The 72,089-nt window shown below is 42.0% G+C and overlaps 1 protein-coding gene across 1 annotated transcript; it reads right to left on the reverse strand.

Moving 5' to 3' along the window:
- Nucleotides 1-3,206: 3,206 nt before the first annotated feature.
- KPNA3 (karyopherin subunit alpha 3) lies at nt 3,207-54,193 on the reverse strand. The gene is made up of 17 exons (XM_087756640.1): nt 54,006-54,193; nt 34,718-34,762; nt 22,430-22,519; nt 22,189-22,218; nt 22,051-22,103; nt 21,865-21,960; nt 18,851-18,936; nt 15,786-15,872; nt 15,220-15,389; nt 14,035-14,079; nt 11,423-11,554; nt 10,110-10,238; nt 8,257-8,361; nt 8,050-8,121; nt 7,790-7,952; nt 6,747-6,841; nt 3,207-4,233 (listed from the first exon to the last, which is right to left on the reverse strand). The coding sequence occupies exons 1-17, from the start codon at nt 54,087-54,089 to the stop codon at nt 4,135-4,137; spliced, it is 1,581 nt and encodes a 526-aa protein (XP_087612766.1). The 5' UTR covers nt 54,090-54,193; the 3' UTR covers nt 3,207-4,134.
- Between the last annotated feature and the right edge of the window lie 17,896 nt (nt 54,194-72,089).

Here is a 72,089-nt window from a genome sequence, read left to right on the forward strand (position 1 = left end):
CGGCAAAGTGCAAAGCTGCTCTAGTTTGTAACTCCGCAGCTTAACACGAGGCCATTTTCCTGAGCAGTCTAAGCAACCCACCACCCTGAGGCCGACCTGGGCAGCTCGGGCGGTTCCAGCTCACCCTGCCCGCGCTGCCCTGGGGTGGACAGTGGCAATCACGACAAACCCCTGCAGCAAAATCTGCCAAGGCTTTGCCTGTTGGAGCCCACGGTTTTCCACTCTTTTTTCCTTTTCTTCTTGAAAAGTGCTTTCTAATGGCTTGGCATAAGTTGTTGCCCTACATATGTTTGAATAGAAGCGTAATTATGCCACAAAAGGGAGTATTTTTAATGCAACAAAATAGAAGGAACACAACACAACTAGGCTGCTTTGGTAGAAATTACTAGTTTGAAACACACTCAGAATCTAGAGGGCATGATAGGTCAGATTAGAGTAACAAAACAGGCCTGAATTCAGTCCACTGAGATCTTTAAAAAAGTTAAAAAAATATGTCTCTCAGTAGATCTTCTTACTCATTTCTCTGTTCAGCAGATCAACCAAACAAAATGAAAGCGTCTATCTTTTTAGAAGTATGGGGAACATTAAGATATCCTCTAGGTTTTATTCTTTCTAAATAAGATGTCTCTTAAAATAATGCATTCTTTATTCCAATGTAGTGCCCTTCCAAGTCATCTAGGTAGGACCTGCTGGATGATTAACGGGTTGCAAAAAACCAACAGGATTCAGGAGTTTCATTTTGTCAACTGAAAGCTGAAGGAACCAAAGAGATTAAACTGCTTTTGGAAATGCGAGTTGTGTTCTTTTGAAATCTTTACCCTTTATATCCCCGGGGAAGAGCATTTGCAAAGATTTAAATACGGCACTGGAAGCTCATCTCCATCATCAGCCTACCCGTGGAGAGAGAGGGGCTTCCCCAGGTGAGTCACCCAACTGGCACGGAGCAAGGACGGCAAAGCCGGAGCTGCAGGGCCGCGGGCGCCCTTCAAGCAGTTCAAGAGGGTTTCTTCCACTGGTGCTGTCACGTAATTAAAGCAGGACTGTACTAATTAGGGGGCTGCTGGACAACGCAATTCTCTGACGGCTCCAATCCATCCCCGAGCGAGCGGCACCGCAGTGGGGTGACTCGCGCCTGAGGGGGGGGACGCCGGCCACCGACCGGGGAAGGCCAGCCGCCCGCCTGAAGCCAGTCTTGGAACACACCCGCTCCCAACGCACACCGGGCAGGAGGAGCTGGGCCTGCTCCTACCGCATCCCCAGCTTAAAATTAGTGCTGGATCAGCAACCAGCCTAGCGCTGGCAGCCTGGAAAGGGCGTTTCTGGAGGTAGAAAAAGATGGTGAAAGTTCCTTGACACTGCGGTGCACCTTCAAACTGAAGCCACTGTTTAACGGTTACCTGGATCAGCTGCAGCCCACTTACCACGGCCTCCTGTACACGTTCGGGAAACAGCTCCTTAAAAAGTATAAAACTCCGTACTGGAACAGTATCCAAAGTTTCAGAGATGACTGCATTAGCTTACTTTATTCATTCTTGTAACACCAGACTTTGATGTGGAGTTCTGCTAGCTAATATCTAGTCAAAGACAAAAACCCCTAAGTCAATCCGTGAAGACTAAGCCGTTTCATCATCTTCAAAATAAGGTCTTGAATTTTTTATAGTATTTGATAGCAGCTTTTTATTGGTTACAAAACCTAAGCCCATATACAAAATTAGGAACACATTTAGATGCCTCTTTGAAAGAACGTTTTAGTCTATTTTAACTGATAGTTTAAAAAAATAATAAAAACAATGCAATTTTAAACACTGTTCTGAAAACGTAAAAGTGCAGCAATATACTTTGTTTCCTTTATTAACTATGAAATGGTGCAATCCCAATCAAAAGCTGATAAGGTCACAACAGAAGGAACTGAGCAAACGCTTTGTCCTGCCTTGCCCAGTTCTCCGATGTTCTCTTCTAATGTAATGCATTGAGTGCAAGAAAAAGATCAAATCTTCACAGTACTGGAAAACTGTTGTTTCAATATCAATTTGTATGTAATCTCTAGGACAACAGTGAGTGCAGGCTGAACAGGGTATCCGTCAGTCTATATGCCATATAGGGAGACTAAATTGCATTAGAAGGGGGGAAGTATTTGTTCACAATAACATCTGCTGGAACTCTAATCTCACAAAAACTTTGTGACCTTACCTAACTTTGACTCTTTATTGTTTAGTTTTTTAGCGAACACCACACAGTTTCAAGATTTTAGACTATAGTGTGTGAATAGGATGCAGTTACCATATGAAGCTTCAACTCAACTTTTGGGAAAAGAAAAAAGGCACAATGAACTTCAACTCAATTTTATGTGCACAAGAGTTGAAAAATCTGAGCCACCTTAAAGAGAAATTGATTCTAAAATTTATAAAACCTATAAATAATCAGAGGCCAAACCACTATATTAAAACAGATTATCTAGCAAGTAAAAATCTTGCAGTTTAAACATACGCTTGTATCCAGTTGAGATACAAGACAACTCACTCTTTAAAGTGGCTCCACCTTGGCAGATATATATTTAATGAATGCACACCTGCTATGCGTTGTTCATCAGTGGAAAAACAGCTGATCCACAAAGCTCTGATGGCATCTGTCCTTATCTTCATCACAGTAAATACAACCCACATCCAATAACTAAATTAGTTTAGATTTTTCTATCCCTTCACATCAATGCATTGGGAAATTACACCCAGTAAACAACAGCAACAAAACCAGTTTGTGTGATAGCTTACAGAATTTCAAAATTATCGATCTTCACCCCAGCAATACCAAAATCCCTTTGAAAATGACTGGGTCAGACGATTTTCCAAAAGCAATGACCTCACATACCTTAGGTAAAGTTATTTAATGTGCGCTGCACATCAGGTTTATGCTGAATAACGGCAGCTTCCACACAGCCTCACACAGCAACCAGTTTGTATCTTTTTTAATCATGTGAATAAGATTTGAGACTAATTTCTGAATTACTCTTCCAATACTCCAAGAATGAAGCTTTTATGACGCTTCTAAGTAGTTGCTGGTTTGTTGCCAACCACATCATCATAAGCACTGGTTACTAAGTAAAAAATAGTTTAAGACTAAATTACAGTAAACATGAAAGCTCCACAGTTTAAACCCAATATAAATCAACCATATCCAATTATCAATTTAAAACAAAATATATTGACTACTGAAAGTTGAAAGCAAGATTCTTTTTAACTAATACGTTTTTTGGACAGAATTTTTTTTTTTTTTCTACAGTCTGGGACTCTTGCTTTCAGCTTAAACAGAAGTTCAAGTCCATAACAGGTTGTAGCTCAGGTAAAATACCATGCACAGCATTTGATTACTTCAAAACAGCAGGAACACACAGGCTGAAGTGAGTGGTCAAATAGGGCTCGCTGTTCTCAAAAATTAGGTATAATGGCAAAAGCTTTACCAGTCCAAATCTACAGTTCATTCTCCAACCCTGGTTTCTGAGGCAGTTAATGAACACACATCAATTACTGATAGCTGAAGTAGTTTTTTTTGTTTGTTTTAAACTTAAGTGTTTAATCAATTGCCAAGTGTTTTTTTTTTTAAGTTACTTTTATTTCAGTTTCACCAATGAAATTCATTTGGCTTGCATTTTTGAATCTATTCTTCCACATAAAGTATATGAAAGTATGTTTGTGGAGGACGATGATGGAGGCTCAGAGCAAACTGGGCCCCTGTAAGGTCTTCCAAAATGTACGCATCATACCAAAGTGTCTTGATCCACAGCGCACCATTTTCCAAAGAAGCTACTTTTCCGTGGAAAGCCAATGTGCCACCACTATGGAATATTCTTAACAAAACTGCAGATTGCGGTTGTCAGCATGTGGCACCAGGAAAAAGGCAAAAAAAGGTAGTTGGGACTGTTAAAAAGAATTCTGAAACAGTTTAAGAGATCATGCATATGCATTTACAGTCCATGTGATAGTGACGTTTGGCAACTGCAAAGTGACCGATACATGGCTTGCTTTAGAAGCATCAAAACGAAGAGGCATGTGTGTCTTGGAGCCTTTTGTTTCTTCACTTGGTAGCCATCTGGTGGTGCTTCATACTGGTGTGGGACAGAGAAGCTGCACTTTTTTGAACTTAAAAATTAAATTCTTTTGTTTGAAGGTTGGCCGTTGGGTCAAAGTTGTAAGTACCTCCTTGAGTGGCTTCAGGAATGAGACTGGGATCTTCATCAATCTATAAAACACAACAACAAAAATACATGAGAGGCCAATTCCCTGCACAATTCAGTACACACAGAAGAGATTCTTTTCTTTTTTTTTTAAAAATATTATTGCAATAAAATTAGATCAGCTTTTCCAATTCAATTCCTCAAATATGTTTAAAAACAACACCACCACATCGACTCAGTTCTAATACCATCAGGGAAACAGAAAATTGTAATGGCTAGAGACTGGGTTGCTGCTTGGTCAAAGCAGTTGTTATTTTAGCTGTGCGATTTAATTTTAAACGCCAATTTTTAGTACGTCTGGAGTTGGCTAATCTACTTGTGAACTCCAAAATTAGTTTTGTACTTTCTCCCGGTTTCTTCCAATATGAAAATATTTTTTTATCGGCAGCTGATAGAAATACTTATATAAAGCTTAAAAGAGTACTCAGTATCTCCTATCAGAATCTGAAGGATTTAAGAATTACTCATTTCAGAGCAGTTTTATATAGCTCTCATAAACGCAATCTGAATTTTTTTTTTAAACCAAAAGTACTTCATTACTCTATGGATACAGAATGAAAGGGATCAGCATCCAACTTCACCCAACTTCCTCAGAGCTGTTAGAATTCAGGTATTTACTGCCTCTAAGAACAGCAAACAACATGGTCAGTAGCATCAATACGCACAACTTCAAACCCTAACTATCCTCCTCCAAATTACCAGCTGCATCTGAATGTGCCACCTCTACAAACCAGGCTGCAGGAACCATATGCCTCGTTTCAAACTGTGTGCCATTCTGAAGCAGGGAAGAGCCCTTGTGTGTGGTCTCAATAGCTTCCCGAGATCTGGCCTTGGAGTAGTGCGGATGTCAGAAGTGACTCACCTAAAATCTTTGTTTCTCTTTACTTTGGGTGACAAACCTAAATTGGAGGAGAGGTTAAGGCGTTTGGTGACAGCAACAATCCGCAGGAGGAAGAGTGGGGCACGTCATGCCCAAATGAAGTTTGAATCCGGTCTCAGAATGCTTTGCAAAATGTTTGTGAGTTGATAAATTAGCACTTCTGCCTCCTGCAGGGGTACTACAAAGTAACATTACCTGAGTTCGCATGCCTTTAACACAAGAAACTGAAGTCAGGAAGCCATTAGTGCTAGTCCTAAAGTGCACTTTACAAGGCTCAGCAAAGGAGCAGATGGGATTAACAGGGAAGGGATGTCTAGCAGTCAGCAACATCTCATGAGAATACAGAAGATCCTGAAGTGACAGAAGGCCCAAATACTCCTGTGCAGTCAATCTTAACACTGCCACGCAGGCTAACATAACCAGTCTCTTGTCTCCCTAGGGCAATTTGGATTTTTTTCTTTTTTCCCCACCAGTCCTCAAACGACAAGTGTCATTCTCCTACCTATAGTTACTGCCTGAAAATTTGTCTGGTTTTATGTTTTACCTCCTATCTCCCAATCATGGAATTTCTACAATTTCAAGTTTCAGAAGCCCCAGAAAACATGGTAACAGTATAAAAAATAATCTGAAGTAAAGTCTCACTCCTGAGTAAAGGAGGTAAATTCAGCAAATAAGGCAAAGATTAAACTGCATTAGTTTATGTAAAAAGTAAATGCACAAAAGGGCGTACTAACCCCAAAAGGGCTATTTTTCCACCCGTGCCAACTACACTGTGCTCTTCAGTTAGCTACAGCAGTCTCAGAGCCGTTATGGAGACTATTAGACACTGCTCACAGAATCATTACAACCATAGGGAACTTTTCACATATCTTAAATTCTGGTGACTAACTTTGCAATCACATGATGGGCCCATGAATTGAAAATTAATGAGTCCTAAAGTTAGAGCTGGTATCTAGAGAGTTCAATTTAAGAGAAGAACTGAAGACATAGTTCTGCTAGGCTGCAGAACTACAGACACCCTGGGTGGCCTAGAAAAGATAATTATTATTTGCCTTCAAACCGCTTGCTGAAGTGCTTCTGAGGCACTCACAAGCAGCCAGTAGCAGAAAAAGCTAGAACACAAAGGGTCAAAATACCTAATCGGGGTGCAACAAAATATCAGGTGATCTAGATCAATCAGTTGCAGAAAGTGTTAACAGTTCTGATGACTCTTCCATGCAGAATCCAGACTGAGCAGTTAGAGCTGAAATACAGGGACCTATCTGAAATTAAAGATCCAGCCCCCCCCTCCAAAGACTGATGTATGAGAAAGTAAAAAGGAGAGCCAGAGAACTGTTTAGATTCTAATCACAAGTAATTAAATGTCAATTTAGATGTCAGTGTGACAAAATTAGGTCAGTGTCAATCAATTTATTTGGCAAAACCAAAGCAGTCATTTTGATGTTGCTAAAGAAAATTCTTGGTATTGAGAAACTCTTCAAAGACTTTCAATTAAGGGAAGCTGAACCGAAAAAGAAGCAGGAAAACTAACTTTGCAGATAACCTATGTTCATGACAACTGGAACTGAGGAAAAATGACAATGTACTTACTAAGCTAACAGCATAGCACATATACTCTTCAATCTGTAGCATACTTACATCATCACCAGAGAAATACTGATCTATGATTTCAAATGCTAGTTTATAAATGTCTTCATTCTCATGCTGTTGCAAGGCTTCGATTTTCTCTAACCCTGAATAAAAGAAAATGGAGAAGAGTTTTGTAAGTTTAAACTGGAGTTACTGACTACTTTGAAAAAACTAAGAAAAATAATGAAACATTACTACTGAAACATACTAGAAAAGAGGAAGCTCAGTTTGCAAATATTATCTACACAGTAGCTATCTTTGTCTGTAAGAGGAAAGACAAGTATTCTGCGAACCTTCGCATGCCATGGAATATCCCATTTTATGAACAAGGGATAACGGAATCTTCTCTCCTTTTAGATAAAACTCTCTGTATTTCATTTTTTTAAATACTTCTTCTGTCTACTACAAAGCTTTCGTTTCAGTCGCTGTGCTTTCTGTATATCACCAAAAGGAAGTAGCTACATCTGTGTGTTGCATACAAGTTTAAAACAAGGTGACAAAGCCTCACACCAAGAGCAGCTTAAAACACTAGTCCCATTTTCAAACTGGATATGGAATAATACAAGGGAAAAACTTCCACTGTAGTACGTTCTTCAACATCCCTTTACTGCTATCTTACTATAATACATTCATTAGCACGTGTTAAAACTTGGATTGCAATATCCAAAAGACTCCTCATCCTGCTTTGGTCTGTAATGAAATTATGATCCCAACAACTGCTTCCAAGGCAATGAACTAAAGCAAGAATTGTGTGTTTTACCACAGAACAAAGTTCATGCAATAATCAAATGAAAAGAAGTACAATTCTCATTTAAACCTAAAAAATACCTAAGCTACAGAAAGCTCCTTCAACATGACCACCTCTAAACCGAACTAAATAGGAAAAAAATGTCATTTCTCTCAGTACAAAAGTCTCACTTGCTTATTCAAATAGCCCATGGTAAAAAATGCTGTAGTAAATACCAACAGCAGCAAGGGGAAGACAGACCAATATCCATAATAATCATATCCATAATATCAATGAATTTGTTAAAAGTCTAATAAGCACTTACCTCCACACTCTTCTATAATTTCAGCTATTGTGCTAGCCTCATCACCAGCCATTATCAGGATGTTTTTCAGACCATCCAGCACCACCTGTACCACTTGAGAATCCTTTACCGAGAGCAGATTACAGAATGGTGGGATTACATTTTGCTGTACAAGGTATTCAACCTAAATAACGAAAAAAACATGCTTTCAACACTGTGATTCTTACAAATCGCTGCATGTGCAACGTGTTAGTGACAATTTGAAATCCCACTACACATACCTGATCTTTTCTCCCGCTTATTGTCAAATTGCTAATTGCCCAAGCAGCTTCCTTTTGTGTTCCAAAGTCCCCCTGAAAAATAAAATTAATAGCTTATTAAAACCACCATGGAAACATCTGTCAAGCTTATTATTAAAAATCACAGACTCCTCGTGTCAGATTTATAAAAAGCGGATGACAACTTGCATAGCTGATAGTTTGACTGACCTTAGCCAGCTGGTGTATGATCATAGGGATTAACCCAGCATCTATTACAGCCTGAACTTGTTGCTGGTTTCCAGCTGTGATATTGGAGAGGAACCAAACTGCTTCCTACAATTGGACAAAATAAAAAAGCAGAACACTTTTAAAAAAATACTCAACGGATGAAAAAAAAGAACAAAACAAAACCCAAAACAAACCAACAAAACAACCTCAAAACCTAAAATCATACCATGACCAACCACTAAACAGAGCCTCCAGGTTTCCTCCGCAATAGCACTTTTAGCACACAAACTTTTATTGCACTGTGAAAGCCAAACACACAGGGGATCAATGTAAAATTGATATGATTAATTCACAGGGCCAGATCATTACTTACACAAGGAGTGTCACCATACACGGGGAGCAATACTGACTTAAACCTTATACCCACTTTGCACGGCTGAAGTCACAGCTGTGTTTTAAACTTGAGATCAGTTTTGCAAAGAAAATAGAAAAACTAGTAAAACCTCATATAAAAAAGGACTTATCCTGTAATATTTGACTTCATAGCTCAGTAGCAGCTTTCTGTGCTGACACAAGGAAGACCAACTCCAGCTCCCATTTTCTTCCTGAAACATGAAGTGAAGCTCAGAGAGCTCGTTCAAGGCCTCCCGTTACGTACTGGACAGGACTCTCAGTCCTGAGACCTTACTCAGCAGTTACCTCCTTCAGGTGGCTCACTGGCATAGCTAACATCTATCTAATTACTGGTTACAAAGGGGGAGACTTGTCAAGACAATCGAGAACATCTTAAAAAGGCTCCAACCGTAAGTAAGAAACAAACAGGTGTGGCAAGCAGCCAATTATGAAGTACTTCAGGAAAAAAACATAATAGGTTCCATTTTTTAGGAATGTATATCTGGCTTTTATTTGTATTTGCCCCTCACAAAATACACTTAAAACAAAACTCAAAGTGTTTATAGATTCCCCTTATACAAAAATAGTTTCTTTCTTGGCATTCAAAAGGAGCTTCATCATTCTTTTCTGAGAGCTAGAAGGGCAGGCAGAAACAAATCACAGCAGTTTGAACTGTCCAAGATAACTTCTTCAGACCTCTTGGCAGTTGACAGAGCCTGAAGAAACAGATTCCTCACAGTTTTCCCCTCAATGGTATACTAAATGGGGGAATCACATAAGCTAAACAAAAAAGGCTCCTCCTCAGCCAGCCCCATCTTTGCAGTGGAAGATGGCACAATGATTAAAAAAACCCAAAAAACAAACAAACAAAAAACCAAAAAAAAACCCAAAGAAACACAATTAACATGAAATAGAGCTGTGGAAAAGAGGGCACTGATCACTTTCATCTAACTCCCCCTATTCCATCCAGTCCTTGCAGCAGCAAAGTTACCTCTGCCAAAAGAAAGGAGAGGAAACACAGGGACCGTTTTCAGAAAAGGACAGTGGTATTCCCTACTTCCTTGAAGGTGAAGATGGCCAACAGGACAAACTCCACTATGAAAAGGTGGAGTGGAAAAAAAATATATCCATCTTACTCAACTCACTGGACTCAACCAAAAAACTATAATGCAAGTTAGCCAGTTACTCACATTGCAAATGAAAAAAAAAAAGTATCATGCTCCAAAGCAAAAACCATCAGTCCTCCCAAAAAGCACTAGGCATCAACACCAATGCATGGATCCTCACTATGGCTGTTTGGCTGTAGCCCTAATTAAGCACCAGCCTCAAAGGCTGCATCTTTATACAAAATTGCTCACATGCCAGAAATAACAGCTGTAAGAAATTCTTCTGTAATATTCTACAGACTACTGTTTTATTTCTTAAACAAAAAGATTAAGTTAGGAAGAAACAAATCATACCTTGTTTATCTTCTCTTTTGGATGCGTCAGGAGATTTGGGAAATAAGACAAAACATCACAATTGAGAACAACTTGTGTCTGTTCATCAGTACCAGTTACTATGTTGCCTACTGCTCTCAGTGCTGCTGTCTGAATATCCAAAGTGGGAAGGAAAAAAAATTGCATGTTAAAGACCTTGCTGTTACTTATTGCTAAAACAAAGATCATTTAAAGACATGTCTTTATAAAAACACTTCGCAAAATACAATTTAGCACTTCATCCTCTGAGCTGCATCCTAAAAATGGGTACTGTTTCACCAAAACAGAAACACATAGTACAGCATTTTACTGAATAGATGCAGTGCAGCTCAACTCAAAAAGTGTAAAGATCAGAAATTAAAAGAATATTGAAACAACAGAAGAGTTAATTCATCATATATCTGATCTGAGTTACATTACATTAACTGTTTTCCAGGCTTTGACTATGTCTGCAAGATTGCTTATTTCTCCATTCAGCTCTCCACTACAGAATTAAAAAACCCACAACTACTTTTCTTCTTATTGATTCTCAGCTGACTTTCAGAAACGGACTTTATATCTTTATGTATTGGTTAGTAAATGCTTTACAAGTGACAGAATACTGGAGAGACTCCTTTTCATCAAGTGAACAGGTCCAACAAATTTCAAGATAGCCAAGTCTCATCCAAAGTACAAACTAAACAAACACGACAAATGCACAGGTACATAAAAAAGCTTCCAATTACAACGGTTGGTTTATAAAAATCAATTACATGTTAACTAACTTTAGTTTCCCTTTGTCTTTGAAATTAATCAAACAAGCTTAGTTAACCTACCTTTTGTAGCTAATTAGAAATTTACTTTACTAAAAGGACTTGGCATCTGCAAATATTTTAACATTCAAAAGGCCCCCTAATATTAATTGATTTCCATGAGCTATTCAGACAGAATATGCACAACCATGTATGCAGCAACAGAAAAGAGTGCATGTAACTTGAATTCTGGAAAACGTAAAATCTGTTGTCATTAACTATTTTAGGACTACAAAAGGAAGGCACCCCTGGTAATCACACAATAGAAGTTAATGTTTAACCTGTCACTTTACTTAAAACCATATCAGAACTGTTTTGTTTGAGTTTTCTTTCATTTTAATAATCTTTTTTCCCCAGCGTAGGTAGCATTTTTTGTTCAGTTTTACCTGCAACAAATGTAGCTATAAATGCTCATCTCGGTAGTCCACTAATAAATACTCTAAGGCACATTTTTTCGAAAATAGCTTACAAAGGGCTATTCAATAGCAACTGAACCAGACTTACTTGAACTTTAACCTCCTGATGACTCAGAAGGGGAACTAGAAAAGGTACAACTCCTGAATCAATCACCATTTGTATCTGTTCATTTCCACCGTCTGTTAAGTAGGACAAAGCCCAAACAGTGTCCACAAGAATCTACAAATCGGAAAGAACATGGTTTAGACATTGAACAGTAAAATCCAGGTAATGAACTCTTAATTTAGTGATCAACATTCCACATGTCTGGGGGGAAAAAAAAGAGCGTGCAGTTTAGTTACAGGAAAAACTCAAATATTATGATGAGACCTAACTAGTAAAATGTTAGATTATTATGTACAACTATGACAACTGGGGCCATTTGTTCCATAATAATAATTTCTGTATGTCCTCTCAAAAATTTTTCCAATTAAATACCACATGTTGGTGCGTTAAGTGACAGCATACAGCATCTCACAAAGGTGAACTGTTGGGCTTGATTTGCGTTTCAAAGATAGACAACCAGCTCATATAAGCAGTTGTGCTAGTAACTTTCTGAAGAAAATACCGACCCAGCCTCGTAGCACTGCTATAACTTGTTAGCTGTGCTATCTTTTGATTACAGCATACCTAAGTCCCTTTAGTCTCTAATCCATCCATCTACACCTTAGCATTTCTGATCCATAGTGCAGTTCTGAAGTGAAACCACAACTATCCTGGATGTATGCCTTTTTTTGCCTTCATATTAAGATTAAAATCCCCAGCAAATGAAAGGAGTTCTTATACCAACTAAAGGACTAGCAACTATTGTAAGGTGGCAACTGTTCAAGCAAAGCGAAAACCCACAGAGAAATGACTATCATGCAGGGCAATCTTAGTATCTTAAAGAATGTAAGTCACTGATGACTTGACAAGGATGATTTGAGAGCCCTCAAAAAAAGAAAGGTATAAAAGTTACAGTCATTGAAAGTATCTGAAGCAGAAACAAAGCCAGCAGAAAGAGGGATATCCCATCACTTAGAGATGAAGTTAGGAACTGCAGGAAGAGAAATCTGGACCCCACTGAGGACATCATCTGTTGAGGTATCTAGATCTACTCTACTTTTAAAACAGATACCCATTTAAAATTTCCAGCTATTAAGACAGCTAAATACTACAGTACTGAAACACAGGAAGGGCTTTGAAGTCCTGACCCACCGTCTGCTTCCACGCAGCTCCAGGGACCAGACAGCACAGACCTAATGCTTTCTTGACACAGCCTGCTGCTGCCCTCACCTGCTAATGCCGCAGGGACAGCAGAATGTGCTGCAGTGGAGCCAGTATCGCAGCAGAAGCAGTGCGAGATGGTGCCTCACCAGTTTGCTGCCCCACAGCCCTGTTGGTGACGAGAGCAGCAGCCGCCAGAAGCGCTCACAGGACTGTTGGCTGACCTACCTGCACCACTGACTCATCTCCAAAGATAGGTTTGCTGCTCCTGTACTGGAGAGGCTGGGACCAGACTGGTACCTCCAAACTAGCACCTGACTCTCAGGATCAAAAAGACGGGCACCCTAATTGAGATCAGTCAAAACCTGGCATCACATAGTCTCATATCTACTTCAAGAAGCTCTCATACAATCATTGCTTGCAAAAGCTTTCAAATTTGGCAGGGACAAAAAGCCTACAGGTTAGAAGTATGTTTGGTTTTGCTATGAATTACCATTCAGGTTTGTCCAAATAACGAATTGGAAAGTCACCATGTGCTGTCTCCCACTCACATTACACTGGGAAAACCCTGGCAAAATCCCAAATGAAACTGTTTGCAAATATTTTGTGGAGCCAAGCCCACTTCACCATTGAAACAGCAGCAGAAACACCACTACCACAGCATGGAAGTAACGAAAGACAGTTCCACCAATCTTATGCTCTGTCCCCAGACCCACCACAGGGGTTCAATTCCTGCTTCCCTAAATTGGAGGATCACTACAGGAAGCAAGAGTCAAAAACATTACAAAGTCCTGACAGGAGGAGGAGGAGAAGAGCAGCTCAGTATCCCTTAGTTACACAGACCTTTGCTCCTGAAGTCCCAACATAAGACTTCAAGAGGTAAGTCCACCCCTCTAGGACTTTATTCAGAAAATATATGTAAACCCATGGATGAGGAATGTGGGAAGTACTGAAGGTTTAGTATTGAAAACCTGAAGAAAAGTTGTCAAAGGTGCCACAAAACAATAGTTTATTGCTGTTTATTTAAGTATATTTTCATATGTGGTTTTCTTAGTGAAACAGGTTGCAAAGTCAGGCACCCAACGGTTACAAGTCAGATTTACCCACATGATCACAATATTTGATTGGACTGATATGTAGAATTAGACATATTTTTTCTACACATGCATTATATATCATCTATGCAAAATTACAAATTGGGGCAGAATTAAACTGAAGCTAACTACAGGATTAAAAAAAACTTTTAGAAAAGATATTTCAGAATTGGTGTTTGCACTTTCTTTTTCATGCTCTGAATGACTACAATTATATTGGTCTTCATATTTAATTGTGCATTTACTACTTAATTATACATAAATTAACACTCAAAATTTGCCACTTAAAACAATCTTGCAGCATTTTCTCTCTAGAGAAAACAAAGAATCTAAATATCTAAAACTTTAGAAATTACTTACGTTTATATCTGTATGGTAAATGAGAACACACAATGCTGGCAAAATCTGAAAAGAAGTTCATCAGTCATTACAGCAGAATAAAATTGGCCGTACAGTCATGAATCCAAGTACTGCAGTCACAAAGCTTAGCTTGAGACTGCATTAGCATATTGCATACTCATACTTCCCAGCAGCCGGTCATTCCCTCAAGGTATGTATAAAAATACATATATATTTAAAATTTGTAAAAATACAAGACAGTACTATATTTCAAAGCCACACAGAGAGCAGACTATATTTTAAGGGAAAACAAGCCAACAACAGAGATAAGACATCCCCCTCCTATTTTGAAAGCTTTGTTACCACACAATATAATAAAAATCATTAGCCTAATATCAATATATAAAACTCTTGGATTAAAGTAAAATTTTTTTTTTGTATTCATGTATGGAGAAAATATAAAACTGAGCCATGATAAAGACTGCTTAGAACAAGGGTTTTGGTAAAGTATTACTTGTAAAAGTTCCCCTCTTCTCTGCTTCACTTCAAAATTTCATTAAAGTTTAGTTGCTAAGAATATTATACTTCATGTGGCTTCAAAAACTGTATCTACAGTTGGAAATTACCTTAAAATAAAGAACTTTACGTACAATACAACTATAGTTCTAGTCAAATAGCGTCACTTTACTAGCTGTGCCTACGAACACCGCATTTGCTCTGTTCACCAGTTTAAAAGGATTTTCAGATGCTTCTCTTCTCAAGTGGGGACTTGACATTGACTGCATGTTCACAGCTAGTCGAAACACAAACTATACTACATTCACTGGTTCGTTTACATTTCCTCTTACTGAAAATAATTACATTTGAATACTTCTATATACAGAATCATGTTTGTAGCCTTTTTTTGATAAAAACATGAAATGCTGAGTATGTTAACACTATCTAGTGTGTTAAATTTTTTGTTGTGTCCATGTTAATATACGGCTCATCAGTCTTTAGTCTTACTCAGTTTCAGATGTTACAAATACCTTTATTACAGCCTTAGTAAGAAGCCATCAAATTCGTCAAATTACTTCATTCAACAACTGCTAAGTGGCACAAGACAGTGGCAAAAAACATGCATAAATTCAGAGTATGACTATGTAAAACATTTGGCCTCTAGCCCAGAGTATAAAAAAATTATCTGTCTCGTAATTCTTTATTTACCTCCTGAACTGTCTCCATAGGCGGTGGGGGGTCCTTATTCCTGCAGAGATTTACAATGACCCATGTGACGTTCCGAAGGAAGGTGATGGGAATGGAGGGATTGATGAAGGACAGAAGAGGTTTGACAACTCCCAGTGATATGACATAATCTCTACACTGAGGACCATCACCTACAGAAATGAAAATTGTTGTAAAAGAAATTACATTAAAAATGGAAAATCCTGGAATGTATGCAATGACATGTCGGGATACTGAAATTCTATGTTTCCTCACCAATAGTCTACTACTAACAGTTCGTGTTCAATTAAATATACATATGTACAGATATGTATGTATATTTTACGGAACACAAAATTTATCCTGTTAATATTTTGTGCAGCAAGCGATACTATTCTTTAGAAAAAAATAGGATGTCCATATGCCATTCTGGCCACATGAAAAATTATATTAAGCCACAGAATTTAGAGGAAACATAGTCTTATATGATAATGCCAATGTTCAAAAAGTCAAATTCTAAAATGAAACGCTCCCTGAATTCAAATCATTATAATAACAACAAGAGTTACCTATAATATTTCCGAGAGCCCAGACAGCTTGCTCACAAACATTCTGGTGTGGTGAATGAAGTAGTCTCAAGAAGAGGGGTACTGCATCTACAGAATGCAAAGATGGGATTTGTTTTTACTGGAATGTGGTATACGCACAATACTTTCACTGATTAATACAAACCAGTTTCACTACCATGCCTTATACTAAGATACATGTTTCTATTATGAAGAGCATACAAAACCTCAGTTAAACATTTCTATACATATCTAGAGAGGGGAAAAAATAGACTTGAGAACAAGCAACTATTAAACAACAACACTCCCCACATTTAAACATTTCCCCATATTTCTCAAAGTGATATGCAAAAGCCTCAAGTATGTAGGTGCTAGGTTTAATGTCCTGGCAATTCAGTTTTTCCAGTTATCCAAGATCACATTACATACCTAGCAGAATGACATGCCTACTCGTGCAAACGTGCTTCAAATCTTGACTTTAAGAAAACAGCTTCCTCCCAAGAGGTGGCTATAGTTAGTTTCCATATGCAGTGAAGATTTACATCCATCTGCCAGTCCTAAGACACGTTTTAATTTGCTCTTATATAACGCAGGCAACATACCAGATTAAGGAAGTGGTATGATTTTAGATACCAGTCTCTGCTGAATTAAATAAATTTAATAGAGCTAAGAAACCATCCTTCCACTATTCCCATGCACTACTTCCCTTCAGACAACCCATACTACTTGAAAGACAGCAATTCTTGCAGCGATTTTTAAAATCTATATATGATCATATTTGTCCTATAGTCTTTCTGAGCAAAGCAAAATAATTCAACTTACATACTGTTAAAGGAAAGAATATTTTTTCTTGTAGAAATAGCTTCAGAAATTTAAAAAAATTGCAACACGAGTTGTGAGCAACTGTGAATCAATATTCTGCTAATAATATAACGTGTAATAATAAGCCAAAAAACCCTGATGTATTTTCCTGAAAAATACAGAATGATGAAGAATAAAGACAACCTAAAATTCCATCTCCACCCTAGATGAGTTATTCAGCAATTGCCTACAACTGACAAGTTAGGAGGGACAGCAACACACCGTTGCTTAAGAACACTCTCTCTGTTCTTGTAACAATCACCCCACTTCCATCAGCTCAAGTGGAATATTCTACCTTCCTTCTCAGTGACTACGGAGATTACACTTCAGCCATACGTGTATTCAACATACTTCAGACAGGAAGGTCAAGTATGTAGTTTATATTAGATTGCAATCCTGGTATGCTTTCAAAAGCACAAAATGAAATTATTTCATATCAGCGCTCCAGCAGGAGGACAGTCTGAGAAAGCATGAGTTGCACGTTATCTGATCTACTGCTCTCAAAAAATTAATTACTTCTGCTCTAAACTGGCTCCTGCCAAGATCTATTGTGTGTATATAGTACTTCTCCTCTTTTGCTGGGCCTTCCAATTGCCATCTGTCCCTCTTGATTGCAGGAGGCCTTCTTTTGTATTTAGGCTGCACCAGCCTCTTCTATAGCTGCAAGAGTCTATTGCTTTGTTTCCTCAAACCATCCCTTATCTAAAGGGAGTAGGGCTGGGAGGTTGTTTTCCCTTAGTCATCTCCCAGCCAAAGCAGCAAGACTTTTAGACTAAACTTCTTCCATTTTCTCTTCAAGAGTAAAGCTTGGAAAATGCTTTTTGCTTCTTTAAAGTCTTTTTATCACATTTTCTTCTTTTCAGGCATTAGCTAAACAGATTTTGGGAGAGACATATCCCAGCCTGAACCTCTAGTAATTTTTCAGGTAACAGCAATGCTTTTGTCTGTGCTGTACATATTTTCATTCTAATTCTTATTTTTACTTTAAGATTTTTTCCAGATTTTTTTTCTGCAAAGCTAATACTATAAACAGCCTTTTCATTAGATTCATTCATTGAAATATGATAACATTGTGGGACTTGAAAAAGGAAGAAAACAATTACTAACCAATGAACAAGTTGGAAAGGATGAAAAAACTTGGGAATAGATTTTCAAAGATATTTAGACACCAGAAAAGCCATCTAAAAACACAGGTGCCCAAATCACATCACGATTTTTTGAAACAAATTCAAGACATTGATTTTTTTTTTAAAAGGCTTTGGATTTTTATCCAAAGCTTATTTTGATAAGCATTCCTATTCTATTGCTCCAATATCTTAACTATACAGAATCTAACAATTAGTGAGATATTTTATTAGCTACGAAAACGTATAAAACAGCATTTTGATTTGAAAGGCAGGTTCATACACTTAAAAAAAAGAAATCAAATAACTAAGTCACCATTTGCCCATACAAAAACACTGAATATGAATAAGCCAAGACAATTTATTATATAGTTGCTTATCTATAGCCTCCTGTTTAGCAACAAAATGTTGTATTTAGCACAAAGGTGATTGTTTTAAGATAAGTGTGCTGATACATAAAAGCTATATATATAATCCCGAAAAATTAATTTGAATAGTTTATCTTCAATTGACTTTAGAGTTTATTTCCTATTACTTTTCATAATGGAAGCATCACTGGCTGGTTAAGCAAGAAATGAAGGCAGCACAACAAACTTAGTGTGTACAGGAGATACTGATCATACGGTCAAGGAAAGCATGGTAATTTTCTTAGGTCTGTATTTAAATGGGCAACCTTACATAACCATATGTATTTAACAACTTTAATAAGATTTATGAACATACCTTTGAGGCAGAAAGAACTACTTCCTAACATAAGTTTTAGCCACAGGGGAATTAACAGTACATGACTTCAGAAATCAACCCAAGAATTAGAAAGGACTAACATTTTTTGCCATACTCGTTATATCATGTCATTCTCTATCTTCTTTATGGGAAAATCAGGTCTGGGATCCTTAATATTAATTGGTAGTGACAAACAGATTAATGCTTAAGAGCAAATGTAGAATTTTTTTGAGGAGGACAGACATGCATTTATTATTCTAATGGTTTTGATAACAAATTGCATTTGTTATCCAAATATCCCCTTCTCCCTTTTCCCCACAATATCCACCACCCCCCAAAAAAACAAACTGTAATACTTACTAGACTGTACAACAGCTTGAGTCTGTGCAGAAGTGCCTGACGCTATGTTAGTCAATGCCCATGCAGCTTCAAATTGTAATGAAGGACTGTAATGAAATAATTTTATGGTAATAAGTTGAAACATGATCTGCAGATTATTTTATGGTTCATTTCAGTATTACAAGCTGTATCCACTCTGAGACACTCTACATTTAAGCAGCGCCACTGGGCTAAAAGTTTTAAAAAAAACCCTCATAAGCCTGGACATTTCAGAGGAAAAGCTATAAGAAAAGAAAGATTTTACACACTATGACCTTTTGTAAACCACCTATCATTCTGACTTCATATTAGTAATAAAAGCAGTAATACCTGTTGAAGCACATCTCAACCAGTGAAGCTGATTGCTACTCTAGTCAACTAATTAGCTCCTTGTCCTGGTTTCAGCTGGGATAGAGTTAATTTTCCTCTTAGTAGCTGGTATAGTGCTGTGTTTTGGATTTAGGATGAGAATAATGTTGATAACACACTGATGTTTTGGTTCTTGCTGAGCAGAGTTTACACTGGTCAAGGACTTTTCAGCTTCTCATGCTCTGTCAGGTGCGTAAGAAGCTGGGAGGGAGCATAGCTAGGACAGCTGACCTAGACTGGCCAAAGGGCTATTCCATGCCATAGGACATCATGCTCAGTATATAAGCTGGGGGAAGAAGAAGGAAGGGGGGGACACTGGGAGTGATGGCATTTGTCTTCCCAAGTAACTGTTACATGTGATGGAGCCCTGCTTTCCTGGGGATGGCTGAACACCTGCCTGCCGATGGGAAGTAGTGAATGAATTCCTTGCTTTGCTTTGCTTGTGCGCGTGGCTTTTGCTTTACCTATGAAACTGTCTTTATCTCAACCCATGAGTTTTCTCACTTTTACTCTTCCGATTCTCTCCCCCATCCCACCAGGGGCGGGGGGGAGTGAGCGAGCGGCTGCGTGGTGCATAGTTGCTGGCTGGGGTTAAACCACAACACTCCTGTATGAAAGATTTCTAGCACCCCTCATTATAAAATTTAATTAGGCCTTTCTGATGGATAACAGAAACCTCTTCACATCCAACTGACCCAAACACCATTCATATTTAGTGAAAAAAGTGCAACTGTCTTGCTGCCTTTAGTAGTTCTCAATAAATTAACCATGCCTGACAATAACTAATAAAAACTTGGCCCTTCTAACATTACATCCCAGATCAAGCGTAAGCTGGTGTACTGGGATAAAGACATTTTTCTGCTCCATCACGGGCAGGGGAAAGATCTAGCATCAGTATCAAAAGACAGCGTCATACCTGTATTAAAATTGACTTACTAAATGCAGACAAAATTAGTTACAAGTATTATGAAAGCTGGGGGAACATCTCTTCCAAGATGTCTGTCAACTGTTGTCTATGCCAACAGCAGTTTAGTAAAACAGTTTGCATGAAAACTGTTCAAGCAAATGCTAAAGGTTAAGAGTTCTAGAAGCTATAAAAGAGTTTACAGCTTATGAGGGTTAGCGTAACAGTAAGGTGTCTGGCTTTGGGAGGAGCAGAGAATATTTACTGTTAGGTGACTATTTTTCATTTCCATGCTTTTTTGGGTCTTTATCAATTATGTTTTATATATAGCCATAGCACCTGCTTCCTTTAAGCTTTTTTCATGCATTAGTTTCCAAAGCATTTTAAGGTTTTATGGGGGATGGGATTGGAAATGAATTAGATAGGAGGGCCCAAGATGTGTAAATGAGGATTTGTAAAAACAAATAGTACCTGTCAGCAGCTATCTATAAACCTTCATATTCTAGGATCAAATGCATTAAAATTCTAGTTCTAGGTCCGTCCTTCTTTTCTTCTTTTTGTGAAAAGCTTTCGGTTATAACATGAACAACAGCTTTAACAATCTCTTATACAAAGTCTTTGCAGAATTTACCTCCACTAAATATTATATAGCAATCACAATTAAAAGGACTGCTTAAGAAAATGTTGAGCTCAATTTCAAAAGGCTTATTAAATATTTACAAAGGTAAATCATACAAAAACTAGACAGGAAATTCAAATTAAAAGAATTTTCACAGCACTGAACCATCTACTTCTAGACCATACGGACATTCACGACCCATTTTAAAATGCTATCCCAATCTGAACATGATTGCCAGCTGCCTTCTGAGGAACTGTTTTGTTAAACTAGCTAGAAACAAAGCTACACATACTCCATGTTTTTGCAACTACCAAATTATACCCAAAATGCCAATGTGCATTTTTCAAGTTTCCAGCCCTCATGGCTACAGAAATAACCTTAAAAATGGAAATACTGTAAATACATTTATGGCTGCCTAAGACCAAAGATAGACTAAAACATTTACCTCAAATGTGTAAATCTCCATCTACCTGAATAAGGGGCTCACGGATTGTGGAATATGGTATTTTTCTTACATGTCATTAAATTCTTGCAACTACATGCTCAATGTTCTCTACCTCCTTTACTGAAGCTCTTGTTTTCCAACAAAGAATCGTAACAGTGAGCATGCTCACTGTGTTGCACCATCACATGAGGGAGCAGCACAGAGCCAGAAGAAAACCCATCTTGCACTGAGAATGAAAGCAGCTAGAAACTTAAGCTAATAACCCTAACGAAAAAGATGACAAGTGTATTCTGGCAAAGAGAAGAGTCCTGTCCACAACCAGGCATGTTCTCTGCCTTCACACAAACACACACAGTAAGTCTGAGACAGGTTTCTTAAAAAAAGATAACAAAAAAATCTGCAATATTCAAAACCAATAAGAAATTTAGTTAGGTTTTCTCCATTAGCTGGATATGCTCATGCCAGCTCTAAAAAAATAAAATAACATTTCAGTGGCAGAATAAATACTCCTGGAGAATTTATAGTTTATCATCATAGTATGTGAACCACTTTGTCAGACTATATGGTGCTATGAATCCTCAGTTTCATTTGAAATAATGAGATGGTTTTTTTAGATGCAGATTTTCAGTAAAGGTGAACATTTTTTAAAGTATACTTACTTATCATCCCTTTCTAGGCATTTTACCAGAATTGGTAAAATTCCTGATTTTATTAAGTCATCAATAGGTGGATTTCTGTCACTGGATAGGAGTTTTCTGTGAAATTAAATGTAAAAGTAAAATAAGTAACTTTCGTCATGAAAAATGTGTAGGAAATATATTTCTGTGCCTTTTCTTTTTTTTTACCTTGCAGCTTGGACAGCACTCAGTTGGATCACTGGGTTGTCACTTGTGGCATTCTGAAAAAAAAAATAACAGTAAAAACTAAAAATGCACAGAACATGCACTGCTAATAATAATAAAAAAAAGTTAAATGTAACATACCTGCAGTATAGCTTCTAGTGTTACGTTTTGCTTGAAAAGAAAAAAGAAGTTTTATTAATTTTGTTGCTAAATTATTTTCTTTTTAAACATTTAATACAATCAAACTAATTTTAACAGCGTATCAGTTTGTAATTTTGCTTTCAAATAACTGCAAGACTTCCACTGTTAAAATAAAACCAGAATACATTGTTTTGAGACATCACCAAAGTTTTAAAAGTAATTCCAGAATCAAGGAACTTACTGCTTTGAAGTCAGCATCAACATCAGAATCTTCTAAACTTTCTTCTTGGGGAACATTTCTTTTTTTCAAAAGATGTTCATCTCTTTTGTTCTGTAAAGGAATGATGAAAAATACAGACACTTAGTGCTTATTTGTACAGGGTGATGATGTAATGGCCCCTTTCAAAATAAAAGTTTATATAATATTGGGGTTTTTTTAAAAGGCATCTGTAACTGCAGATAGAATTTGCAGTATTTTGGCTGTAAAAATCTAGCAGCTTGCTAATCACAGACAGAATTATGTCAATCCATGACATTTGAATGTATTAAAACTTAAGAGTTTGGGGATCAATTTTCTAACAGACATTTACAACACACATAGATCTGCATGACATTAATGTTTAGCCACACAAAACAGAAGTTATTTTCCAGTGTAAGATTAGTTTTCAGCTCAACCTACATCAAAGTTCCCTGGTTACACGTATTTTCATCTTGTGTGTAAAGTAGCATGCTCCATGTACACTGACACTCGTAATATTTCCCACTCACACTTTTAGCCTAATTTCCGACTTAAAACAAAGCACCCTCCAGCCTTAGCTCCTTTAAGGAATTACTACAGAAAAAAATTACCTTTTCACTGGTAAAGTACCCATTAACATTTCTTCCTCGCTTAATTAGAATATTTGAACACCTAACACCCTAATTTAAAAAGAAAGGAATCAAATCATCAATTGTAACTGTATACAAATGCACTTTTTTACAAATTTAAAATGTCTTAAAAGTATTATTCAAAAAGTATGAAGCAGTCTTTTCTATATTTTAGACTTTATCTTTTGTTTGGTATTTCTAGGGGTACAATCAAAGATAGAAAGGGCAACAGAAGATGATGATGCAGCATGTATATCTGAACACCTTTTTGCGTTGGTTCTTTTTTTTTTTTAATAAGCACATTAAGATTTCAATCTCTAATGAAGCAAAACATTGAAAAGGTGTAACAAACAGCTGTAACACCTAAAACAAATCTATTATACTAGCAAGGAAAGGCAGGCTTTTCAGTCTCCAAAGAATTATCTGATAACCAAACAGTACTGACTATAGAGATTGTATTATGTCGTACTTTTCTTGTAATATATAAAAAAGCCTCTATGCAGAATCATAGAATCATGTTTTGAAGGAGTCCCCAATATTTTATTTTATTGTATGTTAGAAAAAACAGCAACCTCAGGTCCAAAATTTTTGTGACTTGCTTACTTTGTAGACATTTAAAAAAGAATTTAAAACAACTTCTCCAGCCTCAGTTTGAAAGGCTCGCAAGCAATACATTAAGATTTTTTTTTCAGATAAAAGAATGCTAAAACAATAAACAAGCACCAGAATTAAATAGCCCTTTAATGCAGAAGACAACATTCCACAAACTTAGCATAGTTTAATTTTTTGTCAGGTCTAAGTACAGAAACTAAATCCCCAAAGAGCACACAAGATCACCTAGATTAGCTACGGCAGCCTCACCAGAGCTGTACAGTAATGGCAGCATACTCGGAGCACGTCCATATAGACAAGCACTGAAAGTATTTTGTTGTCAAGTGTTTTTGGAGAGAAGGAAGATGGAAACGAGCAGGAAGTTAAATGCTGAGAAAACAGCATTACGCAGATAAATTGCATCAGGTAGGTACACGCTGAAGGATGCATTCACCATAAAGACCTACAATGTATTTCTCTCATTTTTCCACACCAAGTTCTTGGCACTACCATTTTAAGCAAAGAGCAAACATCATTCAACCCCAGTCAATCTGGCTTTCCTCGAGTACAATTCCTTTTCCTACTGTTTGTCTAAACCATAGCTTATACTTTGGCAACTGCAGGGACTGGACCCGATTTCCAGAGGCCCTCTCCACACACAAGTCACCTTTCTTCAGTGCACAGCTACTACAGACATCTCCCCGTGGATGAACAGCTCCTACAGGATCAGCTGTGCTGCTATGGTAAAACAAGCCAATCCTGGGAAAAGGGACTGAAGCTGGAGGAACGTCCTGATGTCTTCAGTCCGGCTGTCCTTCTCTTCCCACGCAGAGGTATTATCACAGCTCATAGCGGTGAGCAAGTCAACATGTGCGTGAATGTACGGGGAGATGTATTTAGTTATGAGGGTGGCCCACGCTGGCCCAGCAGACATTCCCTGTCTACTGAAATGGTGCAGCCTGAAGGAATTGGGGTCTCAGCACAGAACTGTCATCACTGTCTGCTGGAGCAAGTTACACGTTTCACATTAAATCATCTACTGGGAAGGGCCAAGTTTCTTTGTCATTAGCAGTAAACTACTGCGGTACAAGGAAGGGTTTTCCAATTCTGTTCTTACTGAAATATTTGGCTGGATTTTCTACATCTCATGCTCATAAAATTCAGGGAAAGAGCTTTATGGGGTTTGCAGAAAATATGCTTGTTGTAAGAATTGTAATTCACAGATTCAGTTGGTGATATGTACTTGTTTTTCAAACAAATGATTTGGTATCAGCAGCACTCAACTATGTGTTTTGCAAGATCTTGCAATAAAGACAGGTGATCTTTACTTTTAAATTTCTGTAAAATGCCTTTTAGATGCAGGCCTCTTGCAGATTCTTTGATTCAAAAGATGATGAAATATCTAGAATAGTCAAGAACTTAGCAAACAAATTATTTTTATTGAACTTACTGAATAGAAAATTCTAGTTAGGAAATGTCATATTATCTCACTTGTCATTTTCACGTTTCTTTTGTCAGTAAAAAAAGATAAAGCTTTTTAAGAGCTCAAACAGTAGATTCTCCCATTTAGGTGTTTCACATCACTGTAGCAGCAGATTCCCCCACCAATGAATCCTCTGACCTTAAGGAACTGTTCCCATATTTGGGGAGAGAAACCGGTACACCACCATTCCATGTTGCTCCCCACAAAAGCATCTATGCTGGCACAGAATGGATGCACCTCGGACAGCTTCGACTGAAATCCTTCCAAAATGCAGAGGGTATGCAAGAGCCATTTAAAATCATATTACTTCACTGCTATTGTAAGTGGAAACTTAAATAAGGCCAAAGCCTTCTCAATTGTGTTGACATTAAATAGATGGCACCTGTTCAGAATGAAGATCACATTATTAAAATGGATAAGAATATTTGATATTCACATATATGTGGGCTGCATCTATCACACACATTACTTCCACCCTCAGTATTTTTCCTCCCGAAAAGACATTAACCAGAAACAGTTGAAACCACATCATCCATTTTCTAGCTTGAAAGATCTACAAGTTTTTGGATGCAAAAAGCAAAGTCACACTGCAACAACTGTGATATTGAATATGAATGTGTATCCCTCTATAGATGCATGTGTCTCTTCAACGTATACAGTTACATCATTCTGAGTGATCAGTGTTTGTCAGTGTTGTGCCTCTACTAGTGTGTAACATAAGGGCTATGGCATCCAGTTACTCCAGAAAGCAAGAATGAAGATTTATCGAGATCCTCTCCCAAACATCCTGAAATACCAGGATGGCAGCAGCTGGAACACAGAGAATACAGCTGGAACAAAGCAATACTCCCACTGTGGGTGACTCAACAGCGTCCTCACAGAGCGGCACAAAAGAGCTGAAATGGCTTTCAGTAGCCAAACAGCTGGAAAATCACCTTCCAGAAACACTAGGCAGTAAGTCTAGAGCATGCCAGTGGACAAAGCACTGCATTATTCCATGCCACTTCACCTGAAGAACTTCAGAAAAACTACCTGCCTGCAGCCATTATTCGATACGCACTTCATGTTTATTCACAGTGTGTGCACTTCTATACAAGTATCATTAGCGGAAATTATTTGCTTGAATAGTATTTAGAGGGGCATGCACAAATTCTCTCTGCATGTGGCGAGAAAATGGGTGGTGAACATGTTTCTTTTAAAGTTCTTCCAATTCCTTAGAAATCTCTCAGGGACTTGGACAAAGAGGAAAGAAGCACAGGTTGTGAATGAACACATGGTTACAGGAGAACAGTAACAGGTAAGTAACTTGTCTCTCTCCTTCAAGCAATTGCCCATGCATACATTGATGCAGTGAGTATCTCCAAACAGTACATAGTACTACTCACAAAAACTCCATTTACCTGGAGAAGGATCCAGTGAATCCCTACATGAACACACACTGAAGGACTGTTCTCCTAATGGCGGCAGTAGGCTGAGAGGTGAAAGAAAACGGAGCTCAACTAACTGTTCTGCAGGTATCAGGAATGCAGACATCCCACTGGGAGGCCACCAATGGTGAAGATGGTAACAAAGGAACAACATTCCAAACTCTGGCCCATCAAACATACATAATCTAGGTTTAAACTCCACTATGGGACAGGGTCTCAAGAGGAAAACAAGAGGAAAACCTCATCAGACTAATTAGAAATCTTAGCATGGTAAGACTGAGTAACACTGAAAAGCCTTCCATTTGTAGCTGCATGTTAAAGATGGCCATAAGATATACCATAACTGAGCTAACCAAGAGCCTAGTTCTCACCCATTCCAGCAAGCAAGTTAATAGCTCCTTAGAGAGCCTTTTATACCTGCATACACAACTATCCAATTCCTTTGGCAGCATGACTATGCCTAAGAGAATACTCCCTAATGTTAATGCTAACCAAAATAAGTATGAATAAGCAAGTATATTCTAATGCCAAGATATTCTACCCTCTTTAAGGGAGAGAACTGAACTTCATAGGACGTAACTGACCACAGGTTGACACTGGAATTTTTGTGAATGCAGGCAACATCTTCAGGCTGTCAGTCATATGGTGCAATGGGCACCAGAAAAAATTACCTTAGCCAGGGAAAGTAAGAGCAAGCAAGAATGTTCCTGCAGCTACTCACTGTTTGCAGATGGCTGGGCTGAAAAACAAGCCAAGAACATGTAAAGAGGAGCTTCCACAGCAGCCTGAAGCAGAGAGCCTAGTACTTCTTGAGAAGCACTAAAAACTTCTTACTGAAGAAAAGCTATTCGTATTAGCATTTCTTACAAAGTCAAAGTGTTCATGGAACCTTCCAGTCCTAAAAAGTAGCTCTAAGGCTATTTGAAACAGCTCTGTCCATTTGTAAAGGTGTCCAATTCCTGGACAGCTAAACCACTGTATACCGTAATTTGATATGCCAATCACTCCCCTGCATAAGGTAAAAGAACATGATTTGCACCTTGGCATGGCCTTAAAATGCTTGCATTTTGTTATACTGTGACATACTCAGAAGTTTTTACCTAAATCATAGCACCAGCTTCTTCTGTAGGCTCCTGTGGTGAAGCTGAAGACAAACGAGCAGACCTGGATACAGCTGCTCTGCTCGAAGACTGGTGAGAGACTTTTCAAAGGGAGAGGCATCAGACTGGAACCCCCGACCAAGGGTAAGACCTTGCCACCAACAAACCTAAGCAGCTCTCCTTCAAAAGGGAAGATCCTCAAACACTGCCTGAGCCACATGTGCTATGCACAATAAAGTCTGAAAGTTTATAAACAGCAGCTGACCAGCTGGTTATGAGCTTGTCAGCATTCTGGTAGAGATCACACCACAACAGTACACAGAGGTTTCCGTATGAACAAAAGGTTTGTGGACATATACGCCACTTTCTTGTCCAGTGTGATGATCTGTTAAGAGTTTTTGATGACAGATACCCATCTTGTTAGCTTCACTGACAGTGGGAAGGTCAGGCTGCATGAACAGTAAATATGAAGATCCTGCAGATCCCAGTACTTGTTTACCTTCTTGGGAGATGGCCACAGGCTTTAAAAAAGTGCCTATCAATGCAAACAAGTTTCAAAGACAACATGATTAACAGAAGAAGAATCCTTGTGGGCAAAGAGGATGTCCATCAAGCTATACACTGCATTCCACTCAGTACTACAGGACATGGCCAATAGGATACTCTAACGGAGCTGTGAAAGGTGTTAAACATAACTTTATACATGCTTTTCAGCATTTGACATATGGGAAAACTCTATGAAGAGTCGCAACTCTGTTGGAAAGCCTCAAGATCAAAATGGAAAAGAAATAAACAAGAAAATCTTTGCCCTCAGGTAACAAACGCCATTATAAAATGCTGCTTCAGGTCAGGGAAAGGTTTAGGAACTCAGTGGCTAGTAGGAAGAAGCTTTTTTGGCACAAAAGTTAAGATGTTTGAATCCTCTGTGGACAAAGAGCAGAACTTCAAGAACATCTCAGCATTAGGAACTGTAGTGCTAGCCAGCATCAGCTATCATCACAGATGACAACAAGCAGCTCTTTCCTCTGCTCTTCCATCCTAGGAAAGACTAAAGGATCAGGCCAGTGATGGAGGTAGACTCAGGGTGTCTGGACGTCCCTTTTAAGCTACCACTGTTGTGACAGACTGAGCTGAACTTCTAGGTTTCACTTACATGTCATTTCCAATTTTGGTTTTGGGGAGTGAGCACCTGCCACAGTCCATCATGAAGAAAAAGAAAATGCCGACCACTCCAGTCCAAGGGATGCTCTGAAAACCTCTACTGAATACCCTCTTAATGAAAGTTTTCTTAGGTGGGCTATCTAGCCTGAGTGAATTTCTAGTAACAGCTCTTGGATACGAACCTGGGAAAAGATCCAATTTCTTTAATGGCTGGGAAAGGACCATTAGTTGGCTCTACTCACTGTCTTAGAACTCATTAACGTCTAGAGACATTTAAAAGAAACCTGTGAAAAGGCTGAACAGGTCAATCTGATTATCCTACAATCCACAGATATCAAAATCATATTCTACATGCTTAGTGAACTAGGTCCCTTGCATCCAAAGGTGGTGAAACAGATTCCAAGACTGTTCTTCAGATAAAGAGCATAGCTACAGATCTGCGGTCAGCAGACAAAGACAACTTTTATACATTTTGAGTTCTGCTAACTCACCTTTGTGACAACAAAGAGTAGTTGCAATGTTGCTGTTTGGCTAGTGCACATCTTTCTCAGGAGATGAGCAGGTTGACTGAAAATAAGGAGCCACATACACGTACACCAGTGTGTGGCCCAATAGCCCCACGCACAGATCGCAAAGATTGAGGCCTGTTAAGTTCGGCAAAAAGCATGCTCTTACTAAAATGAATTCAAGCAAGCCTCTAAGGAATTTCTTCATAGTCCTTTTCAACTAAGTCTCCAGAAGAATACATTGAGAATATAATTTTCCTCCTAGGGTCTTTTCTTTGAGGAATCAATCAAGGCAGGGTAGATGCAAGATCTTTCCCAAGAATTTGTGCTACTAACACTGGATAGAGAAGCCTCTAGAAGAATATACTAGTAGTGCTTCAGTCTCCCTGTGACTGTAGTGTTTGGTTTTGTTTTTTTTTTTTTTTTTTTAAACTTGGTGGACTTACGCCTTAAAAAAAAAAAAAAATGTACATTCACATTGAACTGGAAAAGATTTATAACTGAAGCAAGTTTTACTATCCTGAAGCAGAAAATGTGCTTTTTTTTCTTTTGCATTCTCAGACTTCCCGAGAATCAGAAAAAGATTTTTCCTACCCTAGCTCTCCCAGCAAGGTGCAGACAGACTCCTTTCCTCAAGGCTCACTACTTTATGTAGGAGCTACTGTGGACATAAGCAATCTTATTTAAGAAAGATCAGAGGAGGGACAACAAGTAGAGTATGCCAGAGAAACAGGTAAAAAAGACACATGCCCATGGCTCCTTAATCCATCACTTGTTTAGCAAATAATTGCTTTGTCTTGCATCAAACTTAATTGGCAACTAGAGCTTTCATGAGCTGATGTCTACGAGCTCTCGGAGGCAGCTGAGTTTGCTAAGAAAATAAAAAATAAACCTTGTGAGAGATCCTGGAACTTCTTAGGATTCCAGTTAGCAGGCCTTAAAAGAGGACAGGATCCTCTGTTTCTGCTGAGGCTAAGAGTGTTAAGGCTTCCTTTGAAGGGTGGCATCTAACTCAATGACCATAGCACTGAGCTGGCTAAGGACTACCTTTCCTAAAGCACACAAGTAGCCTAAGCTTCCTCCTCATGGAAGGCCAAGTACCTAGAACCGAAGGATCTCTCACAGCAATGGAGTTACAGGCTTCATGTAGGTATGGAACCTTAAACTGAATCCTAACCACTGCTCACCCACACCACTCCCTTTTAGAGTGAGAGTAATCAGCTAGGTTAGCCAATTAATTCCAGGGTCCCTGTTGCTAACAGAGCAGCCTTTGGGTTTCTGTGATGCTGAAATCAAGCGATAAACATTCTAAATCAGACTTCGCCAAGACACTACACTGAGAAGTTTAAATTCTAAATCCTGAGACAGCCTCTGTCACCAAAACTGACATCGTTATCTTGTCTGTCTGGAAAGACAGATGCCTACTTTTTAAGCTCTTAAGCCCATTGCTGCACTAGCAATATAGCCAGAGACCAAGACCATCTTCCAGAAGTGTAGTAGGTCCATTCCCAAAACGTGTAAAACACATGTTCAGCAAGACCAATATGGAATTGTAAAAGAGCACCTGACCATCAGGAGTGTCATCTGACTAGCTCATAGTGCCAACCCATGCCTTGGCCAGGATTCTGCCAGACGGCTGCTATCCTTTTATGTCAGAGATTTTGAACTAACTTTGTTAGTTCAATTCCTAATCAAACAATAAGTGACTGGGAAAAGAAAAAAAAAAGATTAAAAAAAAAGTAAAGTTTCTTGCTGAATAAGAGCTGTGGTGTGTTGTGAAGACAGTGAATAGAGATAATACCTTCCTGAAACACAAAATGTGTTGCAAATGCACCTTGATATCTGTAATCTCAAAAGAATAAACACCTCACACTAATGCATGCATAAATTGTTTACTACTGTTCAAAGCTGTGATTTTTTTATTTATTCCATCTTACAAAACAGATGTAAGCAACTTCATCAGATCCATTCATTTATTATTTATATGAAATTGATTCAAAAGGCAAGCAGTGCTTCTACTGTACAGATCAAGAATATGCTCAATTTGCCTGTTTTCTTCAAAAGCCAGGTATATGATCAGCAGCTGGATAGCTGGCATAAAAGGAAGATACCCCTTTGTTTTGAAGAGGCACTGGTGGATTACTAAGGTCAGGCCAACACAAACATTTCCTGAATTTAGCATACTCATGCTAGGGTAGCAGTGTTAGCCATAAAGATGAAGACTGAAGCAATGATTTAAAGGTCCCTTCCATCCCAAAGAATTCTATGATTCTATATTACAGCTTATCCTTTCCACTGCTAGAGCCTAATAAAATATCATAGAATCATAGAATAGTTTGAGTTGGAAGGCACCTTTAAAGGTCATCTAGTCCATCCCCCCTGCAATGAGCAGGGACATCTTCAATTGGATCAGGTTGCTCAGAGCCCCATCCAACCTGACCTTGAATGTTTCCAGGGATGGGGCATCTACCACCTCTCTGGGCAACCTGTGCCGGTGTTTCACCACCCTCACTGTAAAAAATTTCTTCCTTATATCTAGTCTGAATCTACCTTCTTTTAGTTTAAAACCATTACCCCTTGTCCTATTGCAACAGGCCCTACTAAAAAGTCTGTCCCCATCTTTCTTATAAGCCCACTTTAAGTATTGAAAGGCCACAGTAAGGTCTCCCCAGAGCCTTCTTTTCACCAGGCTGAACAAATTCTGTACCAGAAGCAACGGCCTCACATCTGCCACAGAGTTCCCACAGCAAACCAGTTGACCACCAGCACCAGTTCAGTTGCTGCAAACCAACAACTCGGACACACGGTGAATCTCTTGTTAAAGCAGATTTCTTCTGGTCTCTGCAGTGGAAGATGTTCAGCAAACATCCCAGAAGAACACAACTTCCTGCGTTTTAAGAGTTCTGCAGCTGCTGCTCACTCTTGATTTACAGCCTGACCTACATCCAGCGCTTAGGCTTCTCTAAGTGTGTAACTGATCTGTGCATGTGCAGTTTTCAGTGAAAAGTCAGCAGCAGCTCAGAGGCTTCCTCTTCCTCATTTTCACTCATGTATTACTGGCACATACAAGATTCCTTCCACACAGACAATCCATTGCTTTGTCTTAAGCATATAACTTGCTCCCCACCATGCTTCTGTAATAAAATGGCCTTGAAATTGTGATCTGTTGCAAAAAAATAATTGAGAATTAAAATTAAAATTCTCACTTCGCACTGCAAAGGTATCTTCAAAGACTGCAGTGGAATGCTCGCATGCAGTCTCACAATTTAACCAGATGCATGAGGATATGCTGCATTAGCTAAGTCATCTTTTACAGCATTGCTTTGCTAGCAGGCATAGGCTGCCCAAGTGCTATGAATGACTCTTCCCAGTGCAGATTTCACAGTTATACAGCGAGTTTTACACTGAGTCAACACACTAGTTCTGAACAGAGAGGGCCTCTAACATGTCAGCATAAACCTCAACTGCTGATAACTCAGATATCAAAATTATTTACCAAATCTCATTTTAAGCAAAAACTGGCTGATTTCATTTTTCACTTGGTACCTGCCACTGTATGTAAAAGTAGCTTTCTCCACACTTCGGTCACCTGCCAGTACTGATGAGGCCATAGCCAGCTTAAGCTACACAACACGTTCAGACATGTTCAGCTAGTTTCTTGATTAGGAAAATATGAAAGCATTAAACAATTTTTAGGTGACACATCGTGCTCATGTAAGCACTAAGATTATTTTTTTTTTCTAGTCACCTGGGTCTAATTAGGTTTCTTCAACTAATTCTTATAGTCTCAGGATGAATCTTACAAATATTTTTTTTTGATATTGTAATGAGATACAGAAGTTTTTCTATAAGACCTGAAAAAAAGAAAAAAGTCTCTTTTTTCAGAGCAGAAGGAACCCAGGAAAATACTAGCACAAGATTTTTGGTAGTTCCTACACAATCCATTGATAAGTGCAGACAAAATTTCTCGAAAACAAGTCAAGCTAATTTCTGTCAACATAACTTCTATTTACAAACCCTTCACTTTGATTTCAGCAAGGCTTTTGTCTTCCCTCTTGGTTTGCAAATAATGAAAAAAAAAAATTAGATTGAATTGGGTAGGTGTGCACTCCTAAGCAAGCACCACTCAGACTGTCAATGATTCAACTGACAAACTGGAGATACGCATCAAATGGGAGACCCAAAGGAGCTTGGTCTATATCTAGAATATTCAAAGCACACACTTCCATCAAGCCATTAACGAAAATATTAGAAAACATGAGTGATACCGAGCTGGGGAGGCCTTGAAGCATACTAGGGAACTCAAGTGAATTCATACCGGGAATTCAAATTAAGAAAGTCTGGAAAAAGCAAATGGAATTCAAAAGACAAGAAGCAATTATGTTTAAAACTTCTGCATGTATTTAACTATGCAAATAGAGAATGTAAACAACTATCCTTGCTTTGTGGTACTGTAGGAAGTGTCCAAAGGATATAATGGATCACAGACTGAGTGCGAGTCAAGAACATACTCAATGTAAACAGGAATACTATGCTAAGAATTGTTTTTCACTGTCCCATTTAAACCTCAGCTGTGGTCTACATCCTTCCAGACTTCCACACTTCCAGAAAGATACAGGCAATTTGGATCTGAGGAGCAGCAACAAGTCAAATCTAGGAAACAGAATGTTCAAGGAAAGGGTGAAGAACTGAATTTGTCTCAACAGGATAAAATTGAAGGGGCCAGTATCAGTCCTCAAACATATTGAAGATACCCAAAGGCAGATAAAAGTTTACCCCTTCCCTTTACACATATTGCCCAAGAGCAGTTTAGCTTGTGAAAATGTCCTCCAGCAGCAAGCCTTTAAGGTGCCTAGAAAGGCTGTTGGAAGCATTATGAATAACGCAGGTGTAACAAATCCTCTATTTAGGCAGAGCACTGAACTAGATCACCTCTGATGGTCATGATCTTCCCAGCCATATTGGCATTTACCCAATATAACCATAATCTGACCCTAAATTAACTCCCTCTACAGCACAGAAGCAGTAATTTCCAGAAAACAAAATACAAGAACATCTGCACCTTCTAAATGCTAAAACTCTCCCTTTTCCCACTTGGAGACTTTAAACATTCAAACAGCTGACAGCTTCACTGTAATAATATGAGAACTGGTACAGAAACTGAATATGGGTTATTTCCAAGCGATACACTAGAGTAAAGCAGTACTGTTCTGCTGTACCGAGCTTAAGGAGTTGGAGAGTAAAACATTAGAATCCACAGTTAATAGTCTACAAATTTACAACTCTTTTGTATAAGTTTGGGGCCATAAAGCAAAGCTTACAGTAAAATATTTAGCTAAGACACCACAGCATTATTAGCAAAGTAACACACTTGATAAACAAAAGCAGACTCACCTTCCGCAATTCAATTGTAACTTCATTTCTGTGTCTTCTCATAGTCTGTAAATAAAAAATAAAAAAAAGATTTGTATGTAAAGAAAGAAGTGTTTTGTTTTGGAGCCAGTTGTTTCTAGGTGAAAAGTGCAGCTGTTCATCAAAAAGATAAGGAAAACAGTGCGCGTAATTTATAACTCAATCTTTCCTAGCAAGACACACAAGTTGTTTTTTGGGTTTTATTTTGTTTGATTGGTTGGTTTTAAAGATTATACACCTTACAGAAAGCTTTTTCATAAACCACAATAAGTATCCCAAAGGCAGAACACACTGACTTTCCCATGGAGTTTCACTGGAACGACTCTCCAGGTTAGACAGTCTCACATTCACACATGACCACAGTCACAGCGTAAACACGTAACCCAGGCCAGTTGTCTGGCCAAAATCAACCATGAGTGACAAAAGATGACTGAGCTCAATGCAAACAAGACAGATCAGGGTTGTGGCAAAACGAAACAAAGAAGTACAGTGGCACTGAGTCTACCCAGGATCTATAACCTGAACATTGTAAAGGAAAACCAGCCCATAAATATCTCAGCTCCTTTAAGATACTGGGTACTCAGGACACATTCCCTACAATGCTGCTATACCTCCTAGCTAAAAGAGATGAAAAGATTGAGAAAGAACAATTTTAGCCTAGTGAAGGCAATCTCCACAGGTTCATTTTACAATCAGTGGAAAAGACATGTACCATCAGAATGCAATTCAGAGAAAATCAGGACTGGATGACCGCTGGCAGCCTAGAAAGATCACCCACGCTAACTAAAATTAGCCTTTTAAAATACTTTCTATGTCTTATCCTTGCTACTGACCTTCACTGCTACTATCACGTTCCTTTTGAGTTAGGGCAAATAACTTCCCTAAGCTCAAAAATATCAGTTAAAACCAGCAGTATGGAGAGAACACCAGTACTCCCCATCATCCATCGGAGGAAATTGGTATTTCCAATGCTAAAGCTCAAACACAGGTAAATGAAGTGAGCAGACTTCACACCATGAATCTATACAGGATGTAGTTTCAGTGCTTAGAACACTACCTTAACTTCACTGTTCTCAACCAGTTTCCGTAGCAGCGTTCATTTAATTATTTTATGTTGACTTGAGAGTAAGGAAGGCTTGTCGTGCTGTCCACTGCTTGATTAACCAACTCACTCAAATAAACACGGACACAATTTTCCTTTGACATCTACAAGCGTGAACTATACTATTTTAAACAAAACAAAATTACAGTAAGAGGACACTAGCATTAGAGCATCTACCAGAGTTACACCTTCTTCTCCCCCTAATTATTTTGCTAAACCATTTGATTCTTGTGACCATCTGAGCCTGCTGCAAAAGCTCAGTATGATAGGACTGGATTGCTGAGGAAAGGGAGAACATTGGGTAGGTAGGGAAGGGACAAATGAAGAACCTGAAAAGTCATTGCATGTAACTCGCTAGATGAGTCATTCAAGTTTTTTGTTATATTAGAGTTTTATATTTGAATTATCTTTAAAACTGCATCAAATGCAAGGGCACTAAATAGCCTAAAAATGTTTTTCAATACTTCTTTCCCCACGATAACTCTGCATTTCAATGGAAAAAAGGTAGTTAGACAAGGCTGTCTTAGATTTCTGCTATAAAACCTCCTTTTCTTGATCATTCTCAATGTGCCAGACCAAAGTCCTTTACCGAACTTCCCACTAGTAACACCACCCCACCTCCCCCTAAAATCTAATCTTTTATTCCTACTTATCTTAAATTTTAAGGGCTACTCCATCACATGACGAATCAGTTAACTTGAGTGTCCATTAGCATTTTCTCCCCAAAATTCAGTAGTGTATGTGCCAGATTTGAAATCTCAGCGATTTAACTGATGCAAGGCACAATTTACTTTTAAATTTGCTCCTTAATTACAATTTACTCCTACATTTTTTCATTTATCTATGTGATAATACTCTAGAACAAGTTTCTATTGAGCAGAAAAATCAGACCAAATCTGAAGCTCCTTAGGGGACAACAATAACATTTGCCACCCACCATTCTTCTGGAAGCAAGGCAGATTTCAGTAAGACTATATGCTGTGTTCAACAGCTCAGCAGCTTAATATTTTTGGTTTAGAAAAAGAAACCAAATACAGTTCAGTCCCAGGCAAGGAATTACTATTCATTTCATCAATTTACTCTAAAACCTCCTCTAACAATGCTTTGACTAAAGACAGTTGCTCAGAGTCATCCATCCATAAAGGCTCTACTGGAAAGACTCTAAGCTTCTTTCTAAAGGCAAATAACTCACTCAGCTTTTCAATTAGGGTTTTATCTTTGTTTCATACTTCCATCATTTCAGCCCCACTGATCCTACCCTATTACAATTCTGTTTCTATATTTTTACTAGTTTTTTTTGCTTTTATCAAACTGATCTTCAAAATATTTGACTACTCCATTATGGTTTTACATTTGATCTACGTTTTACATTTGATGTACAAGAATCTCCCATCTTCTCCTCATTTAGAGAGCTACCACTCTTTAGAAAGATTCTTCAAAAAAGGTTATCAACTACGCCAACATTTTTGCTGACTACTAGCATACATTTTCTGAGCTTTAATACCCTTCTTAAGGCAATCTCCATACTACCTGGGTTTTACCCTTTTAGCTGTTCTTTTTTATTTCCTTTTAAACTTATTATACGTAGTTTCTCTTTCAAAGCAGCTCTGGTACATTTTCTTCTTTTCCTTCCTCCTTTAAAAGGCAGAATAGGCAGTACTCACCACTAAGTCCAGAGCTGCTTCTCCATTCACAGAGCAAGTAGTTGATCACTGGGGATATCACTTAACCTTAACTTCACAGAACTGATGAGTGCTATCTGGCCTCCACTGAACTAAGGGCTCCCGGTCTTGCAGAGTCTCCTGCTGGTGCAGCATCTTTAAAAATTCAGCATGTTGGGGTCACCAGGATCATCCAAGAATCAGTAGTACAGCGTTAGGGCTAGAGTCTTCCTACAAGTATATGGGACTGAAGTTCCCAAAAAGCCTATAGTGCATTCTGGCAGTTAAACTTGGTTGCCATGGTCGGATCATGACCAGTGCTCTCAGCTGAAATTATTTCTAACCTGATGATACTAGTGTTCCACTTCATGTCCCCAGCATACGAGACGACCATTATACACCAATATATTTAAGACCACGAATTCCACTTAATACATGTCAACTGTTGCAACTACAGACTGTACATGAAAAACACGTGTATGTGCAAATTTTATTCCCCAAAAAACAGACTTAAGTGATCCAGTTCATTTTTTGTCCTGACTTGGCATTTTCTAAAAAGTAGGTATTTAAAGCTTGTGTTTCAGATGAAGCATTTTAGAAATACAGCAGGTTATCAGCACCTTCCTACAGCCTCAGAATAAACAAACATACTATAATCCAACAGCATACAAAAGAAGCAGTCTTAAGCACTAAAGCCAGCCTCCCTTTAAGGAAGCATCACCCTTGTAAGCAGAATACCACACTTTTACACTACCTGCAAGCCCCAGCAGGGAACTGATAGACATTTACAAGGGATTTATACAGCAGTAGAAAGGTTAAACATTTTCCCCAGCTAACACAGGTCAGCTAAAACAGAGTCGAGACCAAATTATTCTGCAACTTAACCCTATGGATTCATTACCAGCTTTCAGGCTGGGAGAACAACCATCTGCTAAAGTCTATATATCCAATACTAGTTGAAGCCTAGCAAGATGTTACCAATGGATCTAATAGTGTTTGGCATCCACAGCATCTGACTATGGTCACTTCTCAGCTTAATGTACTCAAAGAAGTAACTTCACATCACGCTGAAACAGCACATCTCAAAACTAACCCCAAGACAAATCTGAACTGTTTCACTGAATAAAATCAGGCTCCAAATCTCAGAAAAGGAAAACTGGCAAAATCCTACAAATCACAAAAGCGATGACGGTTTATTCCTGCAGAACCTAAACTGTGAGACTGCTCCTAAACACAAGGGTATTAACGCACCCTACTCAAGGTGCAGAAAGTAAAAATGAGTAACTATCAGCCAGCACGTACTATTAAGAAACAAGAACATTCAACACTTACCAAGTTGTGCTACAACATTACGTCTCCATTGTTACGCATGACTCAAGTCAGACTTAAGTTCATAAGGCTTTTGTAACAAGAGATTTCTTCTCCCCTGTTCACTATCTGTGAAGAACAATTACCTACCAGTGTGTTTGACACACTGACATAACCACAATAATGCACCTAGTACTGTAAGTCTTGTAACAAGTCAAAGGTAGATGTTCAGCAGTATTTCTAATTTCAAGTTTCCCGGCATTCTGTTATTTTATAAAATAAACCAGGAAAAACGCAGATGATCTACTAGATGCTGTTTGATAAAACAGTGTTCTCACTTCTACCCTGAATTTCTCGATACTCTTCCAAACCCAGATACAAAGCTTTACATGCCAAGAATCCCTCCCTAACACCTTCCACTTGAAAGAAAAATAATCCCTCGTTCACTCAAAGTATCAAAACTGAAATTAATTTCATATGCCAATACAGAAAAATTACTACACACATTAGGGTTGTTGTGTTAAGGGCTGCAAGGGAACCTTGTTTCACGGTGACACAAAACACAAAAATGCTAAGCTGACAAAAGACAAGAGATTTAAGAGACACTAGACCTTGAGAACAGAGCAAGCTTCAAGTCACTGCCCAAAATCAGGCTTCGAAGAATGCCACAGTCCTTGTAAAACTGCCTTTGACACACTCAGTGGGCAGAACTGACACAGAATACAGCCATCCTCAACAGATCAGTGTTTCAGCTCTGGTATCTCTCTTCCAACAAGAAGCTGACAAGAAACTCAAAGCTCAATTTCAGAGCCACCAGTGGAGAAGGCAAATGTCTTCCAGATTTTTCAATTTATATTTGGTTTACGACAGAACAGACAACTGTACATAAAACTCTTGATATCAAAAAGCAAAGATAACCCTGTGAAATTCTGAATTATCAGCATAAAGTAACCCTTACTGCCAGCACGTTCAAAGAATTATTTTTAAGTGACTAAACATTTGGGACCCTTTGGCTCAACCACACATACTTCACAAGTACTCTTTGTGAAACCCTGTACAAAGGTGCACAAGATGCTCACTACATGTTAAAGAGCAAGTATTGCTGCTGTAACACTATCATTTGATGCCTTAAGATCGCCCATGCACACCTTCCTGGCAAAAAAAAAAAAAAAAAAAAAAGATTACTTTGAAGTTTTGAACAGCACTGAGATTCTAAGGAGAGAATTAAGTCCAGCAAGCTTCTCTGGCTTCTTGAGCCTTTGTTTAACATAAAAAACATTTAACTGCATAATACATTAAGCTACCTGAAAGGGCAACTCATATAGCTTCTGTAAACTAAAAAAACTTCAAGGAATCCCCAAACCAATCAGCTGTACCTGTCTAACGTACATCAGAACAAGATAACATTTTCCAAAACCCTCTGTAGCAAACACATAATGTAGTGTGGTTTTTTTGGGGTTGTGTTGGGGGTGGGGGGGAGAAACGGGACCAAAACCCAAACCCCTACCAAAGTTATAAGAGACTACAAGAGGAAAATTCAGGCTAATTCAAAAGGACAAAATCACATCTGAGACAAAGCAGTCAGAACAGTCCTCCTATTTATGAAAGAATGATTTAAAACATTGGTACTACTTTATGCAAGTTATATCTCATTCACAGTGAAATATTGGAACTAGTCTTGGGGTTTCTGTTAATTTGAAATTTCTACTTCATATCTAAAAATCAATCTTAATTGATTATAAGCACTTTAAAGTCCCTTAAGTATATCACTTTCAGAGACAAGAAATTCTGGATGCTTGGCAAGATTACTTCATCCCCAGTTACAGTACAAATCAGAAAACTAAAACTATTTAAATGTGTGAATGTTACAAGTGAGAAGCTCAAGTCATTACATTCCCTTTGTTATGCTGGGATTAAGATTTCTTAAATGAAATAAAAAAGTAAGTTTCATGTACCAGGTGTTTAATAACATACATTCTCTGAACAGAAAAAAAAAAAAATCAAATGCCACAAGAGTAAGTGGTATGAATTTTAAACATTTTAACCATTTTTAGCTATACCAATTGTGTCAGACAGAAGATTAAAGCTTAGCCATAATTTAATGACTAAAAATCTACCTACCATTGTAACAAGGAGATCTGGAGCTCAGTGTGGTGCTCACCCAGACTAGCCACCTCATTAAGTGGGATACCTGAGGAGCGTCGTCTTTTAATTAGCACATTTACACCACTTCCAGTGCAACAGGAGCAAGTCCAGAAAACATCAGAGATGGAGAGGCAGGAAAGAGATGTTTTTATGCCAGCCAGCACATCAATATTGCCAGCACGGCTGGCCTGCCAGCTGCCCCACAAGCAGCTAGCTGGCTACTCCTGCTCTCCTGCGGGCCGACCAGCATGCATCAGCCTCCAGCTAGCCCATGGAAGTGGGAAAGCCAGGCTCACCTTGACAAGATGAACACCACACACCAATGTCAGTTTTGGCTAGTCTGTGGATACAAAAGACACATTTTCACGAACTTTGGCAAGATGCGCATTTAGTTGCTTTTGAAAGTTCAGGTCTTAAGTGGAAAAGAGAGAACAAATTCACTGACTGATTCTAATTTCTCTGCATCTACAAACTTCATTAAAAGATAATTGGTCATTTAAATTCTTTATTTCTGCTCTTGCCTCTCAACATTACAAGAACCGGTCTCAGAAAACCAGAAGATACATGCTTACAGGGAAGAGCTACCCTGAATACATAGCTGGGATAGTAAAGTAGCTTTATTAAACATACAGTGTACACGTAGAGCTTAGCATTTGCAAGTCAATTCCAGACTACTTCCACCTGCCTAACTGAAAGAAAAAAAACTGGCCCAGTTCCAACAGCTGGATTGGATTTAACTAATACCTCCCCTCTTGCATATGAGCATACCCTAGAGTATAGTTTAAATACTTTACAACGTAGGTGTGGGTGCAATACCGTGAAAGGAGAAGGTGTTTGCACTGACGAAGTAAACACTGCTCTTCCCTAGAAATCGCTTTACTAGCCTTTTTTCCTTATTCCTTCTCTGACACCTTTTAACAAGCATGAAATACTGCAATGCACATGAAAATGCAGAAGCCTCAGGAGCTGGGCTGGTTCTGGGCAGAAAAAAAAAAGAATTCAAGTGCTCGTTTGTATACAATAGTTGAGATGATTAAGGCTGTCAGCTGTCTATCTTTGGTTAACATTAAAAGTTAAATATTCCATATTTGCATAGGAATATAATTTGTTAGCATGTGTAAAGTTGAGGCTTAGACTGATACTGTTCTGCTTGTTCTGGTACAGCTGGCTTCAGCCAAAACCAAAGAGACAAAGGGACACTCATCGAAGGTGATACTGCTGTTCTACCTGTTCACACTTTCAAAGTGCATGTAGCTTACTCCAAGAATTGCAAGCAAATCACAATACATGAAGGAAAAATTCTGAGACTACTAAATGCAAATTCCGGGACAGCATCACAACGGTCTGCGTGCAGCTACTTAATCACAACTGAAAGAACTGAAATCAATGACGCTGTGCACACTGATCCCCTCTATTTCTTTTGGACGTGCAAAAAGATTTGACATCCATGCCAAACTAAACCAAACGTTTAGTCAAAATTAACCCTTCCTGCTAGGTTTATTCCTTTAGTTACAAGCATCATGGACTACTATCCAGCCTTTTTTTCCCCCCAGTGTATGTTCTAGGCAGACTCTTCTTTCCCACACCCAATTCCTAATTACCAAGAACTCCCGTAAAGCTCCAAATTGTCCTTCTCAGAAAAAGTCTTTTTTTTTTTTTCAGTCATATAGACTACAAAGTTAGAACAACTTCACCTCTGGCTTTGTTATCATAGTTCCATATTAAATTATGCTGACCTAGTTAGAAATGCAGGCAGGGGGCATGGATTCCACAGTACAAGCAACAGATCTACCAAAGCAGCCAAATACACTTACAATGTGCCTGTACCCTGACCTGAGACTCCAAGAGAGTTTTATTTCATTTGATTACTGTTTGACCTGAAAGGTATTTACTCCTCTTTTAGGGAAACATTCTATTATTTTGCAGAAAGTATTAGAACTTGGTTCAGATTCTCTGTGTGCTGCAGAACCTTACTACTGTAAAGTTTCCTTTTGGCTTGTCACCTTTAACACAGTACTAGGTACATTAGGACCAGAGTGTAGCATTTACACTACTGTATTTTATGCCATAAACTGTCTAGGACTCGTGTTCCTCAGGGTTAATAAAAGGCCGCTGAAGGAAAACTAGTTCTTTTGCAGTCAGAGCTGCCACACTGTTTTTTGGTTTTTTTTTTTTTAATCCCCAGATTGGGGCCCCTAAAATGAACACCAGCTGCTTTTTATTAGCCAGTCTGTGGCAAGATAATTCGAGTATCTGAACCTGGCTAGTCTCAGCAAACTGGATGCATGAGATATCCACTGCAACTCTTTTACTTAGTGATGGGTAATGACTCACTGAAGTCAGACATGCATGCCAATATGGAAAGCCACAAGCCTCCAACTATTGTTGCTCATGGTGCTGACTCACCTGAAAGCCCTATGGAAGCAGACAAAGCTGCCCATCCACATTACCTACTTCTACTGCTCCAAAAGACCTTGGCAGAAAACCAATTGCTAAGTTTATTTCTTACCAGCTCTTTTGTAAGCATATTCTTTGAGGTCCCCGATATCCTCTCTGCATTTGTTTCACCTGCATACTGAGGTACTACCAGCAAAGAAGTGAGATGTGAGCACTCATGTTTTAATTTCCATATACCAATTACCCAGTTTACAAGTACAGACATATCAACAATCCTCAGGAGACTGGACCTGAAGCAATTTAGTTGGCTGCATTCAACACAAATTGCACCAATATTGAAGGAGACAAAGCAGTCCAAAATACAATCAACACGTTATCTGCTGTTTTAATATAGAATAAAAGAAGAGCTGGAGTTCTCTATTCAACATCAAAACTCAACTGGGGGAAGGAAGACAGAATCTAGTAATTTCCAGTTACTGCTGTTGTGTGAATCGAGGACATTATACCTAGTAAAAAGTTTTACAGCATTTCCATTCAGATGTAGATCTTAACACTGTTAATCACACCTTTACTGACATCAGACCAAAGACCACAATGCAGCCATATGGGCTCCACCTGAAGCCAAACTGAAGCTTCCAGGTAATCCCACAGCACCCCAAGCTAACTCATCACTGCACAACAGTTGGTCTGTGCACATCAAGAGGCAGGCAGCAAGGCTCACCAACTAATCCCGAGTATTCCTTTTGTCCTGTGGTCCTAACAGGGCAAGGAACCTGTCCGTGCAGTGTTCCAAAGAGCTGTGGCAATGCAGCCACTGCTATCTCCACTTTGACAAGGGCCCACCCTGAAGGACTTAACTGTGGAGTTTGGTCATTTGTGCTACAGCCCAGAAGAAATTACTGGTCGAGGGATACCTGTATCGAGTCTTTCTTCTTTTCCCGTACTTTTTGGAAACAGAAGGGCATACTGTATTTTACAATGATGCCAGCTCTGCCTTATCTGAATACTGTGATATGCCAAATAAGCATGAGGAACAGTGGATAACCGAGATAGCCTAATTACAAGTGATTCCTATTCACGCTTTTTTTTTAAAGTTAGACAATTAAGGCTTCTTGACACACTCTAAATACATACAAGGATTTGAAATTTGGTACAGTATTACGTTACAGGAATCTGCTTTTGCCAGTACACAAATTTCTATTCAGATGTGTGAAAGCTAAAAAGATATTTGTTATTTTCCTGTATTGCATGAACAGTGTAGCAGATGCTTTAGAATCTCCTAGAAACAGAAGTTTATCCTGTCCTTGAGGGAGAACATGCAAAGCACCTACGTGACTCCTCGGTCTCTCCCAAGACATGACACCACCTCTGTCCTCTCCTAGAATTTCTAAGCAAGCGTCCCTCCCATTCCCTTACTGAGGAGGGAAAGTACACTGACCTGTCTATTCAAGAACAGCTGATTACCACTGCAAAAGAACAGGAGTCCCCTTCCTCTTCTATAGTCTAGAAGACCCCAATTCAGAGGTATAGGTTCAGTTTTTTCTAACAGATGTTACCAGAAACCAAATCCACCACTTTTAATGCCGTACTTCACAGCCAAAATGTCATCTTCGCTTGTGTACAGTACATGAAAACAGAAAACAGCAGAGCAAAATTAAAATGACTGTTCATGGTAACTAGGTAAAAACATCAGACTAAAATTTTGATCTTCAAATCAGCATAAAGACTTAAATAAATTCCTTTTAATGTAAAAGCTTTTATAAAATTGTAGATAACCACTTTCAAGAATCTAACTACAAAATAAAGTGTTTGGTCAGAAAGGCCTCACAGACTTCTGAGGCAAATGCCACAGAAGACCAGACGTTCTTAAGCTTGCCAAATATTTATACTAGTTTCCCCTAGGAAGAAAAAAAAAAAAGAAAAAAAAAAAAGAAAAAAGAGAACTTACTAGGCTAAATACTAGCCAGATACCTTCTTGTGCAATCTATGTTTGAACAAAGACACTCCCTTTCCAGTTACTTAAACAGTCTTCAACTGTAATATCGAAGTACCTCAGACAATCGTTCTATGATTCTATGATGTATTTATAAGCACCTCCCTGTGAAGTGAGGAAAAAAAGTCCTATTATTCCATCTATAAAATGGGAAACAATAATTGCAATTTGCATACATTCACAGGGTGCCATGAAAAAACAACAAATCAAGTCCCTAGAGAGCTAGTCTATATTCAACCACAGCAAGCTTTTTTGGTATGATATTACATGGCTCAAATGAAATCAGATTTTTTTTTTCTATTTTTTGAAAGATATATTCAAAAGGGAAAAAAAAGATTAAACATGTGCTAGCTGCCTAACTGAATCTATGAAGAGATCATTCTGCTCAAGATGCAAGAGAAAACAATAAACCCAGCTGACAACCCAGGAAGACGATGGAGCATTAGGAATTAGAAAATACACTCCAGCAACATCCCACGATCTTTTATGAACCCTGTCAGCAATCCTTCTGATTTAATCATTTCAGTATCATGAATTCTAGATGCTTCTACCTCACTTTTCAATGCAACATAAGCCCTGATTCCATGTTTCTGCCGTTTGAACATTTTGGGTATCACACTTCTCTCCTTGAGGATACCTTCAGTTTCTCAAAATCCCAATTTATACATCCTTCCATAAAAAGGGTATCAGCTAGTCCTAAGAAGTCACTTAGACCATCAAAAGTGGTCTGGTTTTGATGGACAAGAACCAATACAGAACTCCTTTGAACCTCACAGCTACAGGGCCACCAAAACACTGAGCACAGAGGTACAGTGGGCCATATCCATATAAGCGATGGGCATGGGAAGAGGGTACTGCCAGATTCTGAACTGCCACTGGCAGCTCGTGATGCTGAAAGGCACTGTCACATTGATTGCCTGTGTCAGAGCTCCTTAAACGTCTCTTCTCATCTGGAAGGTTGCTCTTGACTGCTGTTTGTTCAGTGTTATGAACAGTACCCATTACCAGGCTACATTCTTCTGGCACACCTGATGAACAGTGGTTAATAGGATCCTGCTGACTCTTAGCAGGGCACTCTCATTTCAGGATTCTCTCTTGATGTGGAAAACCTTCTATATCTGGCTGCAAGTCAAATTTTTGGTGCAGAGAAACCACTACCACTGACTTTGCATCTAACATTTGTGTGCTCGAAAAGAAGCAAGAGAATCTGATGCCAAAAAGCTGCATGCAAAGACACTACCTGCTGGTTAGGGTGACCTTAGCTTACCTGAGAGAGAGGCATAATGTCTCTCTGCATAATTTCATCAACTTTCTGACTTACACGGTAGTTGACTAAGAAAAAGCAAGGACTAGGATGTTCCGAGAGCTGCAAACCTGAAACCTCACACTGCACATGGCCAGGAATCCCTTATTGCATCTCTGAAAACCTGGCCACGAGTCACCCTAGCACCCTGTCTGACCACCTTCTAACCACCTTTTCCTCATATAGACGAGCTTTGACTATGTTCCACGCCAGCAAGTTTGCAATGGAGCTTGAGCACTCATTAAAAAACATCTCCATCAAGGCTAACAAGTCAAACTGTGAGGAAGCCATTTCTCCAAGTTGATTTTGCAAATCAGCTTTTCTATCACTACCTCCAAAGTCCACCTGTTACTGAATCTGACAACAACCAAGGTTAAAAATGCACAAGAAGAGATCCTCAGCTGGTCAGACATGATGGAGTATGAGGGAAATGAGTCATTCAGTAACAAGTGTTTGAATGGGGAAGATATTAATTTTTTCTCCTGTTCTGCAGCCATTCATACAGTATATATTTCTATTTTGTACTCACTGTATTTATTAAACACACACACAAAAAAATCAAGTTTAAAACTGACTGTAACATTTGCTTAACCTGAGAAAGGAGACAAGTGTCAGCTGACCCAGAAGAAACGATATGGAGCTTCCCCAGCAGATTTAATGGTGTCAATCTGACTGAAGGGATAACAATGCAACAGTTAAATATCACTAGACAAGGTATACCTTCTCCCCTTCACACTGACCGCTTTGAGCCAGCGCTGGTCTTCTCCAGACATGAAGGGCTGGCTCAGGAAGCTAAGGGAGCAGAAAATTAAAGAAACATGAAGAGCTTTGCAACTAATTCACTCCAAGGCACAGACAGTTCTGATGTAGGACTAACTTTTTGGAAGAAACTAGCTCTTTTGACTACCCATGTCAAATTTTGTGAAATGGAATGCAAAGCCCACAGCTTCTGCTATTACAGAAGTAATGAGGAATACCAATTCACCATCAGAGTTTCACAGTGCTGGGTATTTTGGAAACAATTGATAGACTCTATTCTTGGAAAACATATAGGTTTTGCATGTCTTTTTCATTTCAAGTCAGTTCACTTGGCAATTTGTCTTTACTACTTGATGACACGCCCCATCAGCTTCAACCAGTTCATTGCTTCTTCTAGCCTAATCTTATAAATTAGATGCCTCATTCCACTTCCAATCCCACAATAAATACAAATCTGATCACTCACTTGTAGCTGGCACGTCCTCCTAATCGCTGTCTTTTCAGATAACGCAGTTTTAGAGGACAAAATGTCCTGCTTGAATTTGTGCTGGAACTGCATAAATATTATGAAAGCTTCAAAGAACTTATGTAAAAATAGTTAGAGAGCTCTTAAAACTAGTATGATAGTTATGCTGCTATCAACTTTGACCAGATTTTGACAGTTTACAAGTTAAAAATCAATCCTCTAATAGAAGCAGCTTTAGAGATACCAGAGCAACTGCTGTAGTGTTAGAAATACACAAGAATGAAGAGAAACAAATTCTGTAATTACAGGAAGATTAGCTAAGGCTTGGTATATCACAATAACAAACAGCAATAATTGGGCCTCAGTACAGCAAGCACAGATCCCAATCAGCTTATGAAGATTATGTTCATCATGAGATGCCATCTCCAAATTGTTTTCTCCACGGGTATTTCTAGAATAAACAATGACTTCCTAAGGTATCTGCGTCTTTAAACGTTCTAAAATGCAATGCATTCAATTGATTTTGAACCTCACAAGAAAAATGTAAGACAGTACATGTAGGTGGACTTATTAGGTGTTTGTTTTCTGCCAAGAGTCACAAACATTTCACAGCATTGTACTACTTACTTGCAGACTAACTGAAGTTTGGAGAATTCTGTAGCAATAACAACCGAGGAGGCTTCCCACATCTACCTCGTGCTACCTACCCATGTAATTCTTTCCAAGGTACAAACATGTACACCTGTGCTCTCCCAAGAGTACACTGGCCTGAAAGGGTAATAAAGAAGCTGCAGGAGTCAGAGCTTAGAAACTCTGCACGAGAGTACTTGATCTTATATTAAATCCCGTTCCCAACAGGAAGCTACCTGCCACCTGTGTTTTCACTTAAACTACTAAGATTCACAGAGCCAGTGAGGCTACTAAGAGAGCAGGTCCACAGTACCCTAAGCCAACCTAAATCAGCTGTTACAGCCTTATTGCCTCCCATCTCTTCTTTTGCAAGTATCAGTTCCTGTGCCAGCAAAGCAAAAGGCAGAAAGCTGATCAATCTGTAAAAGTGAGCTCCTGAAAGAATCTGGGTTGTTGTAAAGTAGCTGGGAGTAAAGGGCTTTCTGGGATTGCTACAAGCCTTATTTGTTTCATGTAGTGTTTGAGAGGAATACAGGGAGACAGCCAAAACACTAGTCAGTGCACAAAACAGCATCAAGAAATGAGCTGGTAGCAGCATATCTGCTCATTCGTTAACACTGCGCAGCTATGGTACCTCCACTGCAATAAGCTTTTGACATTTGATGGGAACATGGCTTTAAGTCAACCTGTATCTGACTGTACAGATTTGGCCTCCCCAGAATGATATTCCTCTGCTTGCAAAAAAATTCATGGCAGCATGACAGAAAAATGTGAATAAATTCAAGCATCCTCAAGAACTACATCCACGCTGTTAGCGAAGCAGCAACAGTAAATACACTGAAGCTGCCAGAGCTGATGATGGAGATCTGGGCTAAGCCCAGTTTCTTCCTCTGCCTCATCTGGGGTCAGGATGCTGAAGGTACAGAATAAAAATGGATCCTTTAAAGTCCCTGGACCCAAAGGTGATACAACTGCCCCAAAAAAACTGTAACTGGGGAAAAGACATCAGTGGCCAGGACCTCTGAAGCTTAAAATCAAATAGAGCAGCAGTAGGCGAAAGATGACAGAGTCACTATGTCTCCTTTTGGTAAATAGCCTTCAACAGATTTCAGGAGGTTAATCCTATGGCCTAAGCAACAGAAGTTCAAAGACTTATGTTCTTTTGACTTATGATTAGGGGTATGACAAGTATACAAAAAGGAAATTTTAATCCCAGTCATTAAAGTGTTTTTACAGAAAGTTACTTAGATGATAATGTACTAACTCCTCTCTAGTTATTGTTTTTTTTAAAATGAGTGCACATGGAGCTTTACTTTTGATGCAGTATGCACTTTGCTAATTACATGACCACATAGTCTCATTGCACCACACACAAAAACAACAGTAAGTCATGCAGACAGCCCTACAAATTATAACATCTCTGCTCATCAAGAATTTTTCCTCAGGTTTAGTCAGGGATGCTGCTAGTCCCGACAAAAAGAAATGAGCTGAATTGTTTGATCTGTCACCTTAAACATCAGAACAGTGATCCAACATATAGGTCCCTGCTACTGCAATAAAGAGTAAGTAACGCTTGTGGTCCGAGAAGCTGGAGAAGTAAAAAAGTCTAAGAAGGATGTTACTAGGCAGAGAATGAAGGTGAAGAACTGCAAACAGAAAAATCAGAAGGTTCAAATTAGGTTTTCTAAAAGCTAGGTTAGCTTAGATGTCAATGTAAACAAATAAATGCAGCAGTTACAAGGGGTATTACGAATTAAGTGATTGCAACTGTTTAATCTTGTCCTGTAAAGCTTTAATTGTATTGGAATAATCAGTGCCATACATTTAGAAGAAACCCACTGAGACTTAAGACTACATGCCTATGATTGACACAGGAAAGCTTTCTCTTCATATATGGGACAATTTAAAAAGCCCTTTCACATCTCTGGAGAATATAAAATTGAGAGGGTTGTGAGGAGAAACTGTTCTGGCTGTCGTTTGTCCAGATGAAGCCACTAGTGTCTTGGCTTCTTATCGGTCAGCTTTGCAGGTTCAGGTTAGCTGTCTGCTGCTAATCACATGTCAGTACCTATAAAAATAGAAGAGTCTCACTAATAAAAGCAAGAACACAAACTCGTATGAAGTGAGTAACACTTTGTTTCTGGCATTTGATTTTGCTATTATACCTTTCGGGGGCTAAAGACTTTTTGGAAGTACTAATACTTCAAAACCAGAATTCCAGTTCTATATACACATCTCTACTTCCTTAACAGAGGAAGCGAACAAAAAGGTAATAAATTTCCACCCAAACCTGAAACTAGGAAAAGTAGAGTGAACCTATGCAGGTCAAGGATTCAGAAGCTTTGACTTCTGCTCAACAGATCAGTTTCTTTGCTCTTAGCAAAGCAGCACAGTGAGAAGTTGCATGGGGTACTGAGGTCTGTCTTAAGATAAAACAAAAGTACTTACTCATCTTTTGTTTCCCTTAAAGTTGCATTAACAAAAAGCAAAGACAATTATATAGCCTAGCAAACCCAGTAATAAAATATGAGTTAACTACAAATTAAAGGAGTAAGTATTTTGGTCTGCCAGAAGAGTCTGTACCCAGAGGGGATCAATAATAACTCATCAGTATTTATTAGAAGCCAAAGGAAGATGACTAAAGAATGTATTCAAGCCTGATGAGTTCAAAGGCAGTGACTGTCTCCAGGCAGAAGGTGACTCAAACGTCACTGTTTTCAAGCTGAACTTGAGAGCGTACGGCTTTGAACGTTTTAGAGTTTCCAAAGGATATAATCTAGATATCAGGCCATGATTTATTACTCCATCATCCTAACCACCTATTTTCTCATTGGTGGAATTTGACATAATGTGTAGATGCAGATCAATGCCAACGATAGCACTGATGCCTCCTGGTTTCCAAAGTTAAGTACAGAAAATTGGAGGCAGGATCTCTATGTAAAACTCCTTATTGCAGCACAGGGACCAAAACAAGTGTGTTTAATTGCTGACAGTTGGGAATTACATACGATGTTTCATTTAGAAAGGAAACATTTTGTGGAGAACTGATAACTTTCACTAAATACAGACAAACTGTCCAATCAGCAGGTCAGTCTGTGTAGCAGTATCTCAAGAGAAGCACATTAAGTAATGGCAATCATATAGCACTGCTGTGCTCCTTCATTTTCCACTACAAACTTAACTCGCATTGTTTCACTTCTAGAGACTTAAGTTAGGTACAGTTTACTTAGAAGGGTACTTCTAACATGAACTTTTAATTAAGTACCATGAGCAGAAAAAAGTCAAAAAGGAGGTGTAGTAGAAAATTTCAGACATTTAATACAAATTAAGTTGTTTTGAAAGACGCTGACACATTTCTAATCTTTTACAGTCCTTTAAATGAATCTACATTTCATTTTAGCGTATCTCCATGGGTAGACAACTTATACATACTTCCGTGTTTCATCTGTTTGTTGCCCTCAAAAGAAAGACGCTTCTTAGATTTTAACCCTTTTCAAAAGCATGGATGAAAGCTTTAACCACATTAACATTATTGGAGCTATCTGCCAAACGGTCTTAGGCTCAGCCACAAAAGGAAGTCAGTCAGCACACTGGAGGATAACCCTAGAGGATACACTTCTCCATAACAGCAAATGCCCTATTCCAAAATAATTACTCCCCTTCAGGAAGAAACGAGAGCTAAGCTACCTTAGCTGGTCTGGTATAACTAATTTCAGTAAAGCTTAGGCAGTCAATCTCCCTCTTCCCCCCCATAGAGGCAGATATTTAATTCCCCTAGTCTCAGGCATGCTATAATATAAGCAAGTATGGATGACAGATCAGTTCACACTAGGCATGAACATACCTAACCTTTCCCTGTTTAGCACTCTGATGGATTCAGGCCAGTGACTGAGAAAGCAGCAACAAAGCCAGTAACCAACACGGGGAGATGAGACAAGGAGAAAATGAATGAGGAGCAGCAGGAAGAGTCTCACTGGATGAGAAGGGGAAAAAGAAACCCACCACGCCTCCTCCTTACCCTGAAAAGCAACTGCTAAACAGAAGGATGGGCAATTTTTAGTTACTTTCTAACATTTACTAATGTTAGCCAGAAGTGTTGAAGTTATCATACTCCTTACATACAATATTTTCTGTGAGAAAGATTCACTGTCACCAAGTTCAACAAAAATTAAGATAAAGATTAGTTTACACCGTGAATGTCATCTTAAAGACACTGCTGCTACTAAGCCTGACCTGCATAAAATTGTCTCCACCCAAACAATAGCAGCAGAGGTGTGAATTCTGCTAAAACGCAAAATGTGCTTTCAAAGGACTAAAATTCCAGCCCTACTGATCACAGAAGTGAAATTAAGTGATAATATCAACAGAAGCATGGAAAACACCCTCGGGTGAAGTCAAAGTAATCTGACACACATTTAGGTTTTCACCCTAGTGAATCCTAATCTGATTTCAATCCTACTCTGATTTCAGAACAACTCCCTCCTCCTTCCTTTCCTATTACAGAAACTTAAACACAAGATTTGGGATTTCCTCCCTTTTCAATTGCGACTAGCATGGAAGATGTCCCCGGGAACGACACACAGACTCAGAAGACCTTCAGAACACCTCCAGGGAATAAGCTTCTAATCACCCAGCATCTCTCAAATTCGGGGGAGTAAACTACTACCCCATAAGCCTTAGTAAGCACCACGCTCCGTCTCGATTTAGGTGGAGACGCCCAGCAGACGATTACTTGTGTGCCTACCAGCATTTTCAAAAAAGAAGGGGAAAAATAAAAAAAAAAAAGGTTGATTTAAGGCAGTGCAGGGAAGAAAATGGCCCAGCACAGTACACTGCAAAAAGGCTGATCAGCCTGGGAGCGGCCCCTGCCAGCAACACAGGCCTCCCTGCGCGGCAGCGGCACGGCGGGGCAGGGGAGGACGGGCAGGGCAGCCCCTCGCCCCGGCGGAAGGGCTACTACCGCCCGGCGGGGCTGGCACAAAAGGCGGCCGGCACCATTGTCCACCCCATCCGCGCCCCGATCCCGCCGAGCACGGGGGCGGGCCGGGAAGGCAGCCGGGCCGGGGGAAAGGGCCGCTGCGGGGAGGGGGGGCGGGGTGCATCCTGCCGGCCCTGCCCGGCCACAGCCGCCGGCGCGGGGCCCACCGGGCCCTCCCGCACCCCGCCAAGCCGCGGAGGGGGCAAAGCGGCGGAGGGGGGCGCGGCGGGGCCCGCCCGCCCGCCGGGGCCGCGCTCGGCCCGGCCGCGCCAACCCTTCCCCCCGCCGCCGCCGCCTCCTCCGCCCCCCGCCGGCCGCGCCCGCATGACGGAGGAGAAAAAACCCCCGCGGGCGTTTTCCCCGCCGCCGCCCGCCCGCCCCGGGCGGCCGCTCCCCGCCTCCTTCCCGCCGCCCGCCGGCGGCGCCGCGAGCGCGGCCAGGCCCCGGCGCCGGCCCCGGCCCCTCCTCTCGCGCCCGCCGGAGGCGGAGGCCGGGCCCGGCCGGGGCCCCCGCCGGCCCCGCACCTACCTCCACGTCGCGGCCCTTGTTCTTGAAGCTCTTGATGCGGTGGTTCTCCAGGCCGGCGGCAGCGGCGGCGGCGTTCTCGGCCATGGCGGCGGCGGCGGCTCCCGGCGGCGGCGGCGGCTCCCAGCTCCTGCGAGGCGGCTCCGGCGGCTCCCGGCGGCTCGCGCGAGGGGAGGGCGGGGGGGGAGGAGAGGGGGCGGGGGGAAGCGGGACGCTCCGTGACGAGCGCGGGGGGGGGGGGGCGGGGGGGGCGAGCGCGCGCGCCGTTGCTGAGTGACTGGGAGAGCGGCCGCCGGCGCACGTGACGCGGCGGGCGGGCTCCGCCAATGGCAGCGCTGCCCTCCCGGCTCGCCCCGCCTCGCGTCCCGAGCGGAGGGAGCCCCCGCGGTGCATTCTGGGGGATGTAGTCCCGGCGGGCGGCGGCCTCGCACGTGGAGCGGGCGGGAGCGCGCCCTGCAGGGCGGGCGGGGAGGCCGCCGCTCCCACGCCTCGGCGCGGGGCTGCGCGGGTCCGGTTTGGGCGCGGTTCCAGCTCGATGCTGAACGCTGTGGGGCGCCGGGAAACGCCGAGGGCGGCGGGGAGGGCCGCATACGCTCCTCCGTGGCCTCGTGCTTCTGAGGGGGCCCGGGTCCCTACCTGCCCCGTCGGGATCATCCCTGACAGGGGAGCTGCGGCAGGCTCAGGGCCGCCCCGACCTCCGGGAAGCTCCCTGCGTCCCCGCGCCCTTGTTAGCTGCGGTTTTGTCCCCCAAATGCACTGTGGGGTGACCTCCCCGGTGTGGCTCACCCGCAAAGCCGGCCTTGGGCAGCTCTGCCAGCCAAGGGCCTGTCGGGGGTCCGCTCCGCACCTCCCTCTGCTCCCCACGACCGCACTAACGTCGCTGTATGTCGCCTGGGAAATGCTGCACAACAAGCATCTCGCAAATCCAGATGCTTTGGGAAGCCCCGAGTCTCCTTCAGCTTCCACGCTGTGCAAGCGAGCCCTGCGTGGAAAGCAAATCCAGCGCTTTGCAAACACACCCTTCGTACCACACGTGCACACGCCGGCTGCGTCCCTCTGGGGGTGTTGTATCTACCGTAAGGCAGAGCACAAATGGTCTCTGCAGATCCAACAAATTGTCCCCCAACTGTCAAAATGACTGCAACCCCCCCAAGTCATCAGTGCAGCGGGGTGGTAATTGTATATGTTGCAAACAGAACCGGGACCTCCAGGCCGACAGTAGCCTGGGCACAGCAGGCTGGGTCAAATACAGCACCTTGAAGTCACACCCAGTATTTGCAGGCTGGAAAAGAGGATGTGCAGGGGTGATGTAAGGTAATTGTAGACAATGGTAAACAGTGATCTAACACCTTCCATAAAGCACAGTATTATTTATTTGGCAGAAAAGCATCCAAGAAAACCGAAATCAAAAATAACAAAAACATGTAACGTTCATATCTAGCTCATCTTATACCACATCAGGTTCTGCAACAGACCCTTGTAGCTATATATAAGCTTTTCACAGACCTCTTTCAGAGTCTCTCCCTCTAATTGACAGCTCGGCTTTTTAATTGCTTTCCCCCAGCCCTTTTTTGTATCATTCAAATGACTGTAACTTGTAACTCACAGTTCTGGCAAAATAAAGCTTGCAGCCTGATGGAGATGAATAAAAATCTGGAAGACTAATGCTCTTCACTGTCGTTCAGCTGCGTGCCAAATGTTCTTATCTGAGGGATCAATGTAGCATTTCCATCCCTTTCGTATCCAAGTAGTTTCGGCTCCCTGTGCGCATTCCTCCATGCGTTTTCCCAACGGCTTTGTCTGGACGTGCTGCACCATTATTACTAGCAATGGAAGAGAAGGAGCCAGAGACAGGCAAAGCCCAAATGGCATGACTGATGTACCAGCGTTTGTCAAGATCGCTAATGTCAGAGATGGCTTCTAGGCTCTGAAACTTGCTCTTTTGAAGGGGAATTGGATCCAGCTGTCCGGCTGCCTTCAAGAGAGCTGCTAAAGCAGATTCAGAAACTGAAAACTTTGTTTTACCCACCAAGGAAGGTGGCCACAGCTGCCAGCTGTGGCTTACTCAGGCCTGCTAGGGCATCAGAGCAATGCTGATCCTGTCTCTGCCAGGCAGGGGTGTTGCAGTTATCCTCTGGAGGAGCTACTCACCATTACCGCGAACAAAAGAGCTTTGTTCAGCTCCATCCAGCGTAATCTGTGAGGTAAAAGGAAAACTTGCCAATAAAAAATGGAGTATCTCCAGACTGGGACAACTCAATTTACCAATCCATAAATCTACACCCATTCCACTAGATAGGTTTTATAGATACAATGGTGGTGATGTCTTTTCTCTCCCATTTTTTTCCTATCTGTGGTATAAGCCTTTCAGAGTTTCTATAGTACATTTCATTAGTCTTAGTAGACAGTCAGGAATTGAACGTCTCTTAGACAGAGCTACATGGAAGGTTGATTAGTTTTACTGCCTGAATAAAGCTTCTTGGTGGAGCCCTTGACTAGATAATTAAACTTGCATGTACTCAGAGAGAAAACATTTTGATGTAGTTAAGCAAATACTACTTTTTGGCACTGTAATTAACAGACACTACTAAAATATAAGGAATTAGTACTTTTCTACTTTGAAAGCTGAATGAACCATGTGGTTCAGGGTGGCCATTCTTCCTCACCATATGAGCTTCATAGCAATGTGTTCTTGTCACCAAGACCTGCAAGATATATGTCAGGGCTGTGAGCACACTAATGCTAACATATTATAATAAACTGGCCCTGAGCGTCCTCCCCGCACTCCATTTCAGCCGCCTGGGGCTGTCGGTCCCTGCCTCAGCAACGCTGCAGCAGTGCCGGTCTCCAACTCCACCGCAGCCCCAGCCCTGATGTGCAGGTTGATGTCCTGTCTGGGCTGAAATGGGGCTTCTGGGAGGTGGGAAGGGATGAAGGGGAGGAAAAGAATCTGGTTAGGGCCAGCAAGTTCTGTGGGTGCCTTCCGTGCCCCGACAACATAAACTTCATCACTTAAAGAGCTACGGGGAGGAAAGATCTTTCGTAATTCAAAGGTGTGGGACAATAACAACTCTTCAGGTGTCCCATTGCTGAACAGAGTTGAGCTGTGCTTGTTTCTGAGATGACCTGTTGGCTTCAGCAAAACAAAATTAACCCAGCAGGTGATATTGCCATATTTTGGGAAGTGCACGTGATCAACTCTGGACCCCACCTACAGCTCCAGAGTCAGAGGCTACTCACTCTGTGGTAGCTGGTCACTTGCTCTTTTTCAGTCAGCGATTTTGTCTATATCCACCAGTCAATACAGCTACAAGAAAAGCAGCATGTAAAAGAAATGTAATGAACCTGAGTCAAGCTCTTGCTGGCAGTCCCTCCAAGAAGGATTGGGGAGATTTAGGTCCAGTGCTTTAAGACGCTACCTGTTGTCAGTCCCACCCTGCTAGTGGATGTTAGAAGGCTAGTCAGGAGAGGCAAATAAAAGATGTATCAGCTCCTCAGTCTCTCTGATCACAGCCACAAGCAACTGAAGCTGAGACCTATGGGGTGGAGGAGGTGTGGATGCCTCCTGCTGCTCCCAGCAGAGGACTGGGGCAGCTGGTGAGGTGGTATCGTCTTAAACCACTGCTGCTGACTTGGCTATAGATGACCTGTCAAGACCAGTCTGTAAAATCATGCAACTTGTAATCACAGAAAGGTACAAGGACAGTTATTTAAGCCTCTAAGTTGATTTAAACCATGTGTCTGTTAGAGGCAGTGTGACTGGTGCAGGCTCAAACATGTGTGCGGCCAGGGTCCCTGCCTGCGTCACCTGCAGCTGTCCCCACAGCAGGTACAACTCTGCAGCAACCGGCTGAGCAGCGTCTCATTGGGTGTTGCTCTCTGACAAAAAGGGGTGAGTAACACATAAAGTAAACTAAGGCAAAGTCCCCTACAAACAATGCCTTTGACACTCATTCTCCCTTAAGATAAATGCATCATTTCAGAGAGACTATTACTGCATGTTTGCAGGTCTGTCCACCACTGAAGTAAAAATTTGTCTTCATAAGGAAAGAGCTATGTTCTTACCTCATGGTAACTAAGGCTTAGTAATGAATGTGAGGTAAATCCTGGTAAACGAAGAGCATTAGGGAAACGAGGACCCTCCTCAGTACATCTGTGCCAGGACCAGTCCCAGAGGGCTGCCCTTGCTACTGGGAGAAGTCGCGTTTGGGGGCAACACAAAGAGCTGGTGAAGGAGCTCATGTGAGGCTGGCTTTGGAAGAACCAGTGAAGAGCCCAGAGTCGGGGTTTATAAATGCCTCATTATCTGCAGACCAGGAACAGAAGCCTTGAGGGAGCAGCTGGCTGGTCTGCCAGCATTTCCAGAATCTGGGGGATGTTGCTAGTGAAGGAGGAACCGTAAAACCTCTGGTTATTCATAGGCCCTCTGTGTTCAGTCTGAGCCAAGTTGCTGTCTCAGCACCTTTGTCCACACTTTGACCGGGAGGAGAATTAGGGGAAGCTCCTCCTGGGACAGAGCATCACTTTCCTCCTCCGCTCTTCTCACAAGAAACCCCAGACTAAGTACACACCAGTTCCTCATCTTCTGCTGTTTCCCACTGTCAGGCAGCTCCGTATGAGAAGGTGAGCTGGGGTTGAGGGTGACAGCAAGGTGGGCATGGGGTAGGGGCTTTATGGACAAGGGCCTGCTGCCACGGTACCCAAGCAAGAAGAGCTTGGTTGGGTGACGGTAGCTGAGGTCAGTCAAAAGCCTAATCACCAGGCAAGACCACAGTGATGAGGCAGATCCCAGGTCGCCTCAGGGTCCAGACTGGTGAGTTGTATGGCCAGGTACAGGCATAGCTGCAACGTAGCTCAGGCAGAGACTAAGGGCAAGAGCCCTGCATAGAAGCAGTTCCCGAGATAAGGGGAGCGAGTCCCCGCCGAGGCTCCTCACAGCTTGTTCTCAAACAGCTCTTTGATTCAAGGCCAGCCAGCTGCACTGTCAAAGCTGGCCCCGGGCCCAGGCAGCCCAAAGCCCAGGAGGAGGGGGATGTGCTCAGGGCCCAGGCACCCACCTGGAGCTGAAGACATCCCTTTCTCCTGAGCTCCAGGCTGCCACAGAACCAGAGGGGTCACAGAGACTTACACCAAGGCATGGCCAGCTCTCCCAAATTTAAGGCAAATGGTGATCAGCAGCCAGAATGCCATCCTGCCCAGAGCTTCAGTCCAAGCAAAGCTCCTGAGATACCGTTTGCAGAGCCGTGGATCCACCAGCCTCCTAGGCTTTGACCTTGGGATGCAGGTGCTCGGGAGGCTGGGCTGTCCTGTGCCATGAACATCAACACCTGATGGGCTCACTGGTTTTCCCGGTAGGAACAGCTCCGGGCGGTCTGCTCCATGTCTCAGAGCCTTTGGCGCAGGCAGCCCGGAGATGCACCAGTTGAAGCCCAGCCCCAGAGCCAAAAAGGGCCAGGAAATCCCTGACACAGACTACCTGCGCCTGAAGGAGACAGCAAAGGGATGCATTTGACAGGAAAGGTCCCTGAGGACCTGGGAGTGACTGTCCGCGGGATGGCTCTCTTAGTTTATATTTCAAAGTGGATAATTTAATTGGCATAATTAGGAGTTTTCTTTCTTCTCCTTGTTATGGATGCACAGAATACAGTAGTGGAGACAGCAAGAGGGAAGCATGTCTGGGAGGGAAATAACTGCAGAAGTGGTCTGCAACCAGGTAAATAATGTCTTCCTATTTGGGAAACTGCAGAGGTAATAAAGATCTCCTTTAAACATGCTAGTCACAGGGCATGCGGTAACACATTCCTGACCTTCTGGAGCAGGAGAGGGTTACTTCTGTGTCATGGCAAAGAGGAGGGGAGAATCAATGCTCCTGGGTGATATCCTTGGTGGTGCAAGTCCACGTGTTATGACCCTGGGGGCATGGTGCAGGTAGCCCTGTGTCAACTGTTTGATCATGTGTGTCTTCCCAGGTGTCCCTCCTGGCCAGGGAACCAGGCCCATCAGCCGTGGCAGTGCCAGGCTATGCCAACATCACTGGGGAAGCCCTGTCTTTGTGCATCCTTTAGGTGAAAGGAGTGCTTGAAGCCCTTGTGCAAGCTGTGGAGACTGCGGTGAGGCAGAGAGTGTCACAGCGGACAAGGGAAAGCCTGTCTTTGGAGCTCTGGGATTAGCCACCCCAATCCCCTTGTACTCCATCCCACAAGAGTCCTGGGCCCAGCTGAAGAATGCTGCTCTCCATCTATGAGGAGATGGCCATTGGACCCGTGGGGACAACTGTCATCAGCCACAGTGCATATTTCAGCCTGTAAGCTCTAGCATGAGGAGGATCCAGCTGCTGCGAACCATCTGGCCTCACCTTGGAGACTGTGGGTGAGCTTGGAGCAATCCTCTGTGGTCAGACCTCATCCGCATCACTTGCAGCAGGGTGATGGTACTGCACATTTTGGTGTGGTCGCAGTGTGTGCACAAGGTGGACAATGCGGAGCTGGGTGTGCCAGCCAGGCCTGGTGTTGGTGAGGTTCAGCAGTGGATGGGCAGCTCTGCTGTCACAGCCTACTCCTGCCAGCTGGCAGGACACGTGCCCATGGCCTGTCATCCCCAGAGGTATCGAAGCTCCTGCAAACCAGCCAGTATACCCAGCTCAGGGCTACAGTTGGACTATGAAACACAGGAGAGACCTGATTGGCTCTGGTTGGTCTCCCAAAGGCAATCTAGACAGGACAACCTCATTTTAGTCAACAATTAAAATGTCTCTGCAGCATTGGTAGTCTGCCATAGCTTGCAAACTCCCTTGTGCTGACAGCCCCAAGCAATGAGAGTTTTGATGCACATCAGACAATTCTTCCTATTTCAGCAGCACAAGGGAAGAAGATGGCTTTTCTCTTGTAGTCTCTGATTTGATGGCACTGGAGGATCACTTCTGAAGTAACCAAACTGCAGGTTTGGAGCTCTGTGGTTGGAGTGACCTTCATCACGTCCAAATCATAATGTGCAGCCATGGTGAAAGCCCCATGTACTGCCAGCTTCCATGGTGCTGTGACACCGCTGTTTTGAACAGGTACTGAGTGATATACATTAACTGACACATGTTAAAGTCCATGGATGGATGGGGAAAAGGTGGCTTGATCCAACATAGCCAGATGTATTTCACTAGCACAGATGTGAATAGCCAGCACGTTGCCATCTGTATTGGGTTTGCGTGGCAAGGTTTTGGTAGGGGAGGGGCTACAGGGGTGGCTTCTGTGAAAAGCTGCCAGAAGCTTCCCCTGTGTCCAATAGAGCCAATGCCAGCCGGCTCCAAGATGGATCTGCCGCTGGCCAAGGCCAAGCCCATCAGCAAGGGTGGTAGTGCCTCTGGGATAACATATTTAAGAAGGGGAAAAAAACCTGCTATGCAACAGCAGCCAGAAGAGGGGAGTGAGAATATGCAAGTGGAACAACTCTGCAAACACCAAGGTCAGGGAAGAAGGAGGGGGAGGAGGTGCTCCAGGCACCAGTGCAGAGATTCCCCTGCAGCCTGTGATGAAGACCATGGTGAGGCAGGCTGTCCCCATGCAGCCCATGGAGGTTAATGGTGGAGCAGATATCCACCTGCAGCCTGTGGAGGACCCCACGCCAGAGCAGGTGGATGCCCGAAGGAGGCTGTGACCCCATAGGAAGCCTGCACTGGAGCAAGCTCCTGGCAGGACCTGTGGACCCATGGAAAGAGGAGCCCAGGCTGGAGCAGGTTTGCTGGCAGGACTTGTGAGCCCATGGGGGACCCACGCTGGAGCAGTCTGTTCCTGAAGGACTGCACCCCATGGAAGGGACTCACGCTGGAGCAGTTTGTGAAGAACTGCAGCCTGTGGGAAGGACTCATGTTGGAGAAGTTCATGGAGGACTGTCTCCTGTGGGAGGGACCCCACGCAGGAGCAGGGGAAGAGTGTGAGGAGTCCTCCCCGTGAGGAGGAAGGAGCAGCAGAGACAGTGTGTGATGAACTGACTGCAACCCCCATTCCCCCCCGTCGCCCCGTGCCGCTGGAGAGGGAGGAGGTAGAGAAAATCAGGAGCAAAGTTGAGCCCGGGAAGAAAGGAGGGGTGGAGGGAAGGTGGTTTAGGATTTGGTTTTATTTCTCATTACCCTACTCTGATTTGATTTACAATAAATTAAAGTAATTTCCCCAAGCCGAGTCTGTTTTGCCTGTGACAGTAATTGGTGAGTGATCTCTCCCTGTCCTTATCTCGACCCACAAGCTTTCGTTATATTTTCTCTCCCCTGTCCAGCTGAGGAGGGGGAGCAATAGAGCGGCTTGGTGGGCACATGGCATCCAGCCAGGGTCAACCCACTACACCATCACAAAGCATGGTGACCCGTTTCAGATTTTGGCACGTGTTAGCAATACACTTTTTTTCCTAAACACAGTTGCTGAGAGCTGCATGACTTACACGTGCACTGCAGAAAATAGGCATTTTTTTAGCAGGAGTAGCTCAAAGTGGAATTGCAGTGACACCAAAGTATCTTTAGTGCTCACATTGGTAAAGGTTATCAGGAGCCTTCACTGGGATTTGATGTGATTTCACTAACTCAAACTAAGGACTTTTTGTATAAGCAAAGACAATTTAATGCAAATAATTATGACAGACAAGGCAAAGATTTACTGAGGTGGACCTGGGGGCTTCTGGTTCCCCCCACCCGCCTCGGTCCCAGCAACGCAACGTGCGTTTCCACATTGCATGTGCGCATGTTGTGCAACCAGTGCCTCCCCGCACCCACCCAGAGCAGGCTGTCTCCGTCCCTGGTTAATGCAGCTCTGATTACAGCATCCTTAGAAAGGCGGATTTTCTTTCGTGTTCTCATATCCAAGTATTAACCTGCCCTGACATCGCTTCATTTGCCAGAGCTGATAGCACAGCCTGAGATCGCTTCGCTGCAGAGATTATGCGGAAGTAGAGGCAGATTCCAATAACTTCTGTCCTGCAAAACAAGTTTTAGTTTCCACTCCAGTATAAGTTTTTATATGTATATATATATTTATTTTATCTCTCTCTCTGTGTAATGGCTTATCACAGATGCGATGCTATGTGAATCTGGAACAAAAGACACTTTCCTTTGTGTGCCTTGATGGAAGAAAATTCAAGTGTAGTTATGCTTCTGGTACGAACACAGACCTGCTACAGCTGGCTACCGACACCATCTCCTGCTCATTTGAGGACATGTTCTGCATATTTAAAGCCTGCAAATAATTATACATTTTGTACCATGCTGTTACGAACAGCATATAATATTCTTGTTTCAGTAACTTCAATTTGTAAGAAGTCACCAAAGCGGTGACTCCCCCCATTTACACATTGAAGCTGGTTTCACATGATTATTGGCAGAAATGGCAATTTTATTTTAAAACCTCCTGTGATCTGATATCAGGATCTATTTGGATCTTCAGTCCCCATGGCAATAGCTTTTCAAATCCTGAAAATAACAATGTGTGCAGCTATTTTGACTGAATAAACCAGACGCCACACATGCGTAAGGCTAAGCATATGGGTGCATGCTTGCAGGGAGAGGGTTTCATTTTGGTCATGAAAGTAAATAGCTATTTTCCAAGTGCACGTAGAGATCTGCTCTACTTGGTCAGATGTGTCAAGTGAGGGAGTGCTATTTTTACACTGTCACTTTTTAAAGCAGGCCTGCATTCATCCTTTTGAATGGCTTTCTAATGATACCTGATGTGGTTCACGTGCACCGGGACCCCATTAGGCATCACTCTTCCCAGTGAAATACTGCTGAAATGGTGCCACGGAAGAGGGGAGGCAGGAAAATGGATCCTAGCCTTGTTTTGTATACTCATGCATTCCCCCTTTAGACTGGAGCTGTTAATCAAAACAGGAAGCCTTGTGAGTTGTTTTGGTTAAGAATAAGATTTTGTTTTCATCTTTGATGCTGCCTTAAGTGTTTGAAGATAATGTACAACGACGGAAGAACCAACTACATAGGCAGTTTCTTTGCTTGCAGCTCTCTGCCTTTCTGATGGACCTTGACTTTGTCCAGCGAGGGTGCTCCAGCAGGGCTGTGCCTGGATGGACCTTTTCCCACAGGCCACCAGCTATCACATAGACCTCGTCTCCTGGTTGCCCAGCTCTGCATCACACCAGGAGCCTGCCCCTGCATGATCCCGACGCAGGAGTGTCAGGGGCTGACAGGCACCAGGTCCTGAGGGAAGATGGGCACCATTGGCTGTCAGTGCTCGCCTGCTGGCTGGCACTCAGCTGCCCGCAGCCTCCTCCAGATTGTTGTGCGGAAGATGTTGAGACAGCTGGACCTGCGCAAAGATTTATTCACGGGGTCTGTAGCTGGTGGCGTGCATTGACTCCAGAGGTAATAGCTGCTTTTTGGGAAAGATATAAAAAAATAAAAGGAGAGAAACAGAAGGGAAAGGAAAATTGCTCTTGTGGCCAGCTGGGAGGAGAAGGAACAGGAGGTCCCCAGAGGAGTGTCTTCCCCTGGGCATCCTCTCTGGTGGCGTGGGTGCCCTCCCTGCAGACAAATTTTCCATGGTAACTAGATGGTTTTGGGTTTTTTTTGACCCCCTCAATCTCCCTGTTGGTTGTTCTTGCTTACAAAGCTTTTAGAGCTGATGGGAGCACACGCTGATGGGGCACATTGATTGCTTGTGAAGCTTTGTACATGTATTTTGTCGGGTCCCCTAATGTAAACCAAGAGCGACAGCCCAGGAATAAGAAGAGAGGTGGGAAAGGAAGGTGATTCCCACGCTGGTGGCCATCACTTCTCATAGGAGCCTGTCATAACAGGGCTTGCAGGTGCAGGGCCATGAGAATAAGACAAGAATAACGTGGGTTGACAAGGGAAAACCACCTCCCAGGGGCTGGAGAGAAGCCAGCAGCATGGGAGGGAGACACAGAGCAGCAAGGAGGCTGCAGACCCTTAACATCGCACAAGTTGAGGCGCTTCAGGCTCTGCACGACACAGAGCAAAGCTGGGGCATTGCTGAGAAGAACACACAGAGCCAGGAGCTGGGAAATGCTCCCAGTTGGAGCTGTACAGCTCTAAATTGTCTCTTTTTATTATTGCAACCAGCAGAGCGGGTGACGACAACCACTTGCTACAATGGCATCTCACCAGCTGCGACCGAGCTTGCTTAAATGCGAGTGTCTTCAGCTCCTTGCCCTGCTCTCATGGGCTGGCTGGCACAAGGGCACCCCAGTGCATCCCCATGGGACTCGGCCAAGGCAACTGAGGCCCCAGGGCTCACCAGCAAGGATGGAGCAATGCCATGCACCACTCCGGTCTTGCTGGGGCCCTGCAGGAGGACATTCGGGCCCATCACCTCCAAGCTTGGCGTGGGGTGTCCAGCTGTATCCCAGAGGCACCACTGCAGCTGACTGCTGCTCCTGTCCCTGGCATCCACGGATGGATGCTGTCATCCCAGGGCAGGGACATCCAAACTGCTTGTGAAACGGACTCACTAGCTGCTGGTTTCCAGCAGTAGACGTGGAGCTAAGCCAGTCCTGAGTTTGGCTTTGTCTTCAGGGTTAGCCTGAGAGGGATTTTGCAGCTTTTCTTCATCAGTGCAAGGAAAAGGGCAAGGCAAGGGAAAGCAAGAAAAAGGCAAGACAGGAAAAAGGCAAGGCAAGGCAAAAGAAAGAAGTGCAAGGCAAGGCAAGGAAAAGGCAAGGCAAGAAAAAGGCAAGGCAAAGGAAGGCAAGGCAAGGCAAGGGAGAAAGAAGAAAAAGCAGGCAGAAGCAAGAAAAGGCAGAAAAATAGGCAAGGCAGGAGAGGAGAGGAGAGGAGAGGAGAGGAGAGGAGAGGAGAGGAGAGGAGAGGAGAGGAGAGGAGAGGAGAGGAGAGGAGAGGAGAGGAGAGGAGAGGAGAGGAGAGGAGAGGAGAGGAGAGGAGAGGAGAGAAAGGAAAGGAGAGAAAGGAAAGGAAAGAAAAGAAGGGAAAGAAAAGAGAAAGTAAAGGAGAGAAAAGAAGGGAAAGAAGGACAAAAGAACACTAATAAGGAGGGCTGTAATTCCTACTTCACTGCTTGTCTCAAGCTGCAGTGGATTTAAAGTGCAACCTCAAACAGCATGAGTGTTGGCAATACTCTTTCTAAGCCAAAGCATGATGATGACAACATAACACGAATAAAAAATGTGAGCATGGAGTAATTGAGAGGGGAGGGAGCTTTCTGTAAGCATTTGTTTGCAGATAGTTTTATGATGATTCAACACAGTTGATGTAAAATCTGGCTGAGTTGAACTGGGTGTCAGCCAGCCCGGTGTGGCTACTAAAATTTAGCTGAAGTTGATATTTTATACCGATTTATTTAGGTGGGGAGAGGGGTGCTGCCTTTTGGGGCAGCATCCCCCATGCCAGCCCAGCCACGAGGGCTGGTTGGTTGTTCCACCACGAGCCAGTACAGGTGGTTGGCAGGCCGGTGGTGAGCCAGGTCAGAGAACTGATCCAGGGGGGGAAAAGAAGAAGGGAGAGAGGTTTTTTTTTCTTTTCCCAGGCTATTTTTCCTGCTCTCAGCCAGCTACTAAGCGAGAGACCACTGGGGCCTCCCAGAAACCCTCCAGCAAACCTGCAGCAACGCGACTCGGTATTTCCCCTGCTGCCAAGGTAAATACAAGCAGGGAGGAAAAACAACAGTGGTAAACCCCAAAACCCTGCGAGACTTCTTCATCCACTTTGAAAAACGATAGCGACATGGGCCCCCGTTCGGAGTGACTCTTGGGTGGGTCCCCTTCGGAGAGCCCCTGGGCAGACCCACACGCTCCCTCTTGCCCCTCGGTGGGAGCACCGCTCGCTTGATGAAATGCTGAGCTGCCGTCCCCCTCTGCTCTGCACATCACTACGTCCCTTGTCAGCACTCAGCAAGCCAGTATTAAAACAAGAGGGAGGCCAAGTGGAAGAGAAATTGAAAGCCACCCTCCTGGCTACAGGGAATTCCTTCCCTGGCAGAAAATCAGTGCTGGCTCTGCCAAAATTCCCACCAGATTTCTGTCCTGCCAGGTAATAAGTGAGAGTTCAGGTAATTATGTCAGTGCCACAGATTTTAATTTTTTTTTTTTAAATGTTGTATAGAGCATACTTGGTGAATTCCTGGCATTGCTGCGTCAGTGTAAAAGGAATAGGGCTTCCTTGTATTTGAAGAGATAACAGTGCTCCAGGCTACAAGAGATAACTGTGCTTTTTAATTTAAGCTTACAGCCATGACAGCAGTGCAGGGGGTCTCTCTGCTCCAAATATGCTCAACCTGCATTGACTGATGGCTGTTATATCTGAAACCTCGTAGGTGCCGGAATAAACATCTCTGCCTACTACAGAGGCTCAGAAGACTGAGATGCAGTTAGATGTAAATACCTGGTTTGATAGCTAGTATGTTTGGGGTTTTGTCTGGAGTCTCGCTAGGTGCTGGTGGTGGTTTGCTAATAATTACAGTTCCATTTTTGAGTGGTATCAAGCACTGGGAATATACATCGGGGTCCTGAAGCTGGAGGGGAAATCCTTGTGGATTATGAGGAAGGAAGAAGGCCGCTCACTGTTCACCTTCCCTTTACATTTAACTTTTACATTTTAACAGTTACACAGAAATGATAAGATTTCTGTGCAGACCATTAGAAACCCATATTGGTAGAGAGAGAGTGAAATACAAATGCATTTTGTAAATCTAGTAGAAATGCAATTCAGGAAGACAAATGCAGCTATTAAAACTTCATGTCTTAGATATATTTACCAATATACACGTTACTTGGAGCTGTAGTTTTTCGAAGTTACTTATAGCATTAAAATAGCAATAAATCCCTCATAGTGAGTATTATTTAGCATCTACTTTTCCGTTTATTTCCCAAAAGGATGACAAGAAATGAAACAATGAATTAGAGGGCAGATGCCTTTCATCAACTCTCCTTAATTGCTGCCCAGGTTGCATTTCTGGCAGGTCAGCAAGAGACCTCTGCAAAGACCAGTCACAGTGACGAAAGATGCCACAGTGCTGGGCATGGGAAGCACCAGCAGCAACCTGGATAACTGTCACAAGCATAGGTCCAAACCAGTCTATTACAGCAGTGACTTCCCAAGGTGCCAGCCCTATCCACGGCTCAAGGAATTGGCTTTTTAACCCACCTGTGAGAAGCCAAAAAATGGGGGAGGGACCCAGAGCAGATGCTTGCTGCTAATGAAGCAGGGGCCACAAGTCGGATTGCTTCAGATCTGGACTGGCTGCCACCTTTCCTCTCCTATATACCCTTCAAAACAATGGGTAATGCCGTGTCAATCCCTTTCCAAACACTGCCTCGTGAGTTTTAGCTACAGTTTAGCTCCAAAGGCACAGTGTCTGCTCTGCTCCGTGATCTGCCCTGCACTCAGTGGCACCAGGGACCCTTCCCTGTCACCTACCCACTCATCATTCTTGCCTGCGGTATTTTGCTTGCGGCATTCAGCAAAGCTCATGCCCTGGTCCTACAAATCTCTTCTTGAGCAGCAGGGAGCCAACACAAGGGAGAGTAAAGAACCCAATTAAGGCTCAAGTAATTCATTTTCTACGCATCATCTTTAGATTTAGCAGGCACAAGTCCTGTGAAGGGCACTGGTGGCCAGTTTTGTTGCACTTGGGTTTCTTCGTGGTGAGTTTGGCTGGCGTGGCGGTTTTTTGGGGCCACTCTAATGGGTCCCCATATCAGGTTTTCCCAGGAAACATGGGAATGGCTTTGTCACTGCAGGACTGTTGCTTTTCCCTTGCCTTCCCTTCCTATCTCCAACCTGTCCTTGTAATGTTGGGGTTATATGTAAGAAACTACATGCTATGGCATAAAAATGCCTGATCTCGACTCAGCTTACCCAGATCAGAAGCGGATTTAAGCCAAATCACAAGAGCATCCCCTCTGCTTTTGGTATTGATTTAAACTCGGGAGAAAGTAGGAAGATTAAAGATTAAATTGTCTCCTTTAGCCACCACACACCAGCCTGCCTGAGCAACAAGCGTGGGTGGTACAGGCTGTGCCTGTCACCTTCAGCCTCTTAACACAGACGCACATACTCTGGGGCCAAAGACGTTTTAAATATCCTCAACCCAGCAGAGAAGCACATATAAACGATGAAATTATTGGCCATGAATCACATATTCATTATTTTAAAGAGAAGACTGTCCTTGGAAATTGCTGAGAGATGCGAGTCACCCTCTCAAGATCATTCACGGCTCTTGGCACAACACAGGATGGAAAGGTTAAATGAACAGCAACACTTGTTGAATTATATGCCAAAGCGGTTTCGCAACAGCATGACTGTTTCAGTGTACCACGTGTCTCCTGGTGATGGACATGGCAAACTGCTGACAACGTCGGATTTTAGGTGAGCTTACAAGAAAGACACTGAAGCGCAAGGGTTGTTTCTGGTGCACAGCGAACATCAGTGTGTCTGGGAAAGAAAGCAGGGAAAAGCCACTGCATTTTTGTGCCTCTTCTGGGTGGCAAAAAAATGAAGTTATACAAAAATCACACAGTTTTACCATATTTTGATAACTATATGCTATCTCTTATCTTCAGTAAGCTGAGAACTTGCAGTTTACCCAAGAGAAAAGGACTTTTTCCAGGTTTCCACGCTGCTGTGGATTAACATCTTCCCTCAGATGCTGCCCTAAAAAGCATTACCTCCTCCTCTGAAGTTTTCTCCCCATGAGCGCCGGGACGTCTGCCCAGCCACGCAGGTCTCCAGGCAGGACGTGGACCGCAAAGCCCATCCCAGGTCTCCAGCAAAGTCACCCTGCCATGGGAAGGGGGGTCGTGGCCCGGGCTGTATCTCTGCATGCACGTATTTGGCAGCCGCCCGGATAAACCTCTCAGCTCAGAGTTGTGTAATGTGTTTCCTTGATGGATCATCCTATAAAATCACCAAGGGATCCTGAGGCAACCTGACACCTGTAATCTGCTGGAGGAGCAGTTATTGCTTTGGAAGGCAACTTGGCAGGGGAGGGCAGGGTAATTTCCCCCACATTTTTCCTTTCTGCCTGGTTACGGCAGGTTATTTGACAATTGTTTAAACTGGCTAGAGAGTAATGGTTTTTCTTTTGAATAAACCCAAGTTGAAATGAAAGAAAACTGTACGATCTTAAGGCTGTGGGGTAGAAAGGAGGAGGAGAGGGCAGGGCTGTGTAAAATCACACTCTGTCTGAGACAGTCATGGGGATTTAACTGCTTACATCCCCATTAGGCTTGTGCTGAAGAAGGCGAGTCTGGTTTAAGCTGGAGGAGGCTCTCCATAGCCTCTGCTGTTGCAGGGAGCCTGGAGCAACCCCTGCCCAGCTGACGCTTACAGGGGTCACCCAGTGCTCGGTGGGGCGGCAGCTACCGCCCTGTGCTGCCCTGCTTGTTCCCATGACCGGTCCCCCCGTCCCCTCCCATTCACAGTTATTTGGATGCAATAGAGCACTGCCCCAGAGCTGAGCACCTCCACACCAAGGGTTTATGGTGCCGTCTGTCCTCATGCTGGGGATGAGGGCCAGCCCTCTGGGGTGGCCAGCTTTGGGCCAACGTGGTGGCCTGGGATGTGTCATGCTGTCTGCGAGGTGCCACACTCCTGTCCCCAAAGGGCACTGCTGTGGCCCGCTGCAAAGGGAGATGACGGGAAGAGCTCATGTCTTACGGGAAAACATGGATACCCTGAGCTGATGTGCTGGGTCACGCCAGGTCGCAAGACACCAGGTAGGGTGAGCTCCGATGGGTTTGTGCAGGTATGAGGAGCATCGCTGGAGTGTGTAGGGCTGTGGGTTTCACACCAAGAGCCAGCCAGCCCCGAGCAAGATGTTGGGACATAGAGCAGCAGGTTAATCCCTCACGGGAGCTGGGATTGCGCATGTAATTCAGGAAGCTGAAAGCTGAACTCAGGTGGCATCAGTTGTGCCAAAGAAACCATAGTCAGCCCCCGCTTTGGCAATGCTACATCGCAGTGCTCGTTTCATCCGAGGAAAAAAAATCTCTTCGAGCCTGGATAAGCTAACATCAATCAATCAGCACTGGAGTCTTTGATTTAATGCCTATTTGCTATTTTACTTTAAATATTTTAAAATAACTAGCTAGGAAGTTATTTGTATCTTTTTTACATCTTAATTGCAGGAACACCATACTTCTGCACTGATGGATTTGTAATTTAATCTGTTAGTTAATTCTTTCTTAATATTGACATTCCAAGAAGCAAAATGAGTATCAAGACAAAAAACAAAAAGGCTGAGTGAAGAATATTTACACTATCGTTTGCCATATGTTACTCTTCACATAGCCATCACCATCCTTATTATTATGCATATTATGATTAATCATTAGCTGTGCAATGTCCATCTTCAGGAATGCCCTGAGCTTATTTCTTGGGCTTCCTTTCCACAATTCATATGTCCTGGGAAGTTAATTGCTATGAAATTCAGTTACAGGTGATGCATGGAAATGTCAGAAAATATGGAAATGAACTTAAAAATTTGCAAGGGATGAAGGTGAGAAAATAAGGAGTGGGCAAATCAACATTCAGTGAAGATAAGACACTTTTGTTAGTATTTTAGTATGGCTTTCCCCTTCTGGAGGGAGTACAGACTTAAGACGTCCTTGTTAGTATGTCTGCATGCTTCAGAAAACAGAAATTGCAAAACACTGCTATTTCGATTCTTATATTTTCCCCTCTCGCTCTCTGTTTAGGGGTTTCATCTGCCTATATTAGCTCTAGCAGCCTTAGGATGGGAAGGTTGGGTTAACACAGCTGGCTGTGCTCTCAAGGCTCAAACGGAAGGTAAAACCCCTTCTTAGATACCTGGGTTTCTTTTTGATTCTCATGACTCAGCATTTTTGCTAATTTAACACAGGTGAGCACATCTGGCCAGCGGCCGTGCCACACACGATCCCAGTTGCCTTTGGCATCCCATAGCACCCGGCGGTTGTTTTGCAGTGGAAGGTAACTTTTGGGGTGCACCACACCAAGTCCTGCTCCAGAGGAGGATTTAGTGGCTGTGCTTAGCCCACAGCTCCTGAGCCTAAATGTAGAGTTGTGAACCTCAAAATTCTGCCCAAGCTGCTGCTGAAGTTTGGAGAGGATTCAGACTTGGGGACATGGCATCAATGCACATT

Source organism: Nipponia nippon, unplaced genomic scaffold (assembly GCF_047370975.1).
Source record: "Nipponia nippon isolate SJK-2023a ecotype South Korea unplaced genomic scaffold, ASM4737097v1 scaffold_2, whole genome shotgun sequence".
Classification (NCBI taxonomy): Eukaryota; Metazoa; Chordata; class Aves; order Pelecaniformes; family Threskiornithidae; genus Nipponia; species Nipponia nippon.

Bases quoted from the DNA above. Each gene is read 5' to 3' on its own strand.
- KPNA3 (XM_087756640.1), bottom strand. From the start codon at position 54,089: ATGGCCGAGAACGCCGCCGCCGCTGCCGCCGGCCTGGAGAACCACCGC. The intron at 22,104-22,188 runs GTATGTTACATT...TTTTTTTTTCAG, and splicing joins CACTAGAAGCTATACTGCAG to AATGCCACAAGTGACAACCC. The intron at 14,080-15,219 runs GTAAATAAAGAA...ACTTCTTTTCAG, and splicing joins CTATGGAGACAGTTCAGGAG to ATTTTGCCAGCATTGTGTGT.